Source organism: Malus sylvestris, chromosome 11 (assembly GCF_916048215.2).
Source record: "Malus sylvestris chromosome 11, drMalSylv7.2, whole genome shotgun sequence".
NCBI classification, from domain to species: Eukaryota; Viridiplantae; Streptophyta; class Magnoliopsida; order Rosales; family Rosaceae; genus Malus; species Malus sylvestris.
Genome location: NC_062270.1, coordinates 18,239,257 through 18,311,345, shown reverse-complemented (window position 1 = coordinate 18,311,345; position 72,089 = coordinate 18,239,257). Strand labels below are relative to the sequence as shown.

Below are 72,089 nucleotides of genomic sequence, written 5' to 3'. Positions count from 1 at the left end.
CAACTTCTATTTCCTGCATACTCGACTAAGTCTTCGACCATAATCCATTATTGTTTTCCAGCCCATGTAACCGATTATTCCTCTTTCGTTGTTGTATAGTCTGAGCATGAAAGCATTTTGTATTTTTGTCACCCTCTCAGATTCTCGATTTCACCTTCCAATAATGTTCTTCCTCTTTAATAGCCATCTAGCTCATTTTCCTTAGCCCTTATCTACTCTTACTGAACTAAGGGGTTCCCAATCCCTTTCCTAATCTCCTTCCTAAGTTCCGCAATGGGCCATTTTGAGTTCGGTTTCGTAGACTTTTTCTATGCACATAGCCTTTGCCTGTACCCTTCACTTTCTCACTCACTTTAAAAGCCAATGAGCCATCCACCTGTTCCTGCCAGGCTTCCACAATGATATCATGACACTCCAGAATATTCCCCCACCTAGAGTTATAGAAAACAAAAGTCGTGACCCTTCCATAATAGTTCCATCGGAAAAGAGAACAAGCATGGAATGATCTGAGCCCTTCAATGTCCCATGATTAATCTTCACCCTAGGAAACATATCCATCCACCCAGAAGTTGCACACCTCTATCGAGACTTTGTTGAATCAAACCATCATTGTGTTATTCCTCCATGTAAAAGGGTAACCTTCAAACCCCAAGTTTAAAAGCCCTAAGAAATCTCAAAAATCCCTCGTACTAGCCATAGAACGGTATTTACCTCCTTCCTTCTCTTCATCGTCCACAATATCATTAAATCCCCAATCACAAGACATTTCCCATCCGAGCGACTAATCCATCTGCTAAGCTCCTTCCACTAAGCACTTCTCCGCTTCTCGTCCATACTTGCATGCATAGCCAACATCCTCCAATCCAAATAAATTGGATCCCCTTCAAAGCCTAATTCAATGAAAAAACTATTCCAAACAATGCTAGAAATAGACACCTCCTCTTTCCAAAACACACATAAACCACCACCAATACCCTTTGGTTCAACCGATTGCATAAAGTCCATCCGTAATAACTTAATTAGATACTTGTACCGATCACTTTTGTTTTTAGTCTTAAGTAAAATCACTTCCCTGGGGTTGTAAAGCCACCTGCTCCACCAAGGCGTCAACCGTCAAGGAACCCATAATTCCTTGACAATTCCAACACACTGTTTTTATGGAGCCCGTGGAGACCCCCCATTGCTGGACTCATCCACCTCAGAAAAAATAAGAGCTCACTTGTTACGTACACTACTCTCCTCCCCGCCCTATACCTTTATTTTTTACTCCACTTTCATGATCCTCATTTTTCGTTTCCTACTCTCCCTACTCACAGCAACAATGATTGGACCCAAATCAAAAGGGTCCAAATTTTGAGTGCCAACTTGCACATTCTCTATCATAACCTCCTCAACCTCATTCCCCACATGCTGCCCCCTGCATTCAACACCCTCTGCTGCTTAGCACCCTGACTTATTCCATCTTCCATACTAGCTGGCAAGTTTAAATCCACTTTTATCTTCTACCTGGTCTTTTCTCCGTCCCCTACCTCTCTCCCCTCTGGTTCAATAAAATCAAACAACTCAACATTTACTGTCCCTAGCATAATGACCACCCCCAATGAGCCTCGCATCGAAGGTTCTTTATCTAGCTTTAAACGCCAACTTTTCTGCCTTTCAAAGTTGAGCCATGATATCCTTCAGCTTCCCATTTCCTTCTCTAGCACTCCTGATATGTTTTTTCTGTTTCAACGGTGACGAAGCATTACCCTCTTGTCCAACCCTACCTCATTGTCTCATAACCCTATGTCCCCTTACGACCACTCCTGACTACAAACACTATCTCTCACTGTCTCCTTGGTTTTCCAGCTTCCTTCCCCCATACTTTGGCCCTTCAATCTTAATGATGGCGAGTTTCATGCATTACCTCGCAGGCCTATGCTAGTCTCCAATCCATTATATGGCAGTCGGTCCATCTGTGCATGTCTAACTACTTCCTCATACATACCTTGCAGCCCAAGTACCCCCTATGCTCTGTACACCCTACTCATGTGCCTAAGCTTTCCACAGTAAAAACAGTAGCTAGGGAATCCTTCATATTTAAAGTCAACCCACACTCGTCCATCATTTGGAAACGTAATTATCATACCATGCATCAATGGTTCCCTTAGATTAAAGCAAACATGTACTCGCAGAAATGTCCCAATACATCCATGACTCACTAATTTGTCAACCGTAATCACAGTACCAACCTACCCTTCAATCGCAATTGCAACCACAACCGTCATACTAAGTAGCGGCGCATTGTGAATTTGTATCCGCATGACTCTTAATGACAATGACTTCCATCATTCATCTCTCATATTAGTGCAATCGTCCACCATAACAAAGTCATCTCGAATAGATACTTTTTCCTTTCCCCACCATAATGGCATGAATCAATCAATAAACACCTCACAATGAAGAAGTAACTTGCATTGCGAAGAAGTCTTTTGCGCAACGCAGGTTTGTGCGACATAGGTTACTTCTTCCTTGTGCAAACCCTTTTTTTTTCTTTTTTCTTTTTGGCAAAAATATTTTTATTTAGTTTTTTTTTATAAATATTGTAATTAAAGTATAAAAAATAATTAATAAACAAAGAAAAAGTATTTAATTATAAAATATATGAAAATGTACATACAAGATGTTCAAATATAAAAGAAAAAACTACAACAAGTAGTCTTATAGGCTTAATGCATCAGGCTAATGGGTATTGACTGGGCGAAGTGGTTGGGAAGTCGAAGGTAGAGTGAGATCAGGTGCTAGCATCGGGATTTGAAGGCCGGACATCTGTAAGGCCAATAAAATCATACTCATTTTATAGTCCTAGGCCGATAACTAGGCTGCAATCTTGGCTTTCCGGGCTACTGCTTTAGCCTCCCGGACTTAATTCTTGACCAAGCCTATACATAAGCATCATGAATTTGAGTGCGCCTCTCTCATTGACTGGAGAGGCAATAAGATATATTCAGAGCAGCCCATCACACTGCTTACTAATCAGTAGTCTATCTGTAACCGTCGCATTTCAGCATGGAAAGTTGGGCTTGAATTCAAAGTCCGATGAGCAAGACTCCTTATGTCCTCTCGTGAACAATTTTGGGAAATTCTAACTAGCTCCCAAAGGGCACCTCCACTAATCATGTCCTTCGCATTCACCTCTTTGATATAAATACCCAATGTATATAAGTAGAAAGTCTAACACATAAAGATGTTATCTAGGATCAGACAAATTCAACTACCATGTTGTGCTAAGTGACAGAGTGCAAGCTCAATGTGGGTGCCGGATTGGTGCAGCCTCATCATTAGCAATTTATACAATCCATGGAAGTGCACCATCTTCTATCTATCAAGAAAGATCTTCCATTCTTTATCCCCTATAGTAGGTCAGCATATTGACATTACACCAAAAACGTAAAAATCTTAAATCGGACATTCCACCATAATACCGAGGGAACTATTCATGGAATATTTCTAACAAAGGCTCTTACCTTGAGTACATGTCGTGATTCATATTTTGCAAAGTTAGCCATTCCACGTGCCATTTGGGAAAGAACATTAGGATGCCCGCACCTCACAAGTCCTAGCAACGCCTTAATACCACCTTCAGACCTTAGCTTCATTTGTAGCTTATCTGAGGATATTAACAAAATAATAACAAAGCAGGATTTAAATACTCAAATTTAGGGGAAAAAATGCAGAGCAAACATAAACAAAATGAAGAACAAACAACAAAAAACCCTTCCTCTGGAGCATAGAATTGGAAAATGGACATGTTTCCAGGGACTAGTGTAAAAAAGTTTGAATTGTATATAATAAACCAGGGAACTAAATAGAAAAGAAGAGTCTTCTTCAATGTTTTTAAAAGGACTTTTATTATGCACTAATAAGCCAATGAAGCCATTTATGCCCGATTACTACAGATAGTTATACAAATTTTCTTTTGAGACCTTTAGAGAAAAGAAATGAATAACCAAAAGAAAAGGTAAAGGCTCTAATAATAAAACAATTAAAGAAAAGACAACGCAGTATACCATCGCCCCATAAACTAGCAATAGCTCCAGCAACCATGCGTAGGGTTTGAGCATCATCACCTTCAGTGGATGTTGTTACTAACAAACTAATCCCACCGTCCTGCATTATAATTTCTTGATTGGCTTCTACAAATCCAGAGAGGAAGTAATGTAAAAACCCAATATTTTGAAAGTCAGACAGATACTTCTCAACCAAAAAGTAATAACATTCAAACTACAGAAAAAAGCCCTTGCACTCTAAGAAAGAAGAATAAATCATTGAGCACTCACCATTCATTGCAAGATTCGCAATGGCACCAGCTGCCACTCTTCGAACGGTTTCATCCTCAAAGCTTCTAAGAAGCATCAGCAAGGAAGTAAGACCACCAGCTTCAACTATCCTTTTCTAATTTGCCTCTGCTTTTCACATACAAGCGAACAACAATTCTCTAAAAGTTAAAACTTCAGCAAAGGAAAAGAAAAAAAAAACAAGTATACAAAGTATACAACTGCAACTTCAATTTAAGAGTCGTGTACTACTACTACATAAATTAAATATTAATCTCTGTATACAGAGTATACAAATGTAACTTCAACTTAGGAGTTGTGTTCTAGTACTTACTAAATCAAATATTGATCTCTGTCCAATGCTAACCACTTATTTTCATGGTTAACAGACCTGTCAAAGGTGGGCACTTTTTCTTCTCCGGAGGTGCTATGGAATCCAACGGCAGTCGAGGCTCAAACAGCTTATCTGCAAAGTCTGAAAAGAGGAAACCTAAAGTGGAAAATGGAATTGTAGACATCGAAATTTCGGTGAAATAAATGTTGGCCATTGCAGTAAAATTACATTTGTAGACATTGAAATTTCGGTAAAATAAATGTTGACCATTGCATTAAAATTACAACATCCACTCATTTCACCTACATCATAAACTTAATTCACCTACAACAATCCACCCAATTCACCTACAACCTCCACCCAATTCACCTACAACAATCCACCCAATCCACCTACAACATCCACCAAAGCAAAAGGATGGTGGTAATTCATTCTCAAAGCCTATAAATAGGCTTCTCCATCAAAGGATCAAGGGAGGAAATTGACATACATTTTCTCTACTCTCAAGCAAATCCCGAAGGATCAAGAAGCCCTTTTGGTTCTTCATGAAATCCTCCTCCAAGATCAAGCCCCAACAACCCTTGAAGAACTTCCACCAATTCAAGATCAAGCCCCGACGGCCCTTGAAGAAAGTGTTCATCATTCATCAATCGTTCATACAGGATCAAGCCCCGACGGCCCTTGGATCAACAACACAATATGCAAATCTACGTCTTACGAAGATAGAATCAGAGGACTAAATTGTAAAAGAGATTGTAACCCTGAAATCAATACAAAAAATATTATTTTGTACATTTGTTCTTGTCTCATTGATCGCAGGCCTCCTCGCACCTAAGACGGGTACAAAAACACCTTAAGGGAATTGAAGCAGAAGGTGTACCCTTTTCTTGACTCAGACATGGATACAATGTTAGATGACTTGTTGAAAAAGAAGGTGATCGAGTTACCGGAATGCAAGCACCCTGAAGAGATGAATTGCGTAAAAGATCCTAGGTACTGCAAATACCATCGTATCGTGAGTCATCCTGTTGGCAAGTGTTTCATCCTCAAATAACTCATCATGAAGCTAACACAACAAGGGAAAATCGAGCTCGATCTTGAAGACATGGCTGCAACACATACTACTACAATTGCATTTAGATCCTTCGATCCCGTGCCTCTCCAAGTGATACTTAACCATTTCCGTCAATGCTCAAGCTACACGACACCTTCTGCACAACCATCACCGGGGGTAAGCGACCAAGATGCACATACCGATGATGAAGAAGGATGGACATTGGTGACCTACAAAAAAACAAGGAAACAAAAACCACAAGCCACGAAGCCAAAGGTGGAACAAGGGAGAAAGCACCGTCACTGCAACAGTAGGAAGCCCAAAAGAAACGTAAAAGTTGCTAAGCCAACGTATGCTAGGGAACCTATGGAGCAAGAGCCACGCATTCTTGTCTCCTTGCACGAATACTTCCCGAATGACTTCTTCCAACAGTGCAATATCTGCATGTCATATGGTCGAAGTAGAAATGGAAGAACCTTCAAAAGGCAAAACCATCGCCATCGAGGGAGAAATTGCCCTCACACCCAAAGAAGGCATGCCGATACACTTTAGCATCGAGGAAGCGCTACGATTGCTAAAGAAGATGCGAAGAGCACTAGCAGCGGTCTTGGCGAGTTCCAATGACCACGAATCACAAGAAAGCAAGGATAAAGGTTTGAAACTTCGACCACATGAGTATGCCACTTGTTGTTTTGCCCAGGACGTAATCCATTTCACCGACGAAGACTTGCTGCTAGGATCCAAGCCTCACGACCGCCCTCTCTTCGTCTTTGGGTACGTAAAGGAGCACAAAGTCAACCGTATGCTTGTTAATGGTAGATCAGCCATAAACATCATGCCAAAGTCAACAATGACTACAATCAGCATCAAGGCGGATGAACTGTCCCTAAGTCATCTACTAATCCAAGGTTTTAATCAAGGAGAATAAAGAGCGATGGGCATGATCCGAGTGGAAATGACCATTGGTGAACTCAAATCAAGCATAATATTCCACGTGATTGATGTAAGAACCTCCTACAGCTTGCTCTTAGGAATGCCTTGGATCCACGGGAATGGAGTAGTGCCATCCACCCTCCACCAATGCTTAAAATTCTACCGGGTAGGAGTAAAGCTGATCCAAGGTGATACCAAACCATTCACCGAAGCCGAATCACATTTCATGGATGAAGATATGGTGTCCTAAACTCTTCCAAAAGAGATCAAATCCACGGGCAAAGCAACACCTAAAAAGCAGGAATGGCAAGCCATGCCCAAGAAGCAAGAAAGAGAAGCTATGTCGTCTTCAAGCAAGAACGATGATGAGCTTGCTAAACCTGCAACAACCAAAGGGAGTAGGACGCCCTCAAATGGACCAAACATCCAATGCATCCCGATGTTGAGAAGAAAGAATGGTCAATCTCCGTTCGAAACTAAAGCAAGCAAAGTCGATGCATAGTGGCACAAGGATAATGTAAAGTTGCTCAAGACGAATGCAGTTTTGCCTCTGACACAGCTAGGCGAAGCTAAGGTTGCAAGACTACCACAAAGCTTTATAAAATCTTTACCAAAGGGGGTGGAACCAAGCTTTCTCCCAACCAAGAAGATAGAAGAAGTTTTTGATCCAAACGCCTATAAACTCATGTCAAAGGCTGGGTACGACTTCGCCTCCTCGTCAAATCCTGGAAAGAAAGTTTCAAACACCGTCAACGACAAAGAACGTAACCTCACCAAGACTCAAAAGAAGTTGAAAAAGCATGGTTACAGAGTTAACAATAACAAAGCTAGACTTGGCTTCACACCAAATGCACCCGTGAAGATTTCAAGCAAAGTGAAAAATGCTAGCGCTTAACACATCAGCGTAAGCATTGAACAAGATCAAGAGGAACCTAAATCTGCCCCTCGGACGTCAGTCTTCGATAGGATGAATCGTTCAAGGCCTAGAATTTCGGCATTTAATCGCATTGGTGGTCAGAATCGAACCTCCATCTTCAAAAGGCTTAACATGCCAACATCCCGAAGCTCTGTTTTTGAAAGGTTGTCAAAACCTAATAAGCAAAGCAACATGGCTAACTCTTCTCCTCGTCAGTCAGCTTTGGAAAGACTTGAAGACAACAAGAAGCTTTCTAGAAATAGGGAAACAATGTCAAATGAAGAAAAGCTCGACGGGCTAGAAAGCTTCTTGAAAGCAATCTTGTGAGTAGTGGCTTAGAAGCTCGATTTCTTCAAGGAAGCCCACTGAGGAACCCAACCGTGCCATCTTCAAGCCACTACTCAAAAGTGCATGCTACTATTAGCAAGTCAAAAAGAAAGAAAAGAAAAAAAAAAGTGGTGGCGACAAATCATTGAAAGATAGAAACAATAAAAAAATGGGAATGATGGTGCATCAGACACCATCTAAAAAAAAAAAAACGGGAAGCAATACATCTTAGTAAGATATATGTTTTATTTATATTTAGCACAATACATCAAATAAAATAAAGCATGTCTATTGATGTCTCTGGGAAATTACAATTTCATAAAATTTTTAAAAAATAAATAAAAAAGAGAGGGAGCCTTCACAAAGGTTGCTCACGTAAAGCCTCAGCACTCGGCATAACCCTAAAAGAAGAAGGCATTAAAGATTGATCATTTGGCACCTCAATGCTTGGTCGAACGCCAGAAAGCGAAGGCAAATGGTGCCTCTAGAAGAAAGCCACGAACTTTTGATGGTCGCTTTGAATCTGACCTTCAGATTCCTGTAGATGATCAAGCTTTCTCTTCATGCTAGTCAAATAATAATTTGCAAGCATGTGCAATTCTCGATTCTCGCACTTGAGACGTTTGATCTCTCGTCCAAGGCTTTCTATCTCGGTCGTCAATGATTCAACTTGGCAAGTTCGAGTAAGTAGTCGCTGGCCCATGTTAGACATAGAGCCCGCGCACTGAACACTGAAAGCTAGGGAGTCTTGGACAGCCAACTTATCAGACTGCCTTGAAAGCAACCTATTATATCTAGGAGTGAGGAGGTTTCTAGCTACAACCGTAACCGTTGTCGTATCCCTCATCACAGAGTCTTTAATTGTAAGAGGGCCATCAGAACATAAGAAGGACAGGCGCCATATATTACCTTGACGTGAAGCACCTGTGTTACTGCTGAGACTTAAATCTAAGCAAATGTTAGACAGGTAAGCCATTTTCAAAAATGTTAAAAGAAAAGGGTTGGATTGAGTAAAAGCTCGAAAATACACTGGAGACGATTTTCACAAGCGGGCAATCTTCAAAGTGTGCATGTTGAATACGATTGACACCTCTTTAAAAGGAGAGGCAACACAACCACTTGTTCAAAACATCGAAGAGACACCATTCTTCGAATTTCAAAAGTCAGATTTTCCTGCGTAAAGTCCGTCAACACTTTTCAGACGCAATCTCAGCTTTTCAGCTATCACGTGAAACTTTGTCAAAGATCACTGACAGAGTTGAAAACGTGCGAAGTTCATTATTCCAACTACCACACTTTTGGCTAGTAAGTGTGGGTGACAAGGTCGCATATGCACTACCACTTGCTATTGGGAAATCACTATATAGTTCGACCTTCATCCTCTATGGCAAGACACACATTCAAAACGCTCTTCTTCTTTGCCAAACGCATCTACAACTAAACCCTTTAACATACTCAATTTTCTTCCTCCCTGGAAACACCTCTTCAACCAAGTCACACCAAAACAAAAGTATCTCATATCACTAGGGTTGAAAGTAAGAGTATGTCATAGCACGCTTTCTCCCTATCATTTTCTTTATCTTCATTCTTCTCTACAGGGCAAGGAGAAAGAGAACAATCAGTCGGCACTTGGAATCAGCCTTCCGATTTGGAACCAACTGCCTGGAATCCCTTCCCTGATTGCTCACCTAGCACTGCTCTCCAGTACTCATCTTCAACTGTTAATGCACTACCGAAGAAGATACCAGATGTTTGGTGAACAGATGAGGCAAGTGAAAATGATGCATCGAAGCATGTGGCGATAAGCGCAACAAATACATATGTTGATCATCCGCTACTTCTTCAAAAGCAAAAGTATCTCATATCATCAGGCAAAGGTATCTCATATCATGCTTTTCCCCTATCATTTCATTTGCCCTTGCTCTTGCCTTCAAAACAAGGAGAAAGAAAGCAATCAGTTGGAACCTGAAATTAAACTTCCGATCGAGAACTGATTGCTCGAAACCTTTGCCTGCTTGCTTACCTAGCACTGCTATCGAGTGCTCATCTCCAACTGTCCACGGGTCTCGAACTTTCTCAGCAAATACTTCAGGACAGTTGATATAATGTTGGCTATTTACACTAAAGCTGCCAAGCATGGATAAGTCGCTGATAAGTGATGCTCTAAAGGACCATTTAAAGGCAAAAGATTGCGCACCACTTCTGCTACACAAAATAAACAAGCAGAGAAAAATGCAGAACGATGAGCTAAAACAAATCACTGTAGCACGACGCCCTTCCCTGCAGTACTATATAATCCAAGTGAAGGAGTTTAAGTCAAATCCGAGCCCGGCGCCATTGCTTTAATCAAAGAGCTCGAGAAGCTTCAACAGCCTTTCGCTGGCATCATCATTGAAGAGCAAAGCCTCGTCGCACGACACCGTCAAATCGCCAGGACTTCTTCAAAAGCAAAAGTATTACATATCATCAAGGTTGAAAGCAAGAGTGTCTCATATCCTGCTTTATCCATGTCCTTTTCTTTGTCCTTATTCTTACTCGTAGGACAATAAGAATGAGAGCAATCAGTTGGCACTTGGAGTCAGCCTTCTGATCTGGAACCGACTGCCTGGAACCTCTTCCCTGATTGCTTACCTAGCATTGCTCTCGAGTAGTCGTCTTCAACAATCGATACACTTCCAGAGAAGATGCCACATCTTCCTGGAGAACAGATAAGACGAGTGACAATGAAATATCAATCTTGTGGATCATCAGCAAACGCGACAACTGCAAGTGCTGATTTATCCCCTAACCCTCTTCAATATGAATTGGAAAGATTGAACAAAGAAACAGGCCATCACCTCTGCCTCGTGTCTGCCTGCCATGTGTCTGAACCCTAAAACCGCTCTTAGTTCTATTTAAATTCAAGATCAAGCCCAACGGCCCTTGAAGAAATCACAAGTTTGATTCAAAATCAAGTGTCCACCACCCTTGAATCAAAATCAACTCCAGATAAAATGAGTAAGTTCGAACCTCTGGAGGAAGCCAGAACACCCTTCATCCCAGTTCAAGATTAAACATATGGAAATTCAACGTTTGGAGGAAACCAGAAAACCCTCCAACCTAGTTCAAGATCAAAGCTGTGGAAAGTCAACAAGCGCAACAAAATACGTGCCGATTCATCCATTACCAAAGCCAAAGATCATCTACCACATGAAGCTCCTTGTGGTCCAAATTTCATACGAGATCAAGCCTCAACAACCCTTGAAGAAATTTCAAACAAAATTCAAGAACAAGCCTCAACGGCACTTGAAGAAACTCTCAGCCCAACGGCCCTTGGATCGACATCTACATTAAGGGACTTCAAAACGCATCTCCTACACGTGACAAGCACATGTATACAACGCGCCTTGAAGAGGGGGGCATTTGTAAACATCGAAATTTCGATGAAATAAATATTGGACATTGCGTTATAATTACATTTGTAGACATTGAAATTTCGGTAAAATAAATGTTGTCCATTGCATTAAAATTACAACATCCACTCATTTCACCTACATCATACACTTAATTCACCTACAACAATCCACCCAATTCACCTACAACCTCCACCCAATTCACCTACAACAATCCACCCAATCCACCTACAACATCCACCAAAGCAAAATGATGGTGGTAATTCATTCTCAAAGCCTATAAATAGGCCTCTCCATCAAAAGATCAAGGGAGGAAATTGACATACATTTTCTCTACTCTCAAGAAAATCCCAAATGATCAAGAAAGCCCTCTTCGTTCTTCGTGAAATCCTCTTTCAAGATCAAGCCTCAACAGCCCTTGAAGAACTTCCACCAATTCAAGATCAAGCCCCAACGGTCCTTGAAGAAACTGTTCATCATTCATCAATCATTCATCCAGGATCAAGCCCCGACAGCCCTTGGATCAACAACACAATTTGCAAATCTACGCCTTACAAAGATAGAATCAGAAGACTAAATTGTAAAAGAGATTGTAACCCCGAAATCAATACAAAAAATATTATTTTGCACACTTGTTCTTGTCTCATTCATCGCAAGAATTTCAGTGTTTACAGGAATTAAGGGGAAAAACATAATTAGCTAACATGACCATCCTAACAGACTAGTTTGTTGCCAAAAAAGTCCTCGTTGTAGCCTCAATTCCATGTATGAGTTGGTGAATGGAGTTCGGTAGTTAATCATTTATTTCTTTATTCACACTTTGTAGAAGTTCTGACAAAATCTAGTTTTTGGTAATGTTGTAAGCTGAAATAAAAAGGAACGAAGTTACCCGAAAAATGTAGAAGCCTTGAGTGGTGAATGATTCTTGGGATGAGTCGCGGACTAAGTCGCTCTCTTTAAGACGTTTCGCGGCTCTGCCCAAAGTGTGCAAGCAGTTCACAAACACCACGTCGTCCCCAGGATAAAACAGCCCAGAACCTTCTTCTTCTGATAAAGTTCTTCCTTGCACAATGGAAGAACCTTCGAACTCACACCCTCTCAATATGTTGCTTTTCAAAACTATATATATCAGAAAATATATGTATATATTTTTTTTCTTCTCTGTTTCATTGTACCCAAGGACTGCTATATATACTAGAGAGAAAAAGACGTTGAGAATTTGAGAGATTAATGAGGGCTTGAAAGTAGGACAAAACGGAAAAACCACAACATAAAGTAATCGCATAGAAAAAGGGCAAAACGGTTTGAATATATATAAAGTTCTGATGCTTTTCTATGTATATGGGCTGTTTTACATGTTATATATATATTAGTCAAAACGTTTGAATATTTATTAGCATAAATATTTAGTCAAAACGTAAAGCAAAATCAAAGTGAAAAGGACGAAACAGTTTGAATATGCTTAATAACATGATCATCTTCTCTATATAGAAAAGGAATCCCACGTTTTATATTTAAGAGGAGATAACTCCTTATCTAATTGATAAGGCCAAAATAAATTAGCTGTTATGTATATAATATTGGTAATTAAGCAAAACATAAATATATTTAAATATTTAAATAAAAACATATTTGTTCCAACAATCCCCCACTTGTTTTTATTTAAAAAAAAATTATATATCAAGCAACATATCATAAAGCTATGCATAAGTAAAGGTGTTTCTCAACTTGAACCTGTACATAGTGTTAGTGATCCAGATTATACTAGAGTAACTTATAGTTTTGAACTCTATCTCTGACAACACCACACACATAACTTTATTAAGGTGAAGTTCAAAATGCCAGCACATTACGGCCATGTGCTTGTATCCCAGTATAGTGAACGCTCTAGAAACTTGCCCAAGATTTCATAGGAAGCGGCCTCACTTCCACATTCACATAGGTAAGACTATCAAGGATATTCCTGTAGCTCAATATCCCACTCAACATAGAGTATAGACCTTATTAAGAGAAAAAATCTCAACCTAAAAACGCTTCAGGATGCCATGCTTCTTAGGGATGGACTTGGAATAATATTCAAAATTAAAATTAGCAAGACTTCACTCATATCACTTGTGACTTGTTATTACCCTCTGAACCTATTTCTTGGGATCTCCAGTCTATAGGTTGGGTTGCTATCACAAATGACTTAATTTTCTGAGGGCTTTAGTCCCATCCCTTTCGAGGTTTTCCAAACCTTTTCTCGCGCTAGTCCTTTCGTCAAAGGATCAGCTAAGTTTTCTTCAGACCGTATATGATCCACTCTTACAGCTCCTTTAGAGAGGTAATCTCTTACAGTGCTGTGCTTACGACGTATTTGTTGCCTTTTCCAATTATAATAACGGTTTTGCACTTTAGCTATTGCCGCTGTGCTATCACAATGGATCAAAACTGCTGGAATCGGTTTCTCCCATAAAGGGGTATCTGACAGTAGATTTCTCAACCATCCTGCTTCTTCGCTTGCCGTAGCTAACGCTATTAATTCTGACTCCATCGTAGACTGAGCCAAGATAGTCTGTTTTTTTTACTTCCATGACACAACCCTGCCACCAATATTAAAAATATATCCACTAGTGGCTTTAGAGTCATCTGAAAGGGTATTCCAATCAGCGTCGCTGTAACCTTCTAGGACAACGGGAAACTTCTCATAATGTAATCTGAAATTCATCGTCCTTTTAAGGTATCTCATAAGCCTCTCTATAGCATGCCAATGCTCCAAACTGGGTTTACTAGTAAACCTGCATAAAACTCCTACGGCATAAGATATATCAGGCCTAGTGCAATCAGTAGCATAACGAAGGCTACCAATAATACTCGCATATTCAGATTGTTTAACACTGTCACCAGTGTTCTTGAACAATTTTACACTAGGATCATAAGGAGTACATGCTGGTTTACAATCAAAATAGTTATACTTTCTTAAAAGTTTTTCTATGTAGTGAGATTGATCTAAAGAAAACCCATGTTCGGACCTAGTTATTTTCAAACCAAGTATTACACTAGCTTCACCCAAATCTTTCATATCAAAATTAGCACATAACAAAGTTTTGACATTATTCACAACATGAAAATTCGAACCAAAAATAAGCAAATCATCCACATATAGGCATATAATAGTGCATATATTATTTTCAGACTTATAATAGATGCATTTATCACTTTCATTTATTTTAAAACCATTTGAAGTAACCAAACTATCAAATTTCGCATGCCATTGTTTAGGAGCCTGTTTCAATCCATAAAGTGACTTATCTAACTTGCAAACTTTATTTTCTTGTCCTGGAATAATAAAACCCTCTGGTTGATCCATATATATTTCTTCCTCTAATTCACCATTTAAGAAAGCTGTTTTAACATCCATTTGGTGCACAACAAGATCATGAATAGAAGCTAAAGCAAACAATACACGAATAGAAGTTATTCTAGTCACAGGTGAATAGGTATCAAAGAAATCAATATTTTCTCTTTGTCTATAGCCTTTGGCAACAAGTCGGGCTTTAAATTTTTCAACTGAACCGTCAGGTTTTAATTTTCTTTTAAGAATCCATTTGCAACCTATTGTTTTGCAACCAGGTGGAAGATCTACCAAATGCCAAGTTTGATTTGACTCCAAGGAGTCCATTTCATCATTTATAGCTTCTTGCCACATATCTGCATCTAAAGAAGTTAAAGCTTCTTGAATTGTATTAGGATCTTCTTGTAAGTTATATACATGAAAATCAGGCCCAAAATCTTTAGCTATTCGAGCTCTTTTACTTTTCCTAGGTTCTAATGTAGATTGACTATGTTCTACAATAGTAGGTTCATAAGTTTTAGAAGAATTGGAACCCCCACTATTTCGAATATTAAAAGGAAATTTATTCTCATAAAAATCAGCATCCAGTGACTCAATTATGACATGGTTTTTCAAATCATAAAATCTATATGTTTGCTATTACATGCATAACCAATAAAAACACATTCAAATGCTCTACTAGCCAATTTTGATCTTTTTGTATCAGGTTTACGAACATAAGCTAAACAACCCCAAGTTCTGAAATACAACACATTTGGTTTCTTATTTTTCCAAATTTCATAAGGAGAAATATTTGTTTTTGAGTTAGGGATTCTATTTAACACATAACATACAGTCAACACAATTTCACCCCACCAATAAGAAGCAGCTCCAGAACTAAGCAAAGTAGCAACAGTCAATTCACAAAGAGTTCAATTTTTTCTTTCAGCTTTACCATTCATTTCAGGAGAATAAGGAGCAGTAGTTTCATGAATAATTCCATGAGACTTAAACAAATTAACAAATTCAGTAGATTCATATTCTTGTCCTCTATCACTACGAAATCTTTTAATCTTACGATTAAATTGATTTTCAACTTCAGTCAAGAAAGTTTTGAACATGTCAATAGCTTCACTTTTATTTTTCATAAGATAGACAAAACAGTAATTGGAGCAATCATCAATAAAGGTAATAAAATAACGTTTTCCATTTCTAGTTAGCACTCTATCAAATTCGCATATATCAGAATGAATTAAATCAAATGGTTCAGATTCTCTATTGACAGATTTATGTGAAGTTCTAGTGATTTTAGATTGACTACAATATTCACATTTTTCAAAATCATTCAATGATAAGTTAGGTAAAAAACCTAAGTTACTCATGTTCTTAACTAAGCGTTTGTTAACATGACAAAGTCTAGCATGCCAAGTATTAAAGGAAGACAACATATAAGTAGAAGTAGATATTTCATCAACATTTAATTTAAACATCCCATCAGTAGCATATCCCTTTCCCACAAAAACCCCATTTTTAGTGAGAGTATACGTATCTGCTCCAATGGTTTGAGTGAATCCAGCCTTGTTGAGAAGAAAGCTTGAGACCAGATTCTTCCTTATCGCTGGAGTGTGCATCACATCTTTTAGTACCATGGTTTTTCCAGAGGTGAACCTTAACTCCACCTCTCCAGTACCAGCAACATCAGTTGAGTGTGAATCACCCAACAACATCTTCTTTCCCTCAGCCACATAATAGGTCTTGAAAAGGGAACGATCAAAGCAAACATGGCGAGAAGCGCCAGTGTCCACCCACCATCCCTCGGATCCATCAACTACGTTGATTTCTGATATCATTGCAATCAGTTGTTTTTCAACAAGATTTGCCTGAAAATTGGAGTTTGCCTTATAATGCATAGCAGATTGAACACGTCTTAAAATTGTTGTAAGCTGAAATAAAAAGGAACGAAGTTACCCGAAAAATGTAGAAGCCTTGAGTGGTGAATGATTATTGGGATGAGTCGCGGACTAAGTCGCTCTCTTTAAGACGTTTTGCGGCTCTGCCCAAAGTGTGCAAGCAGTTCACAAACACCACGTCGTCCCCAGGATAAAACAGCCCAGAACCTTCTTCTTCTGATAAAGTTCTTCCTTGCACAATGGAAGAACCTTCGAACTCACACCCTCTCAATATGTTGCTTTTCAAAACTATATATATCAGAAAATATATGTATATATTTTTTTTCTTCTCTGTTTCATTGTACCCAAGGACTGCTATATATACTAGAGAGAAAAAGACGTTGAGAATTTGAGAGATTAATGAGGGCTTGAAAGTAGGACAAAACGGAAAAACCACAACATAAAGTAATCGCATAGAAAAAGGGCAAAACGGTTTGAATATATATAAAGTTCTTATGCTTTTCTATGTATATGGGCTGTTTTACATGTTATATATATATTAGTCAAAACGTTTGAATATTTATTAGCATAAATATTTAGTCAAAACGTAAAGCAAAATCAAAGTGAAAAGGACGAAACAGTTTGAATATGCTTAATAACATGATCATCTTCTCTATATAGAAAAGGAATCCCACGTTTTATATTTAAGAGGAGATAACTCCTTATCTAATTGATAAGGCCAAAATAAATTAGCTGTTATGTATATAATATTGGTAATTAAGCAAAACATAAATATATTTAAATATTTAAATAAAAACATATTTGTTCCAACAGGTAACTACCAGCATTTTATGTTGAGATAAATATTGTCTTGATAGCAATATTAGTCTTGGAAATTTTCCAAATCCAAAATATTCATACGGATTCTAGTCTCTCAATCAAAGCCATTAAAATATTGAGAAATACCTCTTCATAAACCAAAAAATGCAAAAACCTTACCCATCTTCCTGTACTCGCTCTTCAAGTATGGATGCAAGGCCTGGAAGAGGTTCTATATCACTGCTAATGCTAGTGCTCAAAGAATCAGGATCTACATAGCCATCCTGTGAATAATCAAACTCATCAGTTGAGAACTATAAACAAGACTACAAGTGATAGATCAGAGATTAGCATGTTACGAACCTGTGGTATTACTTTGTCCAATGTTTCTAGTTTGAGTACTAGTTTGAGCTGTAACAATAATAAATTTAAAGCTACTTAATAAATATACATACCATTCAATTTCTTAAGTGTTATACGTACAAAATAAATAAATTTAAAGCTACTTAATAAATATATATATACTATTGAACTTGATTGGATACGCATTCTACGAAACTAGTTTTAACGATCCAACCGTCAAACTTGTTTGTATATACTTCAAGATGGCATACGCCAAAATTCACAAAAAAAACAAACATTCAGAGATCAAGTAACGCGACAAAACTTTTCGACGATTATAAATGAAAAATCACAATTTAACAGTTATTTTAACTTCGATTTTGATGATTTTTTACAGCTACACTCCTTGATCCTATATGAATACAATGAATAAACTCGATTAATTTAAAATATTTACACTAGTGGGTACCACAAAATCTTATGTTATACTTAATGAAAGTATAAATAAACTCCAAGTGTCAGTGAATCGTTTGTTTTGATAGGATACGCATTCTACAAAACTAGTTTCAACGATCCAACCGTCAAACTTGTTTATATATACTTCGAGATCGTATACACAAACAATCGCAAAAAACAAACAGATCAAGTAACGGGATAAAACTTTGCGAGAGTTATAAACGAAAAATCACGATTAAACAGTAGTTTTAACTCTGATTTTGATGATTTTTAACAAGTACACTCCATAACCCTATATGAATACAATGAAAGAACTCAATTTTCAATTTAAAATATTTACACTAGTGGATACCACAAAATCTTATGTTATACTTAAATAACGTATAAAAACACTTTGTGCGACAAACAAACCGTGTCACGCAAACTATCTTTGCATGACGCATAGGTTGGTGCGTCGTTCAAAAGGTCTTTGTGCTACGACAGTACCTGCGTTGTGCAAAATATTTTTGCGCAACACAGGTTACTTTTTCGTCGCGCAAACCCTTTTTTTTTTACAAGGGTTTAGGGTTATACGAAACTAGTTTCAACGATCCAACCGTCAAACTTGTTTGAATATACTTCGAGATCGCATACGCCAAAAATCGAAAAAAAACAAACATTCAGAGATCAAGAAACGGGATAAAAATTTTCGACGGTTATACACAAAAAATCACGATTTAACGGTAGTTTTAACTCCGATTTTGATGATTTTTTACAGCTATACCCCTTGACCCTATATGAATACAATGAAAGAACTCGATTTTTAATTTAAAATATTTACACTAGTGGGTACCACAAAATCTTATGTTTTACTTAATGAAAGTATAAATAAACTCGTGTCAGTGAATCTATTGTTTTGATGGGATACGCATTCTATGAAACTAATTTCAACGATCTAACCGTCAAACTTGTTTACATATACTTCGAGATCGTATACATCAAAAATCGCAAAAAACAAACGTTCAGAGATCAAGTAACGAGACAAAACTTTTTTACAGTCATAAACCAAAAATCACGATTTAACGGTAGTTTTAACTCCGATTTTGATGATTTTTTACAAGTACACTCCTTGACCCTATATGAATACAATGAAAGAACTCAATTTTCAATTTAAAATATTTACACTAGTGGATACCACAAAATCTTATGTTATACTTAAATAAAGTATAAAAACATTTTGCGTGACTGACAAACCACATCGAGCAAACTATCTTTGTGTGACGCGTTGGTTGTGTAATGGTTGTTTGCGCGATGCAGTATGTGCGTCGCACAAGATTTTGGCGCCATCGCGCAAGATTTTGGCACCAAACCAAGACTTACCGCTTTTTTTCCCAACATTGAACGACGAAGGTTCATGTTCGTCGCGCAAAACAGTTTTGCGAGACGACTGTTTTCGTCACGCAAAGTCCCGTTGATGGGATACGCATTATACGAAACTAGTTTCAACGATCTAACCATCAAACTTGTTTATATATACATCAAGATCGCATGCGCCAAAAATCGCAAAAAACAAACGTTCAGAGATCAAGTAACGGGACAAAACTTTTCGACGGTTATAAACAAAAAATCACGATTTGACGGTAGTTTTAACTCCAATTTTGATGATTTTTTTACAGTTACACTCCCTGACCCTATATAAATACAATGAAAGAACTCAATTTTCAACTTAAAATATTTACACTAGTGAATACCACAAAATCTTATGTTATACTTAAATAAAGTATAAAAACATAACGGACAGACTGCGTCGCACAAACTATCTTTGTGGGACGCATTGGTTGGTGCGTCGCGCAAAGGTATTTGCGTGACGGTAAAACAAAACGTCGTGCAATGGTTGTTTGCGCGATGCAGTATGTCCGTTGCGCAAGATTTTGGCACCAAACCAAGACTTTTACCACTTTTTTCCCAACATTGCGTGACGAAGGTTCACGTTCATCACGCAAAATAGTTTTGCGCGATGAATGTCTTCATCGTGCAAAGTCCTGTTGCGCAAAATGTCCTTGCGCAACGTAATTTGCTCCGTCGTGCAAGTATGTTTTTGTACTGGTGATCAGTTTAAGTAAAGCATACATAAATTTCTCAAACCTAATTACTAAAATTAATAGCCCTCAACATATAGATCAAATCCCTGAACAATATAGAACAGATCCCTGAATCATACTATGTTGATTAGACGAATAGGCACCGACCGATTAACTCATCAGAGATAATATCAAAGACGGATAATAGAATGTGAAGGATCCGATCCAATCATACGGAGCTAATAAGATGATTAAGTTGCGGCAAGAGTGAGTTCGGAATGAATGAAGTAATAGTGGGTAATGACCTTGGCCTTCCATGTGCTCCACTCCTGCACGGAGAGAACCACCGAGCACTCCTCTGAGATACTCTCGACACCGTTGAAACTTTCTTGTACCGTCAACTCCCCTTTTTTTTGTTTTCTAGTTTTTCTTTTGTTTGCCTCTTTATTTATTTATTTATTTATTCAGGTTTATGGTTTTTTACATTAGTATAAAAATAAAATAAAACACCTATGTAAATTCATATGGCATTGTTTAATTGGTAATGATATCCATATATATATATATATATATATCACATCATCACACTAATTGAGTAATTGACGGAATCCCAACAGAATGACCAAATTGATGTGTAGTAGTAAATTTTAAGGACAAAATTGGTCGATTTTGAAATTAAGGAACAAAAATGATGAGTTAGGTTAATTTTAAAGACAATTTGTGATAAAACCTTAATAGTTCATGGTTGATGTCTTGCCCGCCCATTTCAACCCAAATCCAACCCGATTTTGAGCTTGAATTCACTCATGCGTAAATTACCTATTCCACTTCATATTATGTAAATATGTATAAGTTTTGGAATGACCATACTTGAAGTTTATTGTCGGTTTGTATATAGATAATGAATGACAGTGTTACTTTTAAATTTCTTTTGGTTGAAGCTTTGGTATATGTCTTGTAATTTTATTTCAACTTTAAATGGTTGAAACATTAGAAATAGTCTCCAAGTTGTTTGCCTTCACTTTTGTGGATGATGATGTGAAAATGAAATTGTAACTAATTGACATTGTTTGGTCCAAAATTTGAAAAAAAAATTCATGCACAATAAGGTGTTATAAGATTGAACTAGATAAAATTTGGCGAACCCGAACTCAACCCAAATAAACCCGAACCTAATTAAAACCCAAGTCCAACTAAACTTGCACGAACTCAAACCAAATCTAAACCCAAATTTTGAAAGTTGGGTTAGGATTGGGTTGATCATCCAACCCGCTCAAGTTGGACACATGGTTGGCACTGGTAGGCTCATAGGGTAAGGATTTACTCTTGTATCATAAACAAATCAATTAATTAATAAACTTTTAGGCTAAATAGCCAAAATGGTCCCTGAGATTTATATAACTCATCACTTTGGTCCTTGAGATTGTCCACCATCCATCATTTTGGTCTTTCCGTTAAAAACTCTATTAAATGTCTCAGAGCTCTTAGCTGAAAGTTTGGACAATTTTCAAAGCCTCGTAACTCAATTGTTTCTTAACCAAATTCGACCCATAATATATCAAAATGAAGAAAGGAAAATTTAGAATATGATTATACCTATTTGGAAGCCCAATGGTTGCCGGAGATGGCCGGAAAATAGCCTCAAAGTTGACTGGTCCGAGCGAAAACTAGAAAACTCGCCGGAAACTAGGTAAACTTTAAATGTTCATAACTTCTTCAATACTCAACGAAATCAAGTGATTTAAAAACAAAACTCATACTTCTCGACGAGACAAAGAGAATGGTACCTTTTTTTTATGCCTAGATCGCAGTGGTTTAGCCGAAAAATGGCTCAAAAGTGGCTAACTCAAGACCAAGACAGTCACTTTTAAGCCGTTTTCCGGCCAAACCAAGGCGCTTTAGCTGTCAAAAAAGATACCATTCTCTTCATCTCGTCAAGAAGTATAATTTTCATTTTTGAATCACTTGATTTCGTTGAGTATTGAAGAAGTTATGAACGTTTAAAGTTTACCCAGTTTCCGGCGAGTTTTCAAGTTTTCCCTCGGACCAGTCAACTTTGAGACTCTTTTCTGGTCATCTCCGGCAGCCATTGGGCTTCCAAATAGGTATAATCTTATTCTACACTTTCCTATCTTCATTTTGATATATTATGGGTCGAATTTGGTTAAGAAACGATTGAGTTACGAAGCTTTGAAAATTGCCCAAACGTCCGGCCAAGAGCTCCTGGACACTTAACGGAGTTTTTAACGGAATGACCAAAATGATAGATGATGGACAATCTTAGGGACCACTTTTATTGATTTGGAATCTCAGAGACCAAAGTGATAAATTATGCAAATCTTAGGGACCATTTTGACTATTTAGCCTAAACTTTTATAACAGTTAGGTTAGTTAGCCACTGTAATATGTCTATTATATTTTGTATCTAAGTTTGAATCTCTATTTTCATAAATCAAAATAGTTTAACATATGTCTTGTAAAAAAAATAGAAAAACCTTCATTACAACTAGGGCTATTTTCGATTTGGGTCGGATGGGCTTTACCTAATGCATTTGTGGTCCTTTATTCGATTCCTTTTGTGTTACACATGCCGACATAACTTTCCTCTTCTTGTTTATCACATCAAGATGTGGACTTCCAAAAGGTTCTAAATCCCAGTTTGTTTTGGGCTCGAACTTTTTGTTTAGGGCTCTTTAGTTGCTTCTGAGGCCCTTCTTTTTGTTTATGTGTTTGTATCTGAACCTTTTGATGTGAAATTTAACTAGCACTTAAATTAAACCCTCTTATTGACAATTGTAGTAAAGATGTAAGTAGGGATCGTTCTAGGCCGGGGATTAGGAGGGATTACTAATCTACTTAAACTGACTCTAAAATACCAAACTAGACTTAGAAACACTCAACTAGACTCAAAAATACAAAACTAGACACTTAAGACTTAAAACTGACTCAAACTACTCAAAACAGCAAAACTAAGTTAAAAAGACTCAAAACAGACTCTAGGGAATTATTTGGACAAATTTAAGACTAGTAGGACTCAAAACACTAATTTGGATAGATTTAAACACTTTTCTAATTGATCTAAGACACTTAATTAAAAGGGGGATTGATTTGGACGAAATTTAACTAAACTAAACAGATTGCAAAACAAAAGCAAACTAGGTACGAAATCAGTTGAATTGAATGGTGAAATAGGCTAGTTAGAGGATCCTTCTCCACACATGACATATGCAAACAAACCAATTTCAAGTTATTATTCCTTTAAACCATGAATGACAACACCCCAAGCTAATTGTGATATCACAAATTAACCATCAGATTTCCCTTATTTCATTGAATTGGAAGGGATACGCATCACAACCAAATTATCCTTCTCAAGTCCCCTAACTATGAAAAGCATGATAGAAAACATATCAAAGGTCATTAAGTTCTTTGAAAACCATAAGCATTGACGAGGCATTCGTAACTATGAAAAACATGATACTCCTGTCAAGGATTTACTTAACACAATCATGACTAGGGACTTCCACTACTTGTGAATATAAGTTCATAACGATTAGGTGAAACTCCCTTATACTCTAGCATCAAGTTCATGCATGCAAACTAAGTATGCATCCTCAATCAACATACATAAACAAGTTTTAATAACTCAGATAAGCAAATCACATTCAAGACTCAAGAAACAATAACTGGATGTAATCAATTTCATATAAAGCATATAATCATGGCTTCAAATTCACCTCTAACTAAAAAGAAATTAGTTCCACATGTCTTTAGAAACTGAAATAAACATTAAAACCAACATTGAAACAAATTTAAAGATAGAAAGAACCAGGAACGTCCCAGCAACTCCAATGGCAGATTCGAACCCTCCTTCGATTGCAAGCCACCGCACAAAGCTCCTTCTTCCTTCTTTGCTGCGTTACTTGATGAGTCTCTGGGAAATTGGCGTGAATTATGGTGTAGAATGAATATGGGGGTGGTGATCTGATTTGTGCGACGGAATGATGTATTTATAGGCTAAGCACGGCATAAGGCTGAGTAGGAATAGGATTGTGTAACCAAAACCCAAGTGGAATGGGTTAAAACAATCAGAAACCAAGGGGAATTAGGCTAGAGTTACATGGCACAAATTCCTACAAGGAAAGGGATAAATTCGAGGATTGATTACAAACCTCTACCTCTATTTCAGATGTTAAAGGTTTGGAAAGAATCAGAAAGCCAAGGAGTCAGGTATAATAGCCTTGAGGACAGCAAGGGCAGTATTCCTGCAAGGCCTAACGGATTTGCAGAGTCCTTCACTTCCGCAGTTGGTGATGAGAAATTGGTAAGTCCACAGAATCTATTGGCTCTTACAGCAGTAGTCTCTATGTAGGATATCATTAAGTACTTCCTTTTCGTTTGTGTCCATTCTAGTAATCAGAGGTGCTTACATCGGGAGTGTGAGAATTGTCCGGTCCATATCATCAATGTAGATAGAGGACGTCGATTCAAATTGTTTGTTCGTATTTTAATGAATTATGTAAGTTTACTTTATATACATGTTAGTTTGAAAAGAATCAACTGCATTCACATTTTAAGACATCTCACTATCATATTAATGCACATATTATTCTTGATAATTGTTTCGAAATCAAGAAATTACTAGACACTTCTGCGATATCAACGCTCCCACGGGAGCTCCCTTCCTGTTGCAACAATTTTCCCGGAAAAGTTGACTGAAATTTACATGCGTCGGAGATCATATTTTTACCACGTAATTTCAAACCAGTCAATAGATGCAATTTTAAGCATTGACCAAAATCAATTAGTTTTAGCGATTGAAGGCTTAAGCACTCAAAGACATGAGCTAATGCAAACAGACCTGTTATTTGTAATTTTTCGCTTCACTGGTTCTGCTTAGGCTGCAATCTCTATTTTGCTCTTTGGGTACATACTACATATGAGTTCTGGATTTGAAGTAGAATGTTGTGTTTCATTGTGTTGGTATCGTGTCGGCGTCGCGTGAAGTTACTCTAAAATCAAAGCCGATTCATTAACTTATCATATCCAAATACATAACCCAGCCATTTGCAGATTTTGATGTGTCGGATTTGAACAACTTTTTGTAATGATTATTTATGATGGAAGATTTACAAAATAAACAGTTCGGATCTTAAATATAATGCTGAGTGAGCTACAAAACGACAAATGTATTTAGAAAAATAAAAATTTATAATAAAGATAATGTATAGCTGTGGTATAAAAACGTGTGTTTTAAGCATGGAATTAAATATCGATAATATCGGCGATATTTCGCCGATATTATCGATTTTCTGAGGTTCCGATATTTTCTGAGGTATCCGTCTCATTATCGTCAAAATATCGCGATATTTTCGATATTATCGAAAAAATCGTCGTTGATCCGTCGTCGGAAAGGCAGCCGAGGCTGCGTCGTCCCCCCAGCTGCCCATATCTCTCTGCAATCCATGCTCAAACCCAAGATCTGCGCCTCAACGACGCCGATCTGGCTGATATCGGTGACGATGGTGACGAAGCCGAAGGAGGAAGAGGAGGAGGGGAGGCGGCGGAGGGAGAATGAGTAGGAGGAAACGAAGAGGGATCTGGCTGATCTTGGGTTGAAGCAGATGCGGAACAGAGACGGAGGCGAGCGCGGCGCTGGCGGGGCAGGCTCCGGGGGGAGGAGGAGAATGGGTGCCGATGTTCGCTTCTCGCTGGCATCGTGGTGGTGAGGGTGTGGGACGAAGCCGTCGTTGAAGCGGGTGGGGTGTATTCCTGAAGCATGTGTGAATCTCGGACTCTCGGTGCAGACTGCAGAGAGAAAGGACGGAGAGAGATGAGAGTTTTGAGAGTCTCTGTGCGTGTGGTGGTGCTGTTGCGCCGTCGTCGGGGTGGCTCTGGTACCTCGGTGTGTGGGTGTGGGTTCGATCGGCGAGAGAGAGATGTGAGTTAGCTGAGACTTGAGAGAGAGAAATGAGAGTTGGTACGGGGAGAAGAGAGAGATAGGTGAGTGCTTGCCACGTGGCAAGCACTGATAGGAGGACAGGTTTAGAAAATCTGAAAAGGAGATTTTGATTGGATGAAGATAGGGGACTAAAATGCAAAATTTAATAAACCTTTTGGGGGAAAAAATGCGAATTTACAAAATCTTTTGGGGTGGGGTTTCACAAAGTGGCTTATAATTATGACGAAGAATAAAATCTTAGGATTGCTTTTTAGAAACTTTATATAACCTTTCTCTTGCCATTTACTTGGTAAACAAGTTTTGATAGTCCAACTATCCAAGAATTTCTTATTTTCTATGTTCACACTAATGATTTTTTGTCCTCGAATATGAGTTAATTGAATCATGTTTCCTAAACATGTGACCAAAATCAATTGAACATGTGATTAGGTACGAACATGAGAAAGTTAGTTGTTTGGATGAATGCGATACAATGCTAAGTAACTTTATACCTAAATCACATCTCTAGCAACGACTTCAGGTCTATCCAACCTGATTAAGAGCATTGGCACACTCCTCGTTGTTTGAATGGTACATAATTCATTATATATAAATGATTATGATGTGTTTAAACTTCTTTCATTAATTACTACATATTTTCTATATTCACAATGTTTGTCAGCTCGCTATATAATCAACTTGATAATGTTAAATCCATTATGCAATGCATTTCCTTCCAATTTTTTGTGATAAACTAATAGATAATTGACTAAATAAACATCTTGCAAAGTTTCAATTAAAATTTCCAAGTTTTTCTTACAATTTCCGTGGTTTCCATGTAATTTTTATCGATATCGATATTTTACCGATATTTCCATCGATATTTCCGTGTTTTCGGACTACCGATATTTCCGATATTACCGATATTTTCTTCTTTGGTTTTAAGTGAACACTAACCTTACTAGTTAATACCGGTGTCAACCTATTACGTACGGACTTGACTCACACTTTGAGACTGACTGAACTCTTAAATTTTCTGGGAAGAAACACATGTTGTCTGTTTATTTCATTAAAAAAAAAAAAACACGTCAAGCTGTTTTTTAGGAAGCACTTGTATATTTATAAAAAATTTCAATATGATTTTAATAGAAGTTTTTTCCTGAAATTACTTCTGATCATAAGTACTTAAAAAAAATTGGTGAGAATTGACCATAATTATTTTTTATGAGAATTGAACCTAAAACCTCTCATTTACAAAAAAAAAAAAAAAAAAAAAAAAAAAAACCACTAAATCGTAGTACTAAGTGGCAGTTGTTTTTTGTTTTTAAAATAAAGTTTAGAAAGTGCACATTGCATAGGTGGCATTGCAGCACAAAAATTGGCAGTTGTGAAGTTGGTCCACTCGACTTAATTCCCAGAATGCTATTTTTATGTATTTGCTGCATCTGCATGTAGTTTCATGTTTGTTTGAGAACTTTAAATATGAAAATGACCACACAGACCTGCTGATTTTATTTAAACAAACATAATTTGCGGGGAAGATTTTCTATAGTGGTCTGGAACATCAGGTATTCTGAATTTTTTTACTCGTTGTAGTTTTAATTAAAAATATTAAAATAAAGATTTAACGGATAAGAAATCCATAATATTTTATACTCCATAAACCTATCCACTTTGAGGAGAGGATTGACATAAAATGCCTCTTGAGTGTTTTGCTAATTAATGCTATTATTCACACATTTCTCTGTCATAGTTGTATGGTTATCACAACTTATGGACTTAATATTTTCAATAGTTAGGGTCAACAACCAATATTTCTTAACAATTTGTCTATTTCATTGTATAATTCTCCAAAGAAAAAAAATGAAGTACATACGGAAGAGTTTTACACCTTTAAAAAGTCCACCTTAATCTCACATGTTCATTTTATCAGCGAAAATGTCAAAGTTAACCTTGAATTGGAGCAAGTAGTAAACTAGGGTGTTACTTTTTAATTTTTTACATGAAATAAATAGTCATGATTAAATTGATGAAATACTATTTTTGCTTACTTTGTCAATCTAATGTATATAAAGCCACTTGAAGACTTACCCATTACCTTTCCAAAAACTTCCCTAAGTTTTTAAGTACTAACACTATGCCGGCTACATATGGTGTTTTAATATTTTTGCATCGTATCATTTTCTTGTCATGTAACATTATTCTCGAGACAACAACATGTAACTTTGCACGCCTAAATATATTAATTCAAATTAATTTGTAAATTTTACTTGTAGTATCGTGTTTCAACCATACACTAATTTTCTATATTTTTTACAAGAATATCCACGACATAAGACATTTCAAATAATATCAAGTTGAACATAAAGCAAGCACCTTATAATATCATGAAACCTAATTATGTGAAATACATTACATAAAAATGACCAAGTTATTATGCTAAATGATTTTTTCAGAAATAAAAGATGTATAAAAGCATAGTTGACATATATAACATGTCTATCGTATTTTGCAAATGAACATTAGCCAGCCTCGTTAACTAACGTATTATTATTGTGTAAACCCACTTTAGTACAGACCTAACTATATAAGTTTTTGTGTTTATTTGTGTCATGTTTTTGCGTCATATATTATTTTTCAAGGTCTAATTAAAGTTATAATTTAGACAAGATTGTTATAAATAGGCAAAGGTTAGAGAGATAACCTTTGCTAGGGACATGAGCAAAGTAATTGCAAAATATTATACCAACACACAATGATTGCAGAGGAAGTGAGGAATATTATTATTATCAGTTGTTTTTCTCTCGTAGTGTCTTCATCACCTATATGATATAAAAAGTTTATAATGAATGAAAACAATTTTCCATGACATAACACAACAAATTATGGCTTATTCATTACTATTCACATCAAGATGTACAATCCCACTATTTACAACAAAGAAAACATTTTAGATCTGCCACATCCTTTGTTTATTAGAGTGCCTCTTCTTTAGAATAACGGTATTTTAAACAATGAGTCTTCCCGCGTACACAGCAACCCCAATCCAACTCCCTCAACTTCCCAGGCAACCACCGCCGTTTCTCCCACTTCCAAACCCTTCCCAATCCACCTCCCCTAATCCAAACCTGTACCGGAAGCACTCCGTCTCGCTTGAAAGGACCAAAACTGTTAAGATCACACCGGCACTGGAGAATCAATCTCACCGGTAGCTAGGGAGTATGAAATGGTGAAAGGATAACGAGAAGGAAGTAAAAGGATATTCTATTTAATTTTCCAAAATCTGCCAATACAACAAAACTCAGGAGCATATATATCCCATATGCTACATAATCCCCCAATACAAGAATGCCACCTGGACAATACTACTAGTAATTTCTAAAACCTCTAATAACTCTTGGCCCATTACAATTGAACCCTCCATACTTAACTCCTTACAATTTACCCTTACTGTTATTAACTAAAACCTCTCTATGACTAAGGCAATCACAACCAGTTCATAACAATACCTTCCCCTTATAAAACCTTGTCCTCAAGGTTTGCTCAGAGTTGGAATGTAGGGTATTTAGCCTTGAACTTATCAAAATCTTCCCAAGTAGCCTCTGATTCCTCCTGATCCTGCCACTTCACTAGCAACTGGACCCCTGCAACATTGCCTTTCTTATAAATTCTCCTTGCCAACACTGCTACTGGTGTGTTTCCTGCTAACCTATCTTCGACCACCTGAGGTAGGACATTATGAGGCACCACCTTACTCCCTAATTGTTTCTTCAAATGACTCACGTGGAACACAGGGTGGATTTTCGTGTTAGGTGGCAGATTCAGTTTATAAGCTACCTTACCAATCTTCTCACAAATCTCATAAGGCCCATAGTTCCTTGGTTGAAGCTTATGGTAACTGTGAGGGGATAGAGCCTGCAACTGATAAGGAACTAATTTCAGATACACGAAATCTCCCACGTCAAATTGCCTCTCAGTTCTCTTCTTATCATGCTGCACCTTCATGCGATTCTGAGCCATCTCCAGGTTGTTTTTTAAGACGGATAAAACCTTGTCCCTCTCCAAGAGGCTTTGTTCCACTGTTTCCACCCTTGCAGTACCAAATTCATAGGGTAGAACTTGGGTAGGTGGGTAGCCATAGACTATCTCAAAGGGTGTGAACTTGGCAGATGAATGGTAAAGTGTTGAAGCACCATTCAGCCCAAGGAAGCCACTGAACCCATCTCCTTGGTTGCCCTCCAACAAAACATCTTAAATAGGTTTCAAGGCATCTATTCATCACTTCAGTTTGTCCATCACTTTGGGGATAGTAGCCCGAGCTCATGCACTGTTTTGACCCTTGTAGCTTGAACAATTCCCTCCAAAAAGCACTAACAAAGATGGGATCTCTATCACTGACCACTGAATTTGGTATGCCATGTAGCTTTAAGACATTGTCAACAAAGGACTGTGCCACTGTGATTGCAGTGTAGGGATGAGCCAAAGCTATGAAATGAGCACTCTTGGATAATCTGTCAACTACCACCAATATCACCGATTTACCCTTGCATAGAGGTAAGCCCACTATAAAATCCATACTGATGTCTGTCCAAACTCTTTGAGGAATTGGCAAAGGTTGCAGCAATCCTGGTGGGGCAATGGTCTCCACTTTGTTCTGTTGGCACACTTGACAATCTGCTACATAATTCTGAATATCTTTCTTCATTCCTTGCCAATAGAAGCTCATCTTGATCCTATAATATGTTTTTAGGACACCTTGATGACCTGCAGAGGGAGTACAATGGTGCTCTTCTAGGATCTTTCTTCTCCACATCGAGTGAGGGCTTAACACCACCATCTTCTTGTAAAGCAAGAACCCATTATCAACAGTGTACTTTCCCAAGGAAGATCCTCCAATGCCATTCATTGCAGATTCAACCACTTCTTTTTTCTTTGCTACAATCCACTCATCTTGTTCAGTACTTCTTCTCAAGTCATCGATCCAACCATTGTAAGGGTAAGAAATGGCATTGCAATCCCTTGTGAACCTAAGGGCAGGTTCATGTAATTGAGTCACGCCATGTAATCGAGACAATGAATCTGCAGCTGCATTTTGGGATCCATTTTTGAATTGTATCTCATAATCATACCCCAATAACTTGGAAACCCATTTTTGTTGAAATGCAGTGTTAACTCTTTGATGCAGGAAGTATTTAAGACTGCTATGATCAGTTTTGATTATGAAATGTCTTCCCTACAAATAATTCTGCCATTTCTTTACTGCAGAAACCATAGTAATCAACTCTCTCTCATAGGTGGAGAGTGTTTGATTCCTTGGACCAAGTAACTGGTTGGAAAAAGTAATAGGCCTCCCACCTTGCTACAACACAGCTCCAATGCCACAACCAGAAGCATCACATTCCACTTTAAATGGTTTCGAGAAATCTGGTAAAGCCAAAACTTGTGGAGAAATCATGGCTAGCTTAAGCTTGTCAAAGGCTTGCTGAGTTTCAGCAGTCCAATGGAATCCATCCTTCTTTGTCAAATGATATAAAGGCTGGCAAATTTTACCATAGCCCGGAACAAACTTTCTGTAGTAACCTGTTAAACCCAAGAAGCCCCTCAATTCCTTGACAGTTTTTTGTGCAAGCCAGTTCTGTATAACCTGGATTTTTCCAGGGTCAGGTGCCACTTCTTCCCGAGATACAACATGTCCCAAATACTCCACCCTATTTTGTCCAAATGAACATTTGGATTTCTTGAGAAAGAGTTAATTAGCCTGTAATACCTCAAACACCACCTTCAAGTGAGCTAAATGAGCCTCCCAGATCTTACTATAAATGAGGATGTCATCAAAGAAGACTAACACAAATTTCCGCAAGTGAGGTTTAAACACATCGTTCATTAGACTTTGAAATGTCGTCGGAGCATTTGTAAGCCCAAAAGGCATTACTAGGAACTCATAGTGGCCCTCATGAGTCCTAAAGGCAGTTTTTTCGATGTCTCCAGGCTGTATTAATATCTGGTGATATCCAGAGCGCAAGTCCAACTTGGAGAAATAGAGGGATCCATGCAATTCATCCAATAAATCATTAATAAGGGGTATGGGGTACTTATCCTTTATAGTGAGGGCATTGAGCTCCCTATAATCGATGCACATTCGCCAAGTGCCTTCCTTCTTCTTCACCAGCAGCACAGGAAATGAGAATGGACTGACTTTGCCTTATGAAGCCTGCCTCAAGGAGCTCTTGAACTGCTTTTTCTATTTCAGTTTTGTGCAATGGACCATAGTGGTATGGTCGAATGCTTGATGGTTTTGCCCCGTGCATGAGGGGAATGTGATGATCATGGTCTCGTTATGGGGGTAACTTAGTAGGCACGGCAAAAATAGCCTCGAATTCATTCAACAAATGCTGCAATTCCTGCAACTGAACTGAACTCAATTCACAGGAATCTAACTTCTCATTTTCCAGGGAGTACAAGAACAACCCCAAATTAGAGTTAGTTAACTTTTTTTGAAGCTGATGCAGTGAGACTTCTTGAATGCCTGAGGCACTGGAGGAATGATGGGACAACTTATAAGTATGGTGGTTTTTGGTGAATTCCATGGTAAGGAGCTGGAAATCCCATAACACCGGACTGACGGAGGAAAGCCACTGCACCCCCAAAACCACATCACAACCACCTAGTGGCAGGGAATACAAATCTATGGAACAATGATACCCTGCTAAAATCAACTCCATAGCCTTGCAACAACCAGAACTTGTAACCTTCCCCCCATCTGCGATCATGACCTCAAAAGTCTGGGTGGGTTGAGCTTGCCAACCACAATGTTTTATCAGTTTGGAATCAACAAAGTTGTGCGAACTACCCGAATCGAGTAAGATCTTCACGGTGTGGCCATTAACTTGACCAAGGACTTTCATAGTTTGAGCTGTAGGGCCTCCATGTGTGCCATAAAAAGCACATTCGCTGAGCTCCATGTGCTGTAATTCAGGTTGATCGTGATGTAATCCAGGTTGATCCTCCCCCATATCTCCGTCCGGAACTTCGGAATCCAACAATTCCATCATGAGCAGTTGCTTAAGGCCGCACTTATGCCCATAGACCCATTTGTCATTGTAGAACCAACATTCACCATGTTCCCTCTTCCGTTGAATCTCATCAGGAGTCAATTTCTTAATAGCAAGGTTGCTAGTTTTTGGCACAGTATGGGAAAGAGGTGTGATGGTAGTAGATGAGGGTTTCAAAGATGTATAAGTGCGAGGCGGAGGCAATTTCAACTCAGTAAGTTTTGAATCAAGCTGCACTACAATGGAAATAGCCCCATGCACAGTTACAGGTTTCAACAATTTAACATCATAGCGCAGTTTCTTTTTCAACCCCCTGAGAAAGCAACTTCGTAATAAAAGAGGACTAATCTCTGGTGAGCGAATAGCCAAACAGAGAAATTCGGCGATGTAATCATGAAGAGTACCGGTGTGTCGAAGTTTGAAAAGAGCTTCAGCACTGTCGTCGAATTCAGAGGGGCCAAACTCGCGACAAAGAGCTAGAGTAAACTCCGTCCAAGTGGGTGTGGTGTTGGTACAGTCCATCTAGCGAAACCAGTGAAGAATTTCCCCCTCGAAATGGAAGGAAGCAGTGTGAACATGGTGAGAGTCCGGGATCCCGTAGAAGGCAAAAAACTGCTCGGCTTTGTAGATCCAAGCAATGATATCATCACGAGCAGTGAAACGGGGAAAGTCGAGCAGCTGTGGCCAAGGCGGGTGCCAATGAGGTCGGAGAGACTGGGTGGCAGAACTGTGAGGGGCCTGAGGTGGTGCCAGATCTGGAGGAACAAGGGAATCGAAAGGGGGTGGGTGAAAGGACCCTTCACCCTCCCGAAGACTGGCAAATTCATGGTGGAGCTCGCGACGGAACTGCTCAAAATACACCGGAAGGCGCGTCTTAAGCTGAGAGGAGAATTGATCATCCATAGCGGATTTCACCGCCTCACGAATGGGGGACGAAAAGTCAACCTCGAAAGCGGCAAATCGAGCCTCCATGGTGTTTGAACGAGTGTTTGGTTTAGGACGAGGCATACACAGAAGAGAAAATCCAGGAAGAGTGGATGATACCAATGTTAAGATCACACCGGCATTGGAAAATCAATCTCACCGGTAGCTAGGAAGTATGAAATGGCGAAAGGATAAAGAGAAGGAAGTAAAAGGATATTCTATTTAATTTTCCAAAATCTGCCAATACAACAAAACTCAGGAGCATATATATCCCATATGCTGCATAATCCCCCAATACAAGAATGCCACCTGGACAATACTACTAGTAATTTCTAAAACCTCTAATAACTCTTGGCCCATTACAATTGAACCCTCCATACTTAACTCCTTACAATTTACCCTTACTGTTATTAACTAAAACCTCTCTGTGACTAAGGCAATCACTACCAGTTCATAACAAAAACCCCCATAGACCCCACTGTTTCATGGACCTCATCAATATCCCACCGCTGCCGAAATGGTCATTTAGATGAAGCTCTTGCTCACTTCATCCAAATGAGACGAGCTGGAGTCGAACCAAACCACGTCACATTTGTTACGTTTCTCTCTGGCTGTGCCCATTTTCCAGCCAAGGGCGTTCAGTTCGGGCCTTCGCTTCATGCTTATGCCCGGAAGCTCGAATTGGATACAAATAATGTGATGGTGGGCACGGCGGTGATTGATATGTATGCCAAGTGTGGCGGTGTGGATTTTGCTAGGTTGGTTTTTTATGGGCTGGATGTAAAGAATTCAATGTCTTGGAATACTATGATTGATGGGTATATGAAAAATGGGAAGGTTTCGGATGCGGTTGAGCTTTTTGAAAAAATGCCTAACAAAGATGCGGTTTCTTGGACCATGTTGATTGGTGGGTTTGTCAAGAAAGGTCAGTTCGAGCAAGCGTTTGAGTGGTTTAGAGAGATGCAGCTCGCGGGAGTTGAACCAGACTATGTGACTATAATTGCTGTAAACGCTGCGTGTGCAGATCTGGGAACGCTTGGTCTAGGCTTGTGGCTAAACCATTTTGTTATGAAGCAAGACTTTAAAGACAATGTTAGGATAAGTAACTCGTTGGTTGATATGTATTCTCGATGTGGTTGTATTGGTTTTGCTCGTCAAGTCTTCGAGAACATGCTGGAAATGACATTGGTATCATGGAACTCGATGATTGTGGGATTTGCGGTTAATGGGCACGCAGAGGAAGCTCTCGAGTTCTTCAACCTGATGCAGAAGAAAGGGCTCAAGCCAGATGGGGTCAGCTTCACTGGAGCACTCACCGCGTGCAGCCATGCTGGTTTAGTCGATGAGGGGCTCCATTACTTTGATAACATGAAGGGAGTTCACAGAATAACACCCAGAATTGAGCATTATGGATGCATAATCAATCTCTATAGCTGTGCAGGAAGGTTGGAAGATGCCTTGGGTGTAATAGAAAACTTGCCGATGAAGCCAAATGAAGTTGTGTTGGGTTCTTTGTTGGCCGCTTGTAGAACCATTGGGAACGTCAGTTTAGCTGAAAGATTGATGAAGTACCTCTCTGTGGTTGATCATGGTGTTGATTCCAACTATGTGCTCCTAGCCAATATATATGCAGCTGCTGGACGGTGGGATGGTGCAAACAAGGTTAGGAAGAAGATGAAAGACCTTGGAGTACAGAAGACACCGGGATTTAGTTCCGTTGAGGTTGACTGTAACATTCATGAATTCGTGGCCGGTGATAAATCCCATGTTGACACAGAGTGTATATATTCAACCCTCGGGCTTCTCTCCTTTGAGCTCATATTATGTGGGTATGTTCCAGAAAACATTGTGAGAGAACCGTACAAGTTTGATTGACACTGTAGTTGTAGATTATTCGAGAATACAATATCTTTCTATGATTACTTGTGAAGCTCCAAAACCAGTCTTATCAATATAATTCAAGAAGTGATTTCGTACACCCTCTTTTTCCTTTTGCACACACCTCTTCATTCCCCCCCCCCCCCACCTAAATTTTCCTTATATTTATTCAATCTAATACTAGGGGGAAAAAACAAAAAAGTGTGCAAAACGAGAAAATGGGTGTGCGGAAATTATTTCACTATATAATTCATTTATGAGATGTGAACTAAAACTATGACATGGTACTAAAACAAACCAGTACAAACAAGTTAAATAAAAAAAAAAAAAACTTTATGATATTAGCATCGGTGAAATGAGAAGAGAAGAAACACCAAACCAACAACAGAGAACTTCATCAACCCGAAAAGTGATGAATGAGAGTTCTTTCTTCCTTGGGTTATTTACACCCTCTAGGAGTTATATCCATTGCCATCAAAATATGTTCTCCCACAAAGTCAAGTTCCATAGCAATGGAAGAGAAAGCATTCCATCTGTTCCATCTGTTCCTGCCACAAATTCGAAATCCACATGTAGAACTCTCAGTAACTAGAAGGCAACCTTCAGATTGAGAAGTATATATAGGCTTTACGAACAAATTTCAATCCCGAAGGCAACTTGAGAAGGGAATTTTTCCCCAAAAGCATCATGAGCAAAGAACTGGTGGAGTTTTGCAAGTACTTCATTGTTAAATGCCTCAAATAGATGCTACACTAGGTCGACTTCCATGAAGAATCTCTTCCACTCTCTCAGCCACCTCTACCTTCCCGTGAATCCTACAAGCCCCCAACAATGCACCCCATAATGCCTCATCCGGCTCCACCGCCATCCCCAAAACTAATTCCTCTGCTTCATCCACCCGTCCCACCCTACCCAACAAATCCACCATACAGGTATAATGCTCCAACCCGGGCATCACCCCGAACCTCTGCTTCATCATTTCAAAATACTCATTTCCCTTCTCTGTCAGCCCTCCATGACTACACGCTGTCACAACCGTAGTGGAAGTCACCCCGTCCGGCCTCTCTCCTGCCTCCACCATCCTATCAAACAACTCAAACACCTCATTAAACACTCCATGCATCCCATACCCCGCCATAATTGCCGACCAAGAAATCTCATTCCTCATTAGCATTCCGTCAAACACTTTATGGGCACCCGCCAAATCACCACACTTGGCATACATACTAATCAACGCATTCGAATTCGCCAAGTCAAAGCCAAACCCATTGACCAAAACAGCTCCATGAACTTGTTTGCCCAGCCTCAACACCGATAACCCGGCACAAGATTTGAGAACCGCAGGCAAGGTATGGCGGTCGAAGGGTTTATTGGCGGCGAGCATTCGGAGAAAAATGGACAGAGACTGAGAGAAAAGGCCTTGGGAAGAGTGGGCTCTGATGAGGGTGTTGAATATGAAGGTTGGTCAGCTAGTGCAGAAGGAAAAGAGAAGGTTGGATTGCTTCAGTTGGGAGGAGGCGGTGTAGGAGCAGAGGAGCTTGAATAAATATAAGGGTATTGAATATTTAACATATATGTTTTGAACAATGTTTTGCACACTTTTTTGTTATTTAACATATATGAGGGTGTTGAATATAGTAGAATCTCGATACTTTAATACTCGATAAATTAATAACATCTGTTAAATAACATTGTTATTGTTCCCAACTTAGGGATAACTTGCTAAATTTATAAGATAAGAGCATCTCCAAATGAAATGTCACATTTTAAACATCAAAATGATACTTGATGGCTTATGTGGCAATTTGACATTTTGTACAATTTTTTACTCCACCCTATATGTTAAATAATATTGTCATTTTATAATTCTTTTTATCTCTTTGTAGGGTCCAATTACTGAGACAACAAATCAAATACTTGATACACACAATAACATTTATTATATATTGCATCTCATCTATTAAAAAATCATTTAATAAAATTGATAGTCGCTGTCAAAAGATGAGATGCAATATATAATAAATGATTTTTTAATAAAATCATCTATTAAACTATCAATTTTATTAAATGATTTTTTAATAGATGAGATGCAATATATAATAAATGTTATTGTGTGTATCAAGTATTTGATTTGTTGTCTCAGTAATTGGAGATGCTCTACTATATAAAATGGCAATATGGGGTGCAATATATTATTATATGGCGTTCTGTTATTGTGTGTATCAAGTATCAAGTAAATGATTTTTTAATAGAAGACACCAAGGTGTGCTATGTAATAAATGTAAGTAACTGAAGGCTCGATCAATATTACTTGATACTTGATACACACAATAACATTTATTATATATTGCATCTCATCAATATTACATGGCGTTGACAGCAAAAAAGTTTGTCTTCAATTGATTCAACGCCATGTAAGTAACTGAAGGCTCGATCAGAGAAAGTTTGCTACCATCTTTTATTGTTGTATGTTTACATAGCAGTTTTCATATAACCTTTGGAGATGCTCTAATACCTAATAAAAATTTCATATAAGTCTCAAGTAATATATAAATTAATAATTTCCTATTACTAAGGGTTCTTTGGAACTGCTTTTAAAATGGATGAAAGTGTTTTTTGTGAAAATATTTTTAGAACCAATCTTTAGTAAAAATGCAAGCGAATCCTGCAAAAAAAAAAAAAAAAAAAAAAAACAAAACATTTAAAGTGCTTCATGCAAGAAGCACCAATTATGTGTTTCTTATAGGAATCACTTTAAGTGTTTTTGGAATCTATAAATATTTTCTCTAAAAGCGTTTTCAGTTATTTTAAAAGTACTTCCAAACGAGCCCTAAGACATTTTTTGTTTAAATAGAGTTTTGGCTTTCAATAGTGTTCCACTTCTATACTACGTAACATTAAATGCTAAGAGCATTGGAGAAAATACGGAATACCTTAATAAATTAATAAGCTATTAATTAATCAATAAATTATTAATTTATCAATTATTTAATATTCCACTAAATTAATATATTTTCTTGGTCCTAAGACTATTAATTTATGTTTGTTTGGAAGTGTTTTTAAAATAGGTAAAAATAGTTTTAGACCACCAAAAGCACTTCTGATAGTGTTTGACAAAAAAAAAGTAAAAAACGCTTCTAGGTTGGGAAAAAATAAAACATTTGAAGTATTTTCTAAAAGAAACAACTGTTGTATGCTTCCTTCAACACTTTATGCCAATAAAGTAAGGCCCCTTGCACAACCCCCTGTTAACCCCATCAAATCTCCTCTAAATCTGGCCTTGGATCTAGAAATGTCCACAACTTGGAAATTGAATCTCTGTCTATTGACATTCTTTATGCAACAGTTAATTTTGGAAGATTCATAATTTGTTTTATGTTTGATTGTTGGGTAAATTACATTTTACCCCCTCAGGTTTGAGGTCGATTTCAATTCCTTACAACATCTTTAAAACATTTCAATTTCATACATTTACTTATCATTTTATTTCAATTTCATACATCTGTTTGAAAATCTGTTAAGTGATGACGTGGCAATATGGGGTCCCCACTTGTGCTGACGTGGTTGCCACATTTGTGTCACATGGCTAAAAACTTACTAAAAATTTTAAAATATTAAAATAATTATTAAAAGAAAAGTTTAAAAAAAAAACCAAAACCAACACCCATCACCCACCCCTTCCCCCTTCCCCCATCACCCATCACCCGCAACCACTTCCCTCCTCACTGCACCTCCATCTCCGATGAGAACCTCCCCGCCGAGTGCCTCCATCTACAATGCGAAATCATGGAAACGGTCAAGTCAGAGAAGCAGAAAACCACCTTTTCCATTTTATGTTCCAAGTTTTTAAATTTCAAAAGTGTGAAAAGTCTAAGAGGAAGCACGTACGGAAAATTGTAAGAAAAACCCAGAAAATTCAAAAAATAAAATTTAGGTGAGAATATAAATGTGGAGTGAAAATGGGTAGGAAGGGAAAAATTGAGAAGAGATCTGGATCGGAGAAAATTTTCTCGAGAAAGTTGGAGATCACAACGACGGTGGAAAATTTTCGAAAGCTAGAAAATCCATAAAACCAAAAAGAAAACGACTAAAAAATAAAAACCAAAAAACCAAAAAACTCAAATGTTGAAGGAGTGGAGAAAATTTTCTCCAGAAAGTTGCAGATCACAACGGCCGTGGACCAAAAAAACCCAGACAATCCATCTTCGTCGGAGATGGCAGTGGTCTTCATCGACTCGATCAATCGGGGTTTTCTTCGAGTGAGGGAGGATGTCAAGAGAGAATGAGATAGTTGGGGAGAGAGAGTGGTGCGAGAGAAAGAGTGTTGGGGGTGGGAGAAGGGGTGGGTGATGGGGGGTGAGAGGGTGGGCACGGGTGAGGATTATGGGGAAGAAGGGGATCTGGGTTTTGTTTTGTTTTTTGTTTTATTTTTGTTTTTACTTTTTAGCCACGTGGCACAAATGTGGCAGCCACGTCAGCACAAATGGGAACCCATATTTGTCACGTCATCACTTAATGGTTTACTTAACAGATTTTCTAACAGATGTATGAAATTGAAATAAAATGATAGGTAAATGTATGAAATTGAAATGTTTTAAAGATATTGTAAGGAATTGAAATCGATCTCAAACTTGAGGGGGTAAAATGTAATTTACCCTTGATTGTTGGAAGTCAAACAATCTTCAGCAACAACAACAAGAAGCCAACGGCTAGTTTTGTTTAAATACCAACGGCTAGTTCTCAAGCCAAGTCCTAAAAAACAAATGAAGGGTTGAGATTAAAACTGGGTTGTGTGGTTAAGGTTAGAATAGTACAATGTTAGGTAGAGTTCCTTGTCTTCTTTCTCAATAAAGATAAGATTGATGACTATAATTGGGACCAAAACCCTATTACCATGATATATATATATATATATGATTCCAAGCTACAATGTTTAGCAATCGTCACCCTCCTACATTCTTATTCTCTCTGCTCTAAGTTCTAACTAATACTGAAATTCCTTTTTATTCGAACACCCAAAATACAAAATATTAACATGGCCTCAAAGCCTAGGTTCAATTAAATCAACAGGGCGTTGTGGAAACTATCTTTTCGACAAGATTTCGAACATTTGAAACCCCATAAAGTGGTTTAAGAACTGAGAGATGTCTGGATCAAGTAACAGTGAGCTTAGAGCTCCCATTTTCAATAATGAGAAATATGATTTCTAGAGGATTAGGATGACCACCATTTTCAAGTCACAAGATCTTTGAAAATTGGTTCGAGAAGAGTATGAGATTCCAAATTTAGATGACGCGTCCGAGGATCATGAGAAGCCCTTTATGATTCGAAAAACACTATTGAGGGACAATGTGATAAGAGATGCTAAGGCACTGGGAAAATATAAGGGGCAGTTTCAGATGCAATCTTTCCCATAATATCAAATGAATAAACATCCAAAGCTGCATGGGAGATCCTATAAATAGAATATAGAGGTGACAAGAAGGTAACCAAAGTAAAACTTCAATCTCTTAGACGTGATTTTGAGTATACACGCATGAGAGAGGTTGAACATCTTAAAGATTATTTTACTAGGTTGTTTGATGTTGTGAACCAAATGAAAACCCTTGGGGAAAGAACTACCTAAGTAGAGACTTGTACATAAATTATGAATTAATTTGACAAGACCCTATAATTCTATAGTGAATATTATTGAGGAAACTAAGGACAATGGCACACTGGATGCACAAGAAATTATGGCTTCCTTGAAAGCCTTTGAACGAAGGTTAGAGAGACATGTTGATGCAGCCACAAAGAGGGCTTTTAAGTCTCTTAGTGTTAATCCTAGAGATGGGAGTTCAATTGGTCAATACAACAATTTCAAGCAACAAAATAAAAAAGGGAAAAAGGGAAAATTAAGAAATGGGAAGGAAACCCAAGCTTGCATGTGAGAAATAACAGTGCAAAAGGTACATAACCACTTTGTAAAATCTGTGATAAGGCACACCTTGGTGTTTGTTGGTTAAATGGGAAAATCAAATGTCATAAGCGTAACAAATTTGGTGTCTATCAAGTCACTGGTTCTGGTTAGGGTACTTTTGTCAATTCCCACTAAGTTTTAACCCTTCTCATCTCAATCATACAATCATTCTCCATGCTTTAGATCTTTTTCACAGTATCCTAGGTGTTTACCCCTGTTAACCTTTCTAGGTTTAAATGTATCTTCATCCTCTATTCGAATCCTCTTTCACAGTTTTGATTTCGTGCCACCATGTCAACTCATCAAGCTCCTTCCCATAGCTCTAATTCTCCATCTCTAGTTCTACAACAAATGACGTGATCTCACTCCTTGAAATTTGAAATTATCGCTTTCAAAGTGATCTCACTCCTTGAAATTTGAAATTATCGCTTTCAAAGTACATTCTTAACCCTTATTTCATCATCAACCCTTTAAGGCAACAAAATCCTCATCTTCCTTTTTTTTCCACGTCCCAATCTATTTTTCTAGTCTCACGTGCATATTTTAGAACATTGGTATGATGGTGATTCATTGCGTTTAATTTCGTCTAACGACTTTGAGGACGGCGTTGAATAAATTTATGTTTCTGGTCTTCCTTCCACTCTAATGCCGCCACTTAGTTTGTAGACTTCTAGGTTTTTGGGAGAGTTAGTGTCTAAGAGAATACTAATTATGGGGGGAGTTCAAATTTTTATTAGGCAAACTTGGACCTATTGTGGTTTTGTTGTAATTGAACCTTTCATGTTGTACTTTGCTTGTGCTACTCGGTATTATGTCTTATTGGTTGTTTTGGCTCCTTCCTTGGACATATTTTTACGACTCTTACTTTTGGTATCAAGAATTGTACCTATGTTGGTCTCTCTTGATTGTCTTGCAATTTGTTGGCTATTGTTACTGTTTATCTCTCTGAGTTGCTATGTTATGCTCCTTGTGCTTTGATTGTCCTATTACACGCTTTTACTGGCCAAATATATGTTGCATGTATATTTGCCATGTCCATATGTTGTGCTTTGTGCTTTGTGCTTTGTGGTGTTAGTGGCAAGAAAATTTAACTTCCATGTGTTATATAATAAATTTTATGTGCTACATTCCTTGAAATTGCTATACCCATGATAAATTTCACTTGTTCTTGTCAAGAGTTGTTTTGTACAGGTTTCATTCCTTGTTTAACATCCCACATAGCCCAGGGGAGTGGATTCTGTAAGTCTTATATGTATATTCCCATCTCTACCTAGCACGAGGCCTTTTGGGAGCTCATTGGCTTCGGGTTCCATTGGAACTCCGAAGTTAAGCGAGTTTGCGTGAGAGCAATCCCATGATGGGTGACCCACTGGGAAGTTCTCGTGTGAGTTCCCAGAAATAAAATTGTGAAGGCGTGATAGGGGCCCAAAGCGGACAATATCATGCTACAGTAGAGTCGAGCCCGGGATGTGGTGGGGATGTGACACTTTGGACCTTCTCTTGAGTGTGAATGAGTGAAATTAGTTTTAGGCTTCAGGTATTTTATCAAGGAAAGTCAAACACTACAAGAAAATAGGGCTTATGTGACAACAAATATTTGTCATAGAAAGTAAAAATACGTCACATTTGATAATATGTGACGCTTTTACAACGTCACTGCCAACATCACCTATGAGGCATTACGGAAAGTCTACGTCACGAAATTTAAAATTGCCACATATTTTCAGCATACATAACACTGCCTTCGTCACTTAATACTAGTTTCAACTAACGAAAATAGGGGATTGTGACGGAGAAGGCATCACAAAAAAAAAAAAATTATATGACCTATATATTTTGTCACTTATGAAATAGATAAGTGACGCTGAGCATGTCACATTTTTCTTTCATTTGTGGCATAACCTAGATCACTTATGTCAAAATAAAATATCTATTTTGGAAATATATGTGACAGACCAATACATATTCCCTGTTTATAATATGGAATTACAATTCATCTCAAATGCAAGGTAATGCTTCAGATAATTGCATTTTCATTAATGAACTACTTAGGAACATACATAAAGTACATACACCAATTGTACGTTTCACATACTAACATAAAAATCTCAAAAACAAAAATCTAAATCTTGGTGTCCCATCTTAGCTCAATGGTAGTTCATCGTGAAGGGCACCAACTCCTCTATACATATTGAGATGCTAAGAAAAGATAAATCTAAGACACTGAGGAACTAACAAAAAACTTCTATCATGTTCATGACTAAAACTAACAGTAAAAGACTTTGTAATCTAAATTAGTCTTCATCCGTATCAAGGTCTTCCATTTTAGCATATCCATCCTCAACATTTTAAAGATCATCATCAGTACCTACAAAGTTGTTGATGCCATGCCCCTACTTTGCTAAAAGAGCTTTCACTTGTGATATTATAATATCATTCTCCTTTCTCAATTTTTTTTCTTCTTTTTCCAATTCTTTTGCAACTCTTTATTCTTCTTTTCCAAGTTGACGAAACTAGTTGATAGAAGCTTTATTTGCTCTCACAGTCACACTAATGGATGCATACTTCGTCAAACCCTCCCACAATGGCTAAATGCATACAAGAATTTCTCACTTCGAATTTGATGATAAAATTGAGAATCAAGTTCCTTTGTGACAAAGATGTAACAAAAATGAATTATTTTTTATGCCAGCATTTACCCATGAAAAAAAATGAGTTGCGTATATCGAGATCCTTTTTGCCTGTAAAATCATGAGTATTCATAATATGAGGTAGAACATAGCATTTAACTCTTTAAGCTTGGGTGCTTCTGTATGCTTGAGAGCATGTTCTCTTCATTGTTTATTAAAAACGTATTATATGTTTATAGACTTAGTTGAGACTCGAGCCCTAGCCAGTTGTGGCTACACAAAATTATAATTAGGAAAGATGATTTGATAAAATGAAATATAAATCAAATACAAATTGTTGAGATGAAAGTATAAAAGTCGTTGGTATCTTTCCTCACAACCTCCAAAACCTCATAACTTTTGATATCACCGATTCATGCTTTGATAAAAATAAAAAAATAAAAGCCTATCTGAAAATGATGTAAGAATCAAAATTAGCATTACATTTCAACATTTAGGGAATTAATTCAACTAATTTGCCAAAACGAAATGCAATTATCATTTCAATTAAATTAATTTTTAAGGTTATAAGTTTGGAAATTGTCATAGTTCATTTATTCAAAGGTTTATGTGCATAACCTAAGACAAAATTAAGATGAAATAAGACCTTATCCGACTGCAACCACCAAGTACCCGAAGATGTAAGTATCTGGATGTTGAGGGAGAGAGTGAGTCAGGGAAGTGAGACAAATCAGAGTGCAATAGGGAAAAAGAGTGCATATAAAAATTAAGAGTGGGCAAGAGAGGGAGATGAAGGGGAGGTGGTGGTCGCTGATGATGGAAACTACTAGATTCTGCACAACAGAGGGAGATGAAGGGGGCAGGGTGAAAAGTGCAGATAGAGAAGGGGGATTTGTGAAAGTGGGCATTTTCTTTATGGAAGATGAAAGAAAGTTTTATTTATTTAATTTTTAATTTTTGTTTTTTATGAATAGTTTTTTTATAGAATCAGTGAGGCATCTTTAGCCTCACGTGTACGTGTCTCGCATTACTTTAAAATTATGTGACGCGCTATTCGTCACCAATAGACTTTGATTTGGATGATAAAAATTTCTACCCATTTATGTGTAACAAATCTGAAGGTTACATGTGACGCATATAATCTAAAAAAATATTCTAGGTCCCGTGAAAGTTTTTATGTGAAGCTTTCTAAAATCTCTTCACTGATTTTCGTAATATATGACGATTTTTTGGGCACCACCACTAATTCCGCCATATATTCCTTGTTTTCTTATAGTGAAAGGGGGAGATTGTGAAGTCTAGACTTATGTGTTTGGTTTTCCTTGTCAATAATGTAATATGTACCACACATGCTCAAATTAGTTTATGACATACTTTGCACAAAGGGTTGTTATTGTTGGAAATATTTACTCAAGGGGTTGGGCCATCATTTCAACAGTTTGTTCATGCATATGCATTGCACATTTAAAATTTCTACTGCCTTCTGATAAGTGATGTTCTCAAGTCAAAACTACTTGCTACTTTCCAGCTAGTTGGGCATGCAAATTAAGATTGCCCACATGGGATGACTGACACCTTTTTGCAGAAGGACTGCTTTTAGCCTTTGATCTATTCAGATCATTTTCTAGGTTGACAAGTATTTCTTATACTTGTTAGCTAAAAACAAACAATCATTTTGCTTAAAAATAATTGCTAGGGTTCATTTGTTCTTAGGTTGTCTAGTTAAATTTTAGAAAGATAGAGTGCATTCAAAGCTCTTGAGCTTGCCTCTCCTTTATTTATGGAACCCTAGCTGCCAAACGTTTTTCATGCATTAAACTACCAATCATTGAGAATAGGTTTGCATTGTTTTCATGGTCTAGCTTTCAAGTCTTCATTTAGACCTATTTTCGGGTTCATGTTGGTTTCTTCCTTTAACTATTTGACTAGAGAAACTGATTGGTGTTTTGAATCCAAATTTCACATTATCATCACCATCATATCATTTGCATTAAGAGTGTTGGTCTCGGTGCCACAAGCAGAAAAGTTCCAAGGTTGGAGTTGTCTTCTAGTGAACACTAAAGACATCTTCATCTTGTGCAAAGTAAGGTTGCACAAAGGTAAAGCTGTTTCATATATTAGATTTAGGAATTGAGGTTGATGTAGTACTTTATATGGTATTTTCACTAGTGGATGGAACTCCGTACAATCCTCAATTTTTAACGCAAAGGTGGATTTTTTCGATCAAAACTTTTTGTGTTTCTTCATGATTAAACTTACTTACTATCTTGATATGTTTATGGTATGATGTATGAACTACTTAGTTGATGAACTAATATGTAAGGTTCTTAACTATATGTTGTTGCATTGTGAGATCTAATTGTCTTGTTGTTGACTAGGCTAACATACTAGTCTACAAAGTTTGTTTCTTGAATCTTGGTTTTTGGTTCTGATGAATATGTACCTGTTGCCTAGTTCCTATATCTAGTCCACATTGATTATTTTAGATGTTAATATGTGTATTGAACTGGACTACTGTTGACTAGGAAAACTTACAATAAGCTAAGTTTGATTTATTGATTTGTGTTTGATTAACTGACAAATTTGAACTTAGTTGATTGGTGACCTTGACAAATCAGTCTAGCATACTTTATTTTTTAACTAAAGAATATCCTGCTTGTTACCAAATTCATGTATCCTGATTGTCATCTTTCTGTGGTCCTAGAAAGTCCCAAATATTTCTATATTGTATGAACTGGACTACTTTCCAACCCTCTCCCCTTGTCTTTGGATTATGAGGTAGAATACTTGTTTCCCCATACTTCCAAGGATGTGGCAATCATCCTCAAACCACCGAATGTTTATGCTGATGAATAACAAGAAATTATCTTCAATAACACTGTCTGGGTTATCTGGGTTTGTATCATACCAATGACATGTGAACAGCTTAACCTCCTTACAGTTTGCGTATAACAATTGAACCACACTTATAATTTTGTCGATGAAAAAACTATTTGCATTTTTCCCAGTACAAAAATTCCACTGCTTTAGTGTACAACTTATCACATTATTCGGCTGTCATGAATTTTACTCCATTCATGTAACAACCAGAGTACGTTTCGGCTATTATGGGGCCACATGCTAGTTCCAGTAGTTCTTCGTTGAACAAGGGCGATTTATCTTCTCTCAACTGTCTCATCTAATTTAATCAAATACCACTGTATATGTAAGTTTTCTTCAACAAACAAAAACAAATTAATTTAAAAATAAAAAGACTTACATGTTTGGCAAACTAACTTGGAAATAAATGTCTGTCCATTTCAACCCATGATTGGAAGGATATTAGGTTTTCATCAATGCATGTTGTTGTTCGCGGAATAACCAAACATTATTGCAATTGTTTAATATGACCTAATGAGCCACCTTCAAGTCGCCATCTTTAAATGGTTCAGACAAAGGTTCTTCGTTGAATGGTCGTGTAGGTTGAGCAAAGACAAATAGTTTTTTGGTTAGCTTATCCCGTCAAAATTGCGCAGGTGCTTATTAAAGGAAGTTTCAACATTTCGGAGATACATCGCACAAAACCTAAGTGATTTTTATACAATGACCACCTCCGCTATGGATCATTCGGGTCATGCCTTGTTGCGGACTAACCGCTTGTACGAGAGGAGCAGTAAAAAATAACATTATGAGAATTTTTATTTCAATTTCTAGATGAAGAATATTAACAAACATACTGATAAGATTACCTCTCAATTGGATACATCTAACGATTATGCACCGACCCAGCAAGCTTTGCCTTATCTGGTAGATGTATTAGAAGGTGAACCATACTCGTGCAAAAATGTCCGCTGATATATTTTCTCTAGCTGGCATAAGACATACATAAAATCCTTGCTCATGTCATCTACGTCTAACTTTCGCAACATTTTAGCACATAATTGCTAGAAGAACTAAGACAAACATGTTATCGTCTCATCAACCTCGTTGTCCAAGTAAGGTCGAATACCAATGGAAATGAGTCGTTGTAGTAACACATGAAAATCACAACTCTTCCAACCCAACAATGTGCCACTGTCCATTTTAACTTGTCTTGATATATTGCCAGCGTGCCCACCTGGAAATTTCACACTTTGCAATCACTTAAGGAACCTTTCTTATGATCCGGTTTGAAAGTATAATTAGTTACCATTGACACATTCATCTCACAGGTTGAGCATTATCCCCACTTCTTTCATGCCAATACGATTCTTCATGGTGTCCTTCAATTTTCCCTCGATGGATAAAGTTGTTCCCATCACATTTTCACAAAGGTTCTTCTCAATATGCATGGGAACGGCAATGTGTTTGATTTTCAACTTCGGCCAGTATAATTTAAGAAATACTCTTTCTCGTCCAATTTAACAGTTCCACTAGTCTCGGTCTTTTCCCCGAATCGAAGACTATTCAACTTGGACAATATCTCATCTCCGGACCATTCCCTTGATCTAAGCTGAAACTTTGTTTTCCCATTAAATGCTTTAGACTCCCTACGCTAGTCATGATTGAAGAAGAGCTATCTTCGGTGGCCCAAGTAGCATATCTTCCAAGAGTGCCAAAATGACAAGGTGTAATCAGTAATCATCGATATAGGGTTTGCTATATAACCTTTGATGCTCCTGCCTGACAACATACCATAAGCTGGGAAATCATGAATTGTCCACATAATTGTTGTTCACATAGTAAACATTTTCTCAATGGACTTGTCGTACGTTCGTACACTATTTTTTTTCCATAAATCTATCAACCCACCAGTCAACAGCCGCATATAAACATCAATGAAATCATTGGGTGACTTTGGCCCGGGTATTAAAAAAACTCATGATCGTTGATTTTTTTCATGCATCACTAGAGGGAAAGTTATAAGGAATCTCCATGACAACCATCGGCCAAGTGTTGTGCTCATTTGAAAAATGTCCAAACGATTTGAAGTCGTCGGTAAGAAGTCCTAATCTGACATTTCTTTGTTGTGCCTCAAAATCAAGATACATTTTATCAAATTCTGTCGAATGTCGTAGTACATCATCATCAAAATATTCGTCCTTATGCCACCTCATATTACGTGCAATGTGGGTCGACATGTTATTCTTTGTAATCTTGGCTTCAATGGAAAATGATGCAACACCTGATTGGGAATTTAGTTCTTTCGATATTACAGCTCATTGCACTTGGGACAATTGTCTAGCTTCTTAAATTCAACATAAAACAATACACAATTATTTTTTCATGCATGGATCTTTCGATATTCCAACCCGAGATCGTTCAACATCTTTTTTGAGGTAGAATGATTTATAGGCAATGCATTAGGTTTCGGAATGATACGTTTAATAATCTCCATCATCATATCATGATTTTGATTAGTCATATTACACTCTACTTTCATGTACATCAACTGCACAAGGGCTGTTAGGATCGAGAAATCTTGACAACTATAGTACAATTCTCGCTGAGCTTTTTTCAACAATCTATTGTATTTCTCAGGGTCTATGGAAGCTCATCGTCCACCTCGAGCTAAGCGTTAGGGTAAGTATCATTCGATATGTCTATCACTTAGTCATCATCAACAAGACTAGATGAAGGGGTTAATGCCGTTGTCAGAAGTTGTTGACGCTTTAATAGGCGATTCTCGTTGATAAGTCAAATTCAGTAAGTGTTTACCATTCCATTCTCGTACAAATGATATTGGACTTTGTCAAATGTCATCCAAACACAGTTGTTACATTTCACGCATGGACACCTGATACAATTATGAGCACTGACATAGTTGCTTGAAAATCCAATAAATGTGTCGATCCCAACCAATATTCATCATGACTTCTATCATGACTTTATCTACCCTTTGTCCATTGTGCCTGTTTCTAAAGAATTTAGTGATCATAAAAAGTTGATATACGATCATTCGTTCCCTTATGCCTCCGGTGATGATCCCATCCCATTAAAAAATGCACTTTGTGTGTTGCGGTTTGCGATTCAAGCAACTATTTTCAACGTAAAAAATTCGACAACATCTCCCTAGAGTTCCCCATGTGCATGACATAGATATTATAAACAAATATCTAGTATGCACTTTGTTGATGCACAAAACCGGAGGTCTTGGAACAACGTAAATCCGACCGTGAATCTGCAAGTAATGTAAATAACACAAGATGTATCGTGGTTCACCCCAAGGTTTGGGCTACGTCCACACTGATTGTATTGTATTTCTCTGATAAGTGAGAGAGAGGGAGAGGGCTCTGAGAGTGAGAGCGTTGAGAGGGTGATGAGCCTTAGGAATTGACCTCTCTCAATTATGAGGGTGAGGGGTCCTTTTATAGAATAAAGATTCCTCACTTATGACATATTTGCCCTTTCCTTTACCACATAATTACATTTAAGTCTCTCGAGTATTTATACGAGGTCTAAATACGAGGCCCTAAATATGGTATAAACAGTAGTCCCCCAAGTCTTCAGTCAAGATAATCTTTTGGCTGGAGACTTGAAATTCAGTCCATGTGTGGGCCGAAGTAACTAGATGCTGTCTTGAACTGATGCTCGATGTGAGGCAGTGCTCAATCTGAAATGACCCTCAACTAGAAGTAGCACACGTTGCGAGGCTGCTCGGCTCGTGGCTCATGTTGCCTTGGTTGGCTCGGCTTGCAGCGTTTGAAGGTGAGGGAGTCCCTTTTATAGAATAAGGGCTCGCTCCTCAATACATGAATGATAGGCTAGAGTTGATGCTCTCTGATGATGGTGAGAGAGTCCCTTTTATATAATAAGGGCTCGTTCCTCAATACATAAATGATGGGCTAGAGTTGATGCTCGCGGCGAGACGGTTGCTCAGTAGGCGGTGATGCTCTCTAATGGTGGTAAGGGAGTCCATTTTATAGAATAAGGGCTCGCTCCTCAATACATAAGTGATGGGTTATAAGTGATGCTCGCGGCGAGGCAGTTGCCCAGCTGGCGGTGTTGCTCTCTAATGATGGTGAAAGATTCCCTTTTATAAAATAAGAGCTCGCTCTTCAGTACATGAATAATGGGTGCTCTCTAATGAAAGTGAGGGAGTCCCTTTTATAGAATAAGGGCTCACCTCTCCATACATAAGTAATGGGCTAAGTCCCCCGAGTATTTTTCATGAGGCCCAGTTGAGGCCCAATATATGGTGTATAGTGTAGTCCCCCAAGTCTTCGGTCAATAGAGTATGTTGGCTGAAGACTTCAAATTGAATCCATGTATGGGCCGAAGTGGCGGTGGTTCCGAGGCAGTATTTGTATACCTTGCACTGAAGCTTTGTAAGTGAAGCTTTGAAGCTAGAGCTCTGTAAATGAAGCTTTTGAAGCTAGAGCTTTTGTAAATGGAGCTTTTGAAGCTGTAGCTCTATAAATGAAGCTTTTGAAGCTGATTGACATGAGTGATGCTCATGAATGTTTATGTTGACTGACATGAGTGATGCTCATGGATGTTGTCATGAGTGATGCTCATGAATGTTAACATGAGTAATGCTCATGAATGTTGACATGAATGATGGTCATGAATGTTTATGTATGATTGTTATGAGTAGTGCTCATGTTCATGAAGATGAGTTCCTTCTTCACCTGGTTGGTGGTATGAGTGGCAAGTTGCCAAATGATATTAGAGTACGGGTTGTACATTTCATCAGTGGGTTGGTGGCATGAATGGCTAGTTGCCAAATGATATTAGAATACGGGTTGTACATTTCATCACCTGGTGGCATGAATGGCTAGTTGCCAAATGATATTAGAGTACGGGTTGTACATTTCATCACCGGGTTGGTGGCATGAATGGCTAGTTGCCAAATGATATTAGAGTACGGGTTGTACATTTCATCACCTGGTTGGTGGTAATAGCGGTAGGTTGCCGAATAATTTTGGAGTACTGGGCGTACTTTTGATCACCTGGTTGGTGGTAATATCGGCAGGTTGCCGAATAATTGTGGAGTACTGGGCGTACTTTTGGTCACCTGGTTGGTGATAATAAAGGGTCTGGCTCTTTTGGGCATATGGGCCTTCGCCCTCCACATGACATTGTAGCCCATTATTTTAGGCTTGCATTTTTTTTTTTTTTTTTTACCCTCTGATGGGGTTTATACATATTATCCTCTGATGGGATTTATACAGATATCTTCGAAAGATACGAAAAATAAATTACATCATTCAAAAATAAAGGTTTAGACAGTTGCAGATCGTTGGTGTGTACTGCACCTACTGCGTACTGGGCCTCTCTTTCTGTCTCTGTCATGCATGTGCACCCAATTAATCATTAATCTCTTCTTTACCGTTTGTCCCTTACCACTTGCGGTCCTGCTCATTCAAATCATAATCTCTCAGATTTTATTCTCTTTTCTGCTTTGCTCTTTTTTCTTTTGCTTTTGTTTTCTGTGTCTCTTTCTTTGTTTCTCCACCTCCACTCTTTCTGGCAGACTTGCTTTTGCTTTTGCTGACTTGCTTTACAGCAAACATATCTATAGTTTTTCTGTGGGTGGTCGACAAAAATGGTGTATACCGTAAAAAGCAATTATATAATTAATCTGAAAATGGTGTATACCGTTCCGGCAGGATTCTGAGGTCATTACGACATCAGCTCCAAAACTGTGACAACATTCTCGAATGCTCTCGTCATCTGTCGCCACAACACCATGATCCAATGTACTTGCAAGTTTTTTTTTTCGAGACGCTTGGACCGATGGTTCAACCCAGTTCTACCCCTTTCGGTCTTTAGGCTGAGATAGGAAAGTTGACCGCCCAAGAAATCATGGACGCCAAGGCACTCGTCATTTCTAAGAGTCATAGCGAGACTAAAAGGAGACGAAGAGAGAGAATCAACAACCATCTCGCCAAGTTGCGCAGCTTATTGCCCAGCACCACCAAACGGATTTACGTTGCAAGTTTTGCCATTTCCCATGTTCTCTGGATCATGGGTTTTCCGATGATCTCAACGACATGCCTTAGTTGCAGTGACAGGAGCCTCCAGCCTCCGAAACTCGTCCGGGTCTGATCAACGGCGACTACGTCGTTGAAGTCGCGATCGTAGACTTGGTCTCTACACGAGCAGCAGAAGAGCTCCGCTCGGTCAAGGTGAGGACAGAGCTGAGGCAGGATCTGGCCGTTGATCTGTTGGCGGGGGTGATTGATCTTGGCCATCGGCGATATGGACGGCTGTAGAAATTGGAAAGATCTGATGAGGACAAAAAGAGAGATCTTTGCTGCTCACCTTCGTTTTTCGAAGATATTGAGGAGGATTACGAGCCTCTCGACTTACTGAATCATTCTTCGAAAAAAAGGGCAATCGCTACTCCTTTTTTTTCTAAAAGCAGCAATCACGTTTGAATCATGATGACTCGCCTTCTTCGGCATCAGCAAACTCGAGGACAAGATTATCATCTTCCTGAACTTTCTTCTGTCTAAGCAGCACAGATTCAGGGAAAGGCTCAGTGGCCTCATCCGGTTTCGATGCAAAGCTGTGATTGTCTTCTTTATTCTTCTCCTTGTTGCTGTTATTCCTCGCATTAATAATCACCAACCTTCTCACTCCGACTGAGAGCTTCTGAGCGGGAAATGGCCGACGACAAGAAAGCAACGAGTACCCATTTGAGAACTTAAAGCTCGAATTTTGGTTTCTGGATGAGGACCCATTTTGTGCCCACCGATTTTAGAGCCATTGGAGTGAGAGAAACTCCAGAAAATGAGCGTGTGAGTGCCCCCCGTTCAAGCAGTATTGAAGTTGAGACTCGGTGAGGATATCCGATTTGTGGAGGGCTGGAATGTTAATACGAGGGGGAGAGAAAGAGAGACAGAGATAGGGGTTCTGTCTCGGTGGATTTGCAGATCTGGGTTCTTATCTCCCTTAAATATCTGGGTCCTTCTCTGCCATTTTGTTGGTGTTTTGTTTCTTGGATTTTGCAGATCTTGCAGATCCACGACGGAGGTGAAAAAATGAGAGAGAAACCGACACAGCTTTTAGTGTCGTTTCCCACAGACGGCGCCAAATTTTGATGCACAAAACCGGAGGTCTTGGAATAACGTAAATCCGACAGTGAATCTGCAAGTAATGTAAATAACACAAGATGTATCGTGGTTCACCCCAAGGTTTGGGCTACGTCCACACTGATTGTATTGTATTTCTCTGAGAAGTGAGAGAGAGGGATAGGGCTCTGAGAGTGAAAGCGTTGAGAGGGTGATGAGCCTTAAGAATTGGCCTCTCTCAATTGTGAAGGTGAGGGGTCCTTTTATAGAATAAGGACTCCTCACTTATGACATATTTGCCCTTTCCCTTACCACATAATTACATTTAAGTCTCTCGAGTATTTATACGAGGTCTAAATACGAGGCCCTAAATATGGTATAAACACACTTGAAGAACATTAAGGGATACAACTGAATTTTTCACGATAAAAAATTAGCCATGTTCATCACAAACCTTAAACACATATTATTGCACTCCTGAACTATCCTAACTGGACAGTTCAAGAATCAGTTAGATCGTAGAGGTGTGTACTGCATCTACGCGCACTCCAACATACTCTGAAACTGGTATAAGGTTTTATGATTTTATTATACGAAGTTAGTCAACATATTTAACTTCATATAAAGGTTATGAAATTTCAACAAATTTCACACTATGATTTCTTAGGCTAATGCTGCACAAATTAAATACACCTAAGCTACATATGTTTCAATAAAACACAAACTCAAAATTTCACACAACCCACAATTACAACATACATTTATATCACTATTAAATAAATTAAAAATTCCTAAAAAAAATTAAATTAAGAGATACATACCTTTCCTTTAATTATCTTCCAATTCAATCACAAACTTGCAAGAAAGAAAATTAATCAATTATACAATTTAACAAAAAATATTTAACAATATGAGATGAAAAACAAACCTTAACTCAATATGGGGAGGGAGAGTGAGAGATGGGTGATGAGGTGGGATGAGATGGGTCTGAGTGAAGAGAGATAGTAGAATTTTTGGTAGAGAGGACCAGCAGTGTATGGAATGAAGAAGAAAGAAAGGAGAAGGAGAAAGAGGTTGCACAACTTGTTTTAATGAATTGGGGTTAGGCCGACGAACGGGTTCATTGGCCAAAGTTAAGAAGGGCATTAAGCAAAAAAGGTATCCATCGGGTTTTTGATTGGTCATCCTTGATCTATGCCTGACGCATTATATGCTTTGCCCAACAAAATGGTTCGTCAGACAAACTTAACTATGGCGACGAACTGTTTTTTCATCAGGCAAAAGTTGGCATAATATGCATCATTTTTTTCCCTTGGCGTGAAAAACTTTCCTAATGAAAATTCTTTACCCAACGTAACTTTTTCGTCACCTAAAGTGTCTAAAAACCCCTAAACGTTGACCGCTTTTACCCGATCAAATTTTTTATTTTGTCGGGCAAAGTAACTTTAGCTAACAAAATTTTGTTTATTGAGCAAAATTTTGTCAAGCAAATAGTAATTTCTAGTAGTGTTTGATTGATTTTCTAGCATGTAAATTAATGATAATTGCTTAGCAAATAGCAATGCCAAAAAGAAAAGGATAATTTTTATGATACAAGTTAGTTGTGACGTTTCATATAGTAATATAATTGTAGACATCGAAATTTCGGTAAATAAATGTTGACCGATAAATCAAAATTTCAACGCTCATGTATTACATAAATTTTACACGTAGCGTGTGTCTAAACAAAAAATCACAATAGGTTGGAAAAGTCATCAAACAGGACACGTGTCAACACCTGGCAGAAACGACTTATTTCATCTGGAATATTATATTCAAAATTAGGCCTTGGAAATTTCTATAAATAGAAGGCTAATTCATTCATTTGAGAGGAGGAATTCATATTACACCTTGAAGCTCTAAAGCTCTGAAACTCCGAAGCTCTCAAGCAAATCCCGAAGGATCAAGAAAGCCCTTTTCGTTCTTCATCAAATCCTCCTTCAAGATCAAGCCCCAACGGCCCTTGAAGAACAATCCACCGATTCAAGATCAAGCCCCGACGGCCCTTGAAGAAAGTCGTTCTTCGTTCTTCGTTCTTCCAAGATCAAGCCCCAACGGCCCTTTGGATCAACAATCATCCACCAATTCAAGATCAAGCCCCGACGGCCCTTGAAGGAAGTGTTCTTCGTTCTTCGTTCATCGTTCGTCCAAGATCAAGCCCCAACGGCCCTTTGGATCAACAATCATCCACCAATTCAAGATCAAGCCCCGACGGTCCTTGAAGGAAGTTTTTTTTTCGTTCTTCGTTCATCGTTCATCTCAAGATCAAGCCCCAACGGCCTTTTGGATCAACAATCATCCACCAATTCAAGATCAAGCCCCGACGGCCCTTGAATCAACCTTTCACCAATTCAAGATCAAGCCCCAACGGCCCTTGGATCAACAATCATCCGTTCATCCAGGATCAAGCCCCAACGGCCCTTTGGATCAACAAACGTCGACAGATCCACACATCCAACCGTTCTTCAAGATCAAGCCCAAAAGCCCTTGAAGAATCCATTCATCACTGTTCTTCAAGATCAAGCCTAAAAGCCCTTGAAGATCCGTTCATCACTGTTCTTCAAGATCAAGCCCAAACGCCCTTGAAGATCCTCTCATCACCGTTATTCAAGATCAAGCCTCAAACGGCCCTTAAAGAAACATTCATCCTCAAGATCAAGCCCCAACGGCTCCTTGAAGATCCGCTCAAATCCACCTTCAAAGATCAAGCCCACGGCCCTTTGAAGAAACTTCCAACAGTTCATCTAAGATCAAGCCTCAACGGCCCTTGGATCAACGAAACATCCACAAATCAACACCTTACGGAGATCGAATCAGAGGATCAAAATAGAGAGAGATTGTAACCCAAAATCTTCAAATACAAATATTTGTTTGTGCGCGTTGTTCTTGTCTCTTTCGTTTCAGGAAAATTCCGTGTTCACAAATTGGCACGCCCGGTGGGATAATCTCTGCCTCTCATCTCTTTCTTCGTTCAAGAAATTCAAGCGCACTTCCAAAATTAATGGCATCAAGGAAGGCTCAAACTGTTCCCGCAACCGGCACAAAGAACAAGAGCGTCCTCGTCGCAACTGGTGTCACTTTGGGCATCACGACTCGAAGCATGGCAAGAGCTACTTCTGCCGCCTCTTTCACCTCTGCATCAACTCTGCCAAGGGAACAAAAGCACCCAAGGCACGAACCTTTGATCACCTTAGCCTCACTAAGGGCACCAAGGGGGGAAAGCCCAAGGAAATACTCTGAATCCATGCTCTCCGATGCCGATTCAAGCGACAGTTCAGCCATGCAAGTCATGACCATTGGAACGACTTCAATCGATGAGCAGCTGGCTCAAATGAATGAAGCAATCGCAAGGCTAACACGGATCGTTGAAGAAAAAGACTTGCAAATCGCTGCACTCGTCAGCCGACTGGAGCCACAGGATGACGAGAACCCTGACCCAGAGAATGATCCACTAAAGAGAAGAGATGACGAAGAAGATGAGCCTCAGGTGGAGAAAAACGATGTGAAGCCAGAGCCAGACCAAGCAGCTGCACTCATGGGATCTCTTTCTATCCAGCAGCTGCAGGAGATGATCACCAACACCATCAAGGCACAATACGAAAGGAGCTCAAATACCTCCGGGTTGTACTCGAAGGCGTATTCAAAAAAGATTGATGCCTTAAGGATGCCGAGGGGTTATCAACCGCCAAAGTTCATGCAATTCGATGGAAAGGGAAACCTGAAATAGCACATTGCCCACTTTGTTGAAACTTGCAACAACGCAGGGACCGAAGGGGATTACCTCGCCAAGCAGTTTGTGCGCTCGCTGAAAGGAAACGCCTTTGAGTGGTACACAGACCTAGAGCCTGAGTCCATCAACAGCTGGGAGCAATTAGAGTGGGAATTCCTCAACCGCTTCTACAGCACCCGTCGCACTGTGAGCATGCTAGAGCTAACGAGCACAAAGCAGTGGAAGGACGAGCCAGTCATTGACTACATCAACAGATGGCGCACTCTAAGCCTCGACTGTAAAGACATGCTCTCGGAAACCTCTTCAATCGAGATGTGCATCCAAGGCATGCAATGGGGTTTGCAATACATCCTCCAAGGCATTAAATCACGGACTTTCGAGGAATTGGCCACTCGCACCCATGACATGGAGTTGAGCATCGCCCATCATGGGAAGAAAGAACCGATCGCCGACTACAAGAACGACAAAGTTCTTGGGCCAAAGTTGGAGAAGACGGCGTGGAAACCCACCAAGGAAGCAATGACGGTCAACACAGCTCCCGTCAAAATCCCTACACGAGGCAAGGCGATTCAAACCGAAGCTTTTCGTGATCAAGAGATGCGTAGACGCACTTTGAAGGAGCTTGAGGAGAGGACTTATCCATTCCCCGACTCTGATGTGGTTGCCATGTTAGAAGACTTGCTGGAAAAGAAGGTGATTGGTTTGCCTGAGTGCAAACGGCCAGAAGAGATGAATCGCACTGATAGTCCAAGGTACTGTAAATTCCACCGCTTCATCAGTCATCCGACAGAAAAATGTTTCGTGCTAAAAGATAAAAAAATGTATGTATTTGAACTACGTTATGACTTGATCTCTTTTTTTGGAAGAGTACGTAGGCAACTTGAAACCTCAAAACTTCAAGTACAGTCACATCAAAATAAAAAGAATAAATGTTTTATTAAAAAAAAAATAAAAAAAAAAGATTTCTTTTACATACATATACATACACACACACACACATATATATATATATATATATATATATATATATATATATATATATATGCATCAGCAGCCAGCCCACCAAAAGGAGAACATCCAAACCCAAGTGGCAGTGACCAGGCCCAAGCCCATTGTCCAAATTCAGTATCATACCCAGGACCGATCTCCCATCTCCTCTCGGCCCAACCCAGGACCGATCTCCCATCTCCTCATCGCCGCCCTCAAGAGAGCCCAAGCCCACAGAGAAGCATATGCAACAATCCTACATTCTGTCCATATGTATGTTTGTGGAGCCATTGTTGCAGCTCAGAGCATCCAAAATCTCGGTCCGCGGTTGGATTTCCTCGATGAACACGACGTCGTTTCTGGACAAGCAGATAATGAATCTGTCGCAGGGATCGAAGCAGAAGCAGCACCAGAACGACGACTTCATCGACCGGATGAAGATGAACACCAACACCAACACCAACAACAGCCGCCGCAAAGACGGAGGAGGAGAAGAAGAGCATCAGGTCGGCGGTACCGGCAATGGAAATAGGATTTCCAAGAAGGAGTTTCAAGAGATGCTTCCCAGCTACGATTTCCAGCCGATTCGCCCCGTCGTCGGTTCTTCTTCCCCGTCGCGGAGTTTCGATGCTACGCCCAATCTCGGAGGAGGATGAGCGACTAGGGCTTGGAACTCTGGCGAGTCCAAGTCGAACACTGCATCTCCAATCCGAAGTTATGGTTCAATGGATTCCCTTGAAACTGGAAAACTTATTTTAGAGAATGACCGCAATGCTGCAATTGTGTCAGAGATTGACCAGACCATGAAGAAGCATACTGATAATTTGCTGCATGTGTTGGAAAGCGTTAGTGCACAACTAACACAACTAGAGAGCAGAACCCGCATTCTTGAAAATTCTGTGGATGATTTGAAGATATCTGTTGGAAACAATCATGGTAATACTGATGGAACGATGCGACAATTGGAGGATTTGGAGAAACACCATCTCCCTGATCACGGTGGTCAAGATCCAGCCCTTCAATCTCACCAAGATGGAGATGCTCCGCCACCTCCGTCAGAATCATCATCCTCCAAGCCTCTTGACGAGAACCTTTTCTCGGACCTCACAGTCCAATTCCAGACCCTCCCAAACCCAGAAGGTCCGCTAACGCAGACACACGACGACCTTGTTCAGAATCAAACCCTAGCATCGAAACCAACACCGCCTGCGACAACATCCAGACGGAAAAAGCGAGCCGCTAGCCTCCGCATCGGATATGCCCGCGATTCCTATTCCATTTCCACCAGCCCCGTGGTCCCTACTTCCACTCCATCTACTGACTCCGCCAACTCTTCCTCTCCCCCAATCTGTTAACGGACCAAGCAGGTTTTGGCTGATGATGTCGTGACAAATCCCAAAAAGATGGCAGATTGGTGTTTGGCAGGGATGGATCTTGGTTTTTCTTCTGTTTTGTGATAAACCCAGATAGAATGTTTAACAATTCTGGATGGTTAATTGTGTGAAGCACGTCGGCATAGCATGGCAAATAGGGCAGCATCTTCGCCGTTAAACATAATCCTTTGCAGTGATTGGCAGTGCAACGGATGCGCAGTGGCGGTGCTCGGTGGCAGTACAACGGGTGTGCAGCGGCTGTGCTCAGTGGTTGGGCTCAGTGGCTGTGCTCTGGGTTCTAGCTGGATCCGACGTCACGATCACCTCCACCTCCTCCGTCTCTTGCCTCGCAGCTGCCAACAACTTCAAAGACCGCTGTCAAACGACTAGCCAGCCGAGAAGCTCTTCCTCAAACTCGAGCTCCGCTCCCCGTAAATTCCTCTACCCACCACCCAAATTTATACAAAAAAATATATAATAAAAAAAAGGGATGGTGGAGCAAAGTGGTGCTGCCACCACGTGAAAAAAAAAAAGAGGTGCATCAGGCACCATGTGCTATAAAAAAAATTAAATTAAATTAAAAAAAGGAAGTGGTGGGTGCATCCAGCACCAAAAGAAAAAATAAATAAATAAATTAAATAAATAAAAAATAATAATAATAAATAAATTTAAAAAAAAAATTGCATAGAGAGAAATAGAAGGTCCATTTTATTTATTTTTCTGGAAATTTTACATAAATTTGCATTATACATACATTTAAAAAAAAATCAAATCAAATCAAATTTACAAGAGGGGATCTTCAAGGACGATCAGGTGGCGCCTCAGTACTCGGCGGAACCCCAGAAGAAGGAGGCACTGAAGGTTGATCATTTGAGGCTTCATTACGCGGTACAGCCCCAGAAGAAGAAGGCAAATGCTGCTAGAACAAACCCACAAACCTCTGATGATCAAGTAAAATCTGACCATTAGATTCCAGCATCTGGTCAATCTTCCTCTTCATGTTTGTTGCATAGCTATGTGCGAGCTTATGCAACTGTTTATTCTCCTGCTTGAGCCCTCTAATCTCCTGTTTGAGACTCATCACTTCAGCCGCCAATTATTCAACTTGATGGGTTCGAGCAAATAGGCGTTGGGCCATATTAGACACAGAACCTGCACACTGCACACTGAGAGCCAGAGAATCCTTAACAACCAACTCATCAGACCGTTTGGAAAGTAGTCTGTTATCTCTGGGAGTGACAAGGTTCCGGGCCACCACCGCAGCGGTCATATCATTCTTCACCACCGAATCCCTAACGGTAAGAGGACCAGTAGAGGATATGAAGGATGGGCGCCATATGTTGTCTGAAGAAGGCAGGACTGCCTTTTCACCAAGGTTCAAATCAAAACGACGGTCGGATGGCCCAGACATTTTCAAAGGTGTTGAAGAAAGAAGAGCTCGGACAAATTAAGATCTTAGAAGTGCAAGAGGGGAGTTTCTACAAGCGAAAATTCAAGTGTGCTTTGAAACGAACTGCGTGCCTCTATAAAAAAAATCAGCACTCGACGGGATTTCAGAGATCAAAGAGGTGAGCTCAGAGTTCGAAAATGCTGATTCAAAAATCGAAGAGGCAAGCTCAGAAATCGGAGAATCATCTTGCTTTTCCAGACGCGTTAGCACCCGTCACACGCAAACTCAGCTTTGCGGAAATCACGGGCAATTTGTTAAAGCGCCAATCCCAGGTATCGAAGAGGCGCCAGTCTTTATCAGCCTCGTCAGCACCCGTCACGCGCAAACTCAGCTTTGCAAAAATCACGGGCAATTTGTCGAAGCGCCGATCCCAGATATCGAAGAGGCGCCAGTCTTTTTCAGCCTCGTCAACACCTATCACATGCACACTCAGCTTGATGAAAATTACGGACAATTTGTCGAAGATTTCTGATAAAGAAGAAAGCACGTGAAGCCATACTGATCAATCACGCATTGGTTACCAACACGAGTAAAAGAATAGTACCTCTACAGGTACTAAAGAAATTCCTATAACTGTCCACCTTCACCCTTCATAGCAAGGCAGACATATAGAACCTTTCTTCATCTCTGAGAATGCCTTCCCAACGAAGCATCTCGGGTCACTCAGAGTTCCTTATTCCTTGGGGTACCTCTACAAGCCAATGACTCCAAAGCAAAAGTATCTCATATCACCAGGGTAGAAAGCAAGAGTATCTCATATCATGCGTTCTCCCTGTCCTTTCCTTTGTCCTTGTTCTTACCTACAAAGACAAGGATAAAGAAAACAATATGCCGGAACCTCCACTCAAACTCGGGTAAGGAATCGACTGCTTGGAACCCTTCCCTGATTGCCTACTTAGCACTGCTCTCGAGTACTCGTCTCCCACTGCTGCTATACTTCCAAATAAGCTGCCACATCTGCCTGAAGAACAGATAAGGCAAGTGAAAATGATACCTTGCAGCATGTGGAGACAACGTGCAGAAGAAACAAGCAGAGAAGAATGCGGCCTGCACAGTCAACTCAGCAGAAGGAGTCTGAGATGAGGAACTCGAGAAGATGCCACATCTGCCTGAGGAACAGATAAAGGAAATGAAAATGATACCTTGAAGCATGTGGAGACAAGTGCAACAAAGCACGTGCTGATTCATCCGCTACTTCTTCAAAATCAAAAGTATCTCATATCATCAGGTTTGCAATCACTCTGGACGGTGAACTCGTTTTGACCCTCAAATTCTTGGGTCGACTTACTAAGCGTTGTGGGCTGCACATGCCGATTCACCACCCTTGAATCAAATCCTTAAAGATCAAGTCACCAACTGGAAGAAGAGCCCATCAATCTTGAAGATCATACCATTGACCAAACTGCTCAGGTGTGAATTAGAAAGATTGAACAAAGCAACAAGTCGTCACCTCCACCTTGTGCTTGTTTGCCATGTGTTCGAGTCAACCTTCAAAAATCAAGCCTTAACGGCCCTTGAAGAAGCTTCTAGCCAAATTCAAGATCAAGCCTCGACGGCCCTTGAGGAAATCACAAGTCCGATTCAAGATCAAGTGTCTACCACCCTTGAATCCAACCTAGTTCAAGAATAAGCTGTGGAAAGTCAACAATCGGAGGAAACCAGAAAATCCTCCAACCCAGTTCAAGAATAAGCTGTGGAAAGTCAACAATTGGAGGAATCCGGAAAGTCCTCCAATCCAGTTCAAGATCAAAGCTGTAGAAAGTCAACAAGTGCAACAAAATACGTGCCGATTCATCCACTACCAAAGCCAAGGATCATCTACCACATGAAACTCCTTGTGGTCCAATTTCAACCTTCAAGATCAAGCCTCGACGGCCCTTGAAGAAATCTCAAGGCCAATTCAAGATCAAGCCTCAATGGCCCTTGAAACAATCTCCAGCCCAATTCAAGATCAAGCCTCGATGGCCCTTGGATCGACATCTACAGTAAGGGACTTCAAAACGCATCTCCTACACGTGACAATCACATGTATACGACGCGGCTTGAAGTGGGGGCATTTGTAGACATCGAAATTTCGGTAAATAAATGTTGACCGATAAATCAAAGTTTCAACGCTCATGTATTACATAAATTTTACACATAGCGTGTGTCTAAACAAAAAATCACAATAAGTTGGAAAAGTCATCAAACAGGACACGTGTCAACACCTGGCAGAAACGACTTATTTCATCTGGAATATTATATTCAAAATTAGGCCTTGGAAATTTCTATAAATAGAAGGCTAATTCATTCATTTGAGAGGAGGAATTCATATTACACCTTGAAGCTCTGAAGCTCTGAAACTCAGAAGCTCTCAAGCAAATCCCGAAGGATCAAGAAAGCCCTTTTCGTTCTTCATCAAATCCTCCTTCAAGATCAAGCCCCAACGGCCCTTGAAGAACAATCCACCGATTCAAGATCAAGCCCCGACGGCCCTTGAAGAAAGTCGTTCTTCGTTCTTCCAAGATCAAGCCCCAACGGCCCTTTGGATCAACAATCATCCACCAATTCAAGATCAAGCCCCGACGGCCCTTGAAGGAAGTGTTCTTCGTTCTTCGTTCTTCGTTCATCGTTCGTCCAAGATCAAGCCCCAACGGCCCTTTGGATCAACAATCATCCACCAATTCAAGATCAAGCCCCGACGGCCCTTGAAGGAAGTTTTTTTTTCGTTCTTCGTTCATCGTTCATCTCAAGATCAAGCCCCAACGGCCTTTTGGATCAACAATCATCCACCAATTCAAGATCAAGCCCCGACGGCCCTTGAATCAACCTTTCACCAATTCAAGATCAAGCCCCGACGGCCCTTGGATCAACAATCATCCGTTCATCCAAGATCAAGCCCCAACGGCCCTTTGGATCAACAAACGTCGACAGATCCACACATCCAACCGTTCTTCAAGATCAAGCCCAAAAGCCCTTGAAGAATCCGTTCATCACTGTTCTTCAAGATCAAGCCCAAAAGCCCTTGAAGATCCGTTCATCACTGTTCTTCAAGATCAAGCCCAAACGCCCTTGAAGATCCGCTCATCACCGTTATTCAAGATCAAGCCTCAAACGGCCCTTAAAGAAACATTCATCCTCAAGATCAAGCCCCAACGGCTCCTTGAAGATCCGCTCAAATCCACCTTCAAAGATCAAGCCCACGGCCCTTTGAAGAAACTTCCAACAGTTCATCTAAGATCAAACCTCAACGGCCCTTGGATCAACGAAACATCCACAAATCAACACCTTACGGAGATCGAATCAGATGATCAAAATAGAGAGAGATTGTAACCCAAAATCTTCAAATACAAATATTTGTTTGTGCGCGTTGTTCTTGTCTCTTTCGTTTCAGGAAAATTCCGTGTTCACAATAATATCATGTACTAATTTTTTACTACGTATCGTTGACACAGAACCGTTATATGTGTATACATTTCTATTGAAATCCTTCTCCAAAATAAGATACGGGATTATATGTCACCATCCCAAGATTCTATTCCAATCCGGTAAATACGCCTTGAGAACATATAGTCAATTTTGACTGTGACCGTTACTGCAAAGTTTCAATTCATCAGGGGTCAACTCCAGGAGAAGCCCAAAACGGCCGAAAATGTGACATGCCCTACACCATCTGATGTCACAAAATGATTCTTCTGGGTAAAGCCCTTGGAATTTTCCCCTCTGTGACTATATTTAGTTTGTACATAGAGACTTTTTACAATGTTTTGGAGTATTCAGATTTATTTCAACTGTTTTATGTTTGATTAGAAAAATAAAAAAGAAGATGGAACAACTAAAATTTTAAAAGGATTGTATACTTTAGAGCATCATAAAATTTTATGAAATCAGCACAAAATCAAACACAATAACGATTTAAAATTCATACAGCTGACCTCACTTATTAGGAAAATACTTTGTTTTGTTGTAGTAGTTAACATGTTAATTTTAATTTTTGACACAAAACTATAATTTGTCGTATGATTAACCAAACAAATCATAAGGACCTATTAAGAAACAGAGAGTAACAAGAAGTTGAGCATAAAATTTAACTAAGGGCTAAATATATATTACCAAAATATGCAGAGCATTGATATAAATATATATATGTTCCATACAATAAAACATATTTTACATAGTGATATGCCCTCCATGTCCTGAACACAAAAAGTCACCGTTGGTTGGTAGCTAGTGCATGAAGTAACCAAGCTAAGATCTTGTACATAGACGTAACTAACTAGCTCTTTCTCGACCGGTCGATGGGAAAACCCTAACTTTTAAGGATCAGTGCGAGGCTTTTTGGGGGCATTTCCATTGTGGTGCAGTGGGTCAGGACCAGAAGGAACCTTCCTTAACTCAGACCCAACCTCCAACTTGTTCTTTCCATTCATAATCTCATCATCGCCGTCAGCTTCTTCATCCTGCAGCAACTTCCCACTCGTACCAACATCAACCTCATTATTTTTTCCTTCGATGCCAGCAACCAGCATCTGTTCATATATATGCATCAACAAACGAAGCATGATCAGATGAAATTAACTTAATTTATAATTTAAATCTATAAATATTATAGAAGAGATCTTATTTATAATTGTTAGGGAAAAAATCGAAATAGTAAAAAATGTGGATGTACCTTTCTGTTTTGATTTCCTCGGAAACCAGCTCCCTCACCACCAAGGCACCCATGGCCAGTGCGCATGCATTCTGTTTAACAGGGAAAAAAAACAACTCCATTTTATCTACAGCAGTTCGCTTAATTTATAGAAAATCAGATACATATTATATAGGAAACTATTATGCATAAGGAAATGGTATTGCGTCCGAGACAGTGAGAGAGAAAGAAAAACCAGTGCTAGCAGCTTCCTCCATCCGCAGCAAGCACGAAGCCACAAGAAAAACTAAACAAATAGCCACTGATGATCTTGATGCCATTTTTCGGATTTCCTAGCTAAGAATAAACCCTAATGTGCAGCAGAATAGCGAGAGGAAATTGGAAATATTAATTGTGAAGTTTTGGAGAGGGGGGATTATTCAATTTATAAGGGCTTGTAAAATCTGAATCCCCTCACATAATTGCTCATGCAGCCATTTCTCTAGAAATTAATGATTAACTAGCTTTAGTAGCCAGCTAATAAGATCTTCTCCCTGTGACGTAGGACAGCGCCGTCTTCAATCGTATCATCACAGCCACGCACGTCACTCCACAATTCAGATTTTGCAAATATTTAATGTGGATGCTAGTTACTTTCTCATATGAAACTTCTCATTTTACTTTTTCGGCTCTTCTTTTCAATTTTCAATGTTATTTGATGATTAGAACTACAAATTTTCGTCACCTGCATATTTAGGGTTAAGTCACATAAAAAAACTTTCAAGAAAACAAGATTATTGTAGTATAAATGATTTAAACAAGGTCAATGTCTACATAAACTGCTATGAATAACTTGTGCTTAAAACAAATTGTAATTAATTATTTAATACAAGATATAGAAAATTGAAATCAACAATATTGAAATCAAAAGAACAATTATAATAAACAGTTTAAGATAATCAAGACTTTGAAGTACTAAGGCTTAGCCGTCACCATTAACCAACCTAAGTAGTTCTACCGATTACTTATGAGTTAATACATACAAGCTTTGAAGGTTAGGTTTTGATTATGCATATTCTACATGTGATATTCAAGCTAGAACATATATTTAACATGCAATCCGTCTATGACATTCAGATCAAATATAAACGTGCAAGACTCATTAAGTTTTGTAAAAATCCTTTGAAAAACCATGTAACTTAAAGCATGATATTCGCCTTAAGTGAACGTACAGTTTCCAACCACAAGAAGCATTAACCAATTTCAAGGTGATATTCCAACAGAAATTGCATCCAATTACCAGTCTAAACATCATAATGGTGATCAAGCATCAAGATATATGGGTAGCTTAAAATTTGTGATTGAAATTCAAAGCAAGCATGCATAACATCTTAAGTAAACTAGAGAAAAACTACATATTCATGCTAAGGCTCGTAACCTCATCATAGCAAAGAGAATTAGTTACGCATAATCATAATTGAATATCAAAATATAGATAGACCTAGAATTCTAATTCCACCTAAAATAGGTTCCCCCAACAAATTTGGATAACCAAATAAAATAATATTACTTAAAAAATACATTCCTATTCTTATTTTAGTAAATTGGGCAGGGGACACTTTGGATGCGGTCCCTAACTATCAATATCCTTTGATTGAAACCTTGTTAGTTTTTAGTTTTTGATTGAGGTCCCTGATATTAATGTAATAATGTAAGTTACTATATTTTTTTAATTAAAAATTAAAAATTGAAATTTGTAATTGTTTATATTAATGAGATTTTAAATAAAACCCATAATTATGGGATTAAAAATAATAAAATATAAATTATTCTCTCTATTATATTGTGTGTGTGTGTGTACATATATGTATGGGTACATTAACCAAAATTAACAAAAAAAGTTATTGTACCAAAACATGGATACATTCTCAAATCAACGAAAAAGAATGTACCCATATAAGTTTAAACATGGATTAAAAAATTTGAATGGATTTTATATTAAAAAAGGGTACATTTTACATATAACAAATTGATATATTTGAGAATGGGTACATTTAAGATTAAAAAAATTGAAAAATTATATGAATGGGTACATTTAAGATTAAAAAATTGAGAATCTTTTTATATATAAAAAAAAACTAATAGGTACAAACTTAATTTAATTTAATTTTTTATTATTTTGGAAATGTTTGAATTGAAAATTAATTAGAAGTTTAATAGAGGTGTGAGTATTAAACCCTAAATTAATTACTAATTTTTATATTAAAAAAATTATATAATAAACATGTAAATTCATTATCACATTAATGCTAGGGACTTGAATCAAAATTTGAGAACTAATAAGGTGTTAGTCAATGAACAGTAAAAACTAGGGACCGGATACTAATTTTTCCATTGGGCAGTCAGAAAGTCAACCCGTTCTATGACCAAATCTGCACAGAATTAGGTATACAAGGTGGCGTTGGAAAGATAAAACATCCACTTCGACTTTGCAGAAGGAAAGTTCCTCAAAAATGTCATCTTCAATTACTTATGGTTCAAACGAGACTAGAACGTCAATTTTTAAGCACATCGCATATGCCTTCATCTAATCGCCATGATCAACAGATAAAATTAAAACTAAGAATTAAAGGCAGATGTTTTGACCCAATCAACTTGAATGACTTGGGAATCTATTCTAATTGGAATCATTCCAAAATTCCATCGTTTCATCACGTTTTAAGGAAAGTAGATTCCGCTTGTCCTATTAAAAAAACATAAAAGAAAGTAGTTAAATTCTCTCAAAAACTTACATAAAATATAACTAAAAATAGGATAAAATAAAATATAATAATGATCATCAAGAACCATCTAATTTCTATATCACCATTTAAAGATCAATTCTACAAATATCAACCAAATTTTTTATTTTTTTTATTTTTTTTTTGTCAAACAATAAATTTTGTTAAATTAGTCATGGATGGAATTTAAACATATATGGTCATGTAAGAACAAAACTCATTTTCACCACATTAGTAAGTAACCACTTGTCATTCTTTTTAATTAAATAAAGAATAATGTGCCACAATCCTCTCCTTATTATTACCCTGCATGCACCAGCAAAATAGGTATCTTCTTCAGGATGATGATGTCATAACAAGTGCCAACAATGTTGTGAAATGCCAACCGTACGATCATGCAGTATGTGCTTTCCGTTAGTGGTGATGATCATGATGGTCATGTATAATTATATCTGGGAGAAGCAAAGATTTTGCATGATTGAATCATGGAAAGTGGAAACTAATAAGGACTAGTGAATGATTGATATTTTTTATAGGGTTTTTTCAGCTAAAGGTTCCCTAACTGTTAGTGGCTCTGCTTTACTTAATTAATTAAAATATTATTTCACGTATATATTAACGAGTAAGATGCTGTTGCAATAAGTAAGAACTTTTTTTGAAACCGACTGACTGAAGACACCAGATTTGGCAGCTGGCTTTATGAATCTTGCCCCATATCTACAGCAAGCAGTAGGGCTAGGATATATACGATATCAAATATCTAGGGTTTCGCCTGCTGCATCCTCAATTTAAGAGAAAATAGTAGAAATAGGCGCTCAATTGTAGCACAATTGAGCAATAGTACGGCTACTAAAATTTTATGATCATTAGTTTATTAACTCGTCTAAACATACAGTTATTGTTCTTTTAGTCAACTCTGTCAGAATTTCATCAAAATAATTCATGTTGAAAAGATCATTGCTACAATTGGGCTAAAGTTGAGGAACCATTGCTACAATTTTTTTTATTTAATTTTTCTTATTTGCCTCTTAATTCAACCTGAAGTGTGCTGTACGTGACTTATTTTAACAGAAGTTTTAACAGAGTTGTCGAAAATGACAATATATGCACGTTTTAATGAGTCAATGACCAATTGTCATGAATTTTTATATAAGGAATCATTACTCTAATTGAGTTACTGTTGAGGACCATTCTACAATTTCTCTTAGTTTAAATAATACTAGTATTTGCCTACACACTTTGTGTGTATGAACATATTTTTTTAGAAAATGACAAGGAGAGAGGGAGAGAGAGAGAACTTGGGGGGAATGGGAGTTTTTTGTTTTCGATTTTTTTTTTTTAATATTAGAGATATTTTAACATCATATGTAGATGAGGCTTCAATAAAAAACAGTAAAATTTAGACTTGTGAAATTACATTATTACCCATCATTTTTTTTTTTTTTTGTGATAGAAGACTAAATAATTTTTTCACCCTCTTTTGATTGACAAATAGGATTTCATTAATTAATAGAGATTTATATTATAAGGTGTGCGTGATGTGGGATTGAACTGAGTTGCCATAAAATAAAGTAAGGATATATGGTTGTAATATTCTTCAGTTAAATCGACGCCTGACATAAAATCATTATTCCAAGCGCTGCGTGCGTAATTAAGATCATGTTTACTATATGAAAAAAGCTAAAGAGACAGGTAAATAGTAAGGACTGAAAAGACAGGTACAAAATCTCAACCCAAAGAAAAAGTTGTTGCGAGGGAAACATGAAAAGAAAACAGTAGTGATACATGCTGCTGCGGGGGAGAATTATTCAAGTTGTGTGGTTAGAAGAGTTTCCAAGATCTTAAAATGGTACCCGTAAATCTGTTAGTTTAACTGGATTATCAAAAACTTGATATGGAGATGAGAAGGAATAGATATGACCATATGAGAACAAATGAAGATTGAAAATGAATGGTTGCAGAATAAACATCTCTCTTCTGTAGTTATCTTATATATTTACTTTTGCCTACTTTTTCATTCAGTTGATCGTTAGTACATACATACATGATAGTACAAATTTGTTAGAAAGTAAACATGCCTTTAATTTAACCAGACTTGTCAAAAGCCAGCTTGTAGGTTACTCGTTACACTGATAGCCTTGAACTATTTAGTTTAGTGCATGTAGAAGTGACCCGTATGGGATATGGTTGCTCACACGCTGGTCTCTCTCTAAAGCAAAGCATCAAAGCGTATTGCAAATGCGGCTGGTTAAAAAGACCAAAAGAGACGCCAAATATATAAACAAGACACGTTTGACGCTAGAATTTCTAAATGTGCTAACAGTAATATATCCGACCCTAAATGGTCGGACGCCACCCCCTCATCACGTACCACTTATCCCACTTCAACTAAAATAAAGGGGAAAGTATTTGCACCTTTAGGGCCATTTGATAACTATTTCAGTTATAGTTTTTATTTTTCTTTTTCTACTTTTTTTTAAACTGAAAACTGATATCTTGTTTGGTACGTACTTTCAGTTTTCAGTTAAGAGAAGAAAAAAAACTGAAAACTATCATTTGAGTTTTTAAAATTTGATACAGAGTTTTCACTTTTTTGTTTTTTAGTTTCA

The 72,089-nt window shown here is 38.4% G+C and overlaps 3 protein-coding genes and 2 pseudogenes across 3 annotated transcripts; 2 read left to right on the top strand and 3 right to left on the bottom strand.

The window, feature by feature from the left end:
• Positions 1-3,015: 3,015 nt before the first annotated feature.
• Positions 3,016-4,422, bottom strand: LOC126588707 (kinesin-like protein KIN-UB; annotated as a pseudogene).
• A 24,684-nt stretch (positions 4,423-29,106) lies between these two features.
• LOC126591321 (pentatricopeptide repeat-containing protein At1g05750, chloroplastic-like) lies at positions 29,107-35,943 on the top strand. Its single transcript, XM_050256971.1, has 2 exons — positions 29,107-29,262; positions 34,519-35,943. Exons 1-2 carry the CDS (start codon positions 29,107-29,109, stop codon positions 35,941-35,943), a joined length of 1,581 nt encoding a protein of 526 aa, XP_050112928.1.
• A 739-nt stretch (positions 35,944-36,682) lies between these two features.
• LOC126590288 (putative pentatricopeptide repeat-containing protein At3g11460, mitochondrial) lies at positions 36,683-40,177 on the bottom strand (annotated as a pseudogene).
• A 19,799-nt stretch (positions 40,178-59,976) lies between these two features.
• LOC126590287 (uncharacterized) lies at positions 59,977-60,623 on the top strand. Its single transcript, XM_050255775.1, has one exon. The coding sequence runs from the start codon at positions 59,994-59,996 to the stop codon at positions 60,621-60,623; it is 630 nt and encodes a 209-aa protein (XP_050111732.1). The 5' UTR covers positions 59,977-59,993.
• Positions 60,624-66,203: 5,580 nt separating this feature from the next.
• Positions 66,204-67,181, bottom strand: LOC126591511 (protein CLAVATA 3). The gene is made up of 3 exons (XM_050257214.1): positions 66,957-67,181; positions 66,743-66,813; positions 66,204-66,599 (listed from the first exon to the last, which is right to left on the bottom strand). Exons 1-3 carry the CDS (start codon positions 67,039-67,041, stop codon positions 66,387-66,389), a joined length of 369 nt encoding a protein of 122 aa, XP_050113171.1. The 5' UTR covers positions 67,042-67,181; the 3' UTR covers positions 66,204-66,386.
• Between the last annotated feature and the right edge of the window lie 4,908 nt (positions 67,182-72,089).

Bases quoted from the DNA above. Each gene is read 5' to 3' on its own strand.
- LOC126591511 (XM_050257214.1), bottom strand. From the start codon at position 67,041: ATGGCATCAAGATCATCAGTGGCTATTTGTTTAGTTTTTCTTGTGGCT. The intron at 66,814-66,956 runs GTTTTTCTTTCT...CCTGTTAAACAG, and splicing joins GGAGGAAGCTGCTAGCACTG to AATGCATGCGCACTGGCCAT. The intron at 66,600-66,742 runs GTACATCCACAT...ATATATGAACAG, and splicing joins GAGGAAATCAAAACAGAAAG to ATGCTGGTTGCTGGCATCGA.
- LOC126590287 (XM_050255775.1), top strand. From the start codon at position 59,994: ATGGATTCCCTTGAAACTGGAAAACTTATTTTAGAGAATGACCGCAAT.
- LOC126591321 (XM_050256971.1), top strand. From the start codon at position 29,107: ATGAGTCTTCCCGCGTACACAGCAACCCCAATCCAACTCCCTCAACTT. The intron at 29,263-34,518 runs GTTAAGATCACA...AATCACTACCAG, and splicing joins CGCTTGAAAGGACCAAAACT to TTCATAACAAAAACCCCCAT.